The following is a 72,089-nucleotide window of genomic DNA, read 5'->3' as shown; positions in this document are numbered from 1 at the left end:
CACAGCCCATTGATCAGAATTGCATCCCATGGCACTTCCTAACAAGGAAGTTGGGGCAAAGCAAATGGGGACCCCTTGTTACTCTTATGGGAGCCGTGATCAGCTTCTGCTCAGACATACAGCTACACAGAGAGGGGTGAATACAAAAAAATTATGCTAGGGAGGAAAAAGTAGAGGGAACCACTGTGTGGGCAACCATCAGCACTCTAGAGTGAGACCATCAATGATAAATTAGCAACCTGCATTAGCTTTGGGAAAATTATGGTAATCCTACGAAAAATATTTCACATGGGCACAGTGCTTGACAGTGTATAAAGTCTTCCAAATCTCTGAAGTAGATAAATACTATTAACCCATCTTTACAGATAAAGAAACCAAGGTTCAATTGACTGACATACAAAGTTAAATAGTTAGAAAGTGGCCACTGCATGTGGGAAGTCAGACGTTTAGCTAGTGAAGATTTGTCTGATTCCCTGCAATAAAAATTACAAGTTGCAGAGTCTCAAAAAAAAACTTCTAAGCAAATGCCTGCTACCCTGTGAAGCCACAGGTTAAATAAATTTCACTTATCAAAACCACATGTTTGGGGGTACATCATTTATTTGTCTGTTTATTCATTTGTTTATTCAACAAGTTTCCATATGCAAGACAAATTTTCAGGTACTTGAGCCTAAAGAGATGAAAAATTATTCCAGCTGTGCCTGCACCCCTGCGCTCACAACATACCAAGCAAGATCCGAAGGAAAGCACTGACCGTATTTCCTAATGTGAAGATGCCATCTATTAGAAAACATTGAGGAATGGGAAGGGAAAAAACTAGACGCAAGATCAAATACACATGTTGACTGTAAAATACATATAAACTTCAGAACTGCTCTAACCTAGAGGAAAGAGACTGTTGGAAGAGAAGAGTTCTCACAACCACAGCACAGACTTGTGCCAGATATGAAGTGTTCTGTGTGACCTGTCCCTAGTCAGAATTATGACCCTGAACGGTTGGCATGGCGGGTCCCCTTGTTCTGTAAGTGCTATAATAGGGTGAAGTGGTATAATAGAGCACACAAACAACGCTCTGTGGAGACACAACACAAGTGAACAAGCTGCTCTCCAAGGAGGACTTGGGGATGATGTGAAAGAGGAGGTGACATTTTAAATACGGGCACTGAGAAATGAGCTGGTGCTTTCCAGATAGAGAAGAATCTTACACAAGTAAGACACAGGGACAGGAAGCAACAGTGAATAATCAACTCATTGTGTCTTTAGGCCAGAACTCTTCATGGAGGGCAGAGAGAGAGAGATCTAGGTAAACATACACTTTAGTCCTTGCCTTCATGAAATATCATATTCAGCTTCCCAATTATTCATTGAGCCACTGGAGCCAGATCCGTCAGGATGAGAGCTCCACACCCGCTACTGACTGGTCTGGCTTTGCCTCTTACCTTTTCTAAGCCTCACGTTCACCCTCAGGACGAGCAGGAGAGCGCCGATGCCTGCCTCTTAGGAGGAGCTCTCGGGATTTCAGGTGATGTCGCTAATGAAACGCAGAGCTCCATGCTCGGCACGTGGTAATCATCCACTAAATGGCAGCAGGCCAACAAACACAAGAGCAGGACTCTATTCTCCAGTCCTCGCACTCAAAGAAGCACCTTTTTGGGGGCCAGACACACCCCTCCAGGTGGATGAGGTGACACAGACAGTGACCCCAACTGTGGAGACATTCCGGTGTATCTCGTTTCTGAAATCACTCCTGGACAGAAGGTTGGGTGAATCTGGGGAAGAGTAAAGTGGAGCTGAGCGAGGGGAGAGTAGGAGAAATGCAGGCAGCACTGGCAGGGGATTCCTGGAGTGAGGGGGAGGCAAGAGAATGTCCCCTGCGGTGGGGGGCGATTCCAGAATGAGGAGACTAGCATCCACTTTTTATTTGAGGATGTCTCCAAACGGAAAGCTTCCAGATTAATCCCCCTCATTGGGCTGTGAGGGAAGTAGACTGAGGTCCGCCTCACCAAAGGAAGGGCCCCAGCCCATTCCCTGCGCTCTAGAGGCACTGAAGGGCATCAGGTGTGTCTCTGGACCCCTGAGTGGGGAGACACAGAGGCTAGAGGGGATGCAGCACTGGCACACCACTCTTAATGTCAGCCCAGAAGGCAGGCACTGATGGCTGGCACAGCCCAAGAGACAGGTGACAGCCCTCCACACCAGAAAGCAGAAGTCATGCAGAACGCTACTGGGGCGTGGGTGTGGGTGGGAGGCCTCTGTGCACCACATAAGCCAAGACCAGCATTCCAGGTGACAGCCATGATATTAAGCCAGCCAGATGGAGGCAGAGGATGCCTCCCAGTCCCCTGCCAGCTCCCAGCTCTTGCTGTGACCAGGCTTGAGCAATGCCCACAGTGGGAACCAACCCAGGGATGATGTGGAAAGTAGGAGCCAAGAGAAACTGAGGGAAAATAGACTGAATGTTTATATTCCCCTCAAATCCATATGTTGAAACCCTAACAACCAAGGCAATGGTACTAGGAAGTGGGACCTTTGGGAGGTGATTAGGTCATGAGGGTGGTGGCTTCATCATTGGGATTAATGTCCTTACAAGAGAGAGCTCCCTCTCTCTTTCTGCCATGTGAGGCTATAGCAAAAAACAGCAACTGGAAAGCAGATTCTTCCCAGACACTGAATCTTCCAGCATCTTGATCTTGGACATCCAGCCTCCAAAACTGTAAAAATATAAGAAACACCCAGCTTATGGTATTTTGTTATAGCAGCTCAAACAGACTAAGATACCAGGAAAGGAACCACACATGCAAACCCCCTTTCTATCAACCCAGATGCCATCCTGAATAGAAGGAAGAGAGGCAAGAGTAGAGCCTTGAATCTCACTGACTATCAACCCAAAGACATTAAGCTTTAAACCAGCAGAACTTTGTAGCCCAAGACACTGTCTTCTCACCTAGGGAGCCATGGAAGGGTCCGTGAGCAAAGATAAGCTCAGTCACAGTTTGCACACATGTTGTGCAATCCAGTTGCTCCCAGTAGCTGAGAAAATTAGAGTAGTAACACCTAACATTTATCGAACCCTTGATTTTGCTAGGCATTAGGCAAAGCACTTACATGAACTGTCAAATTTAATCTTCCTTTTATTTCTATTTCACAAATGAAAAATATGAAGTAAACAGGTAAAGTAACTACATGATTCCAAATATGTTCTTATTATATGTAGTAAGAGTAGAGGTAACAGATCAAGAAGGAAGGGGAGGAGAGTTACAAGCTATTTTATTCTATGCCTTGAACAGAGTAGCAAATGTCACCATGATAAGGGGTGAGTACAGATACCACCTAATACCTATAAAACATCATCCGGTAAAAACATGTATTTTCCCAATCCTTGGAGTCAGCCATCCTAGAGCAGATGAGAACAGTGATTTTCCAGACTAACTTGTGGTGGAGGTTTGGCCAGTTCCTATCTGTCCTCATTTTTGGTGGTGGGTCCTCCTGTCCCTGGGATTTTACTCTGGATCCCAGCTTCCAGGCTTCCCAGCCATGCAATCTTGCAACTATGGAAACCTCAGTAACTTTGCTTTTCCATGCTTCAACTTCCGCATGTGTAAAAGGGGACTCACAATGCCAAAGTTTCAGGACCTTAAGTATGACGGGGAACAAGTTACACAGAAGACTTAACAAAACATCTGGCACAAAGTAGATTGTTAATTTTGCCATCTTCATACTCTCATTCTCTCAGCTCCCTGTTCAATTGGAAAGCAAAATTCCCTTCTCCTGTCCCTAAAAATTGTAGGCAAGAACTTAAATGTCTTTGCCCCCAAGAGCATGTTACTAGCAGCATCTTGAAAATCAGTCTACCCCCACAAATACAAAGGAATCAATTTCTAACAGAAAGATATAACATTCCCCACAAAATGGGTTATTATCCCAATGAAGATATTCCTTAGGTTAATTTTTTTAAAAAAACAATGGAAGCAGTATTTTAAGTTTTTATTTATTTCCACCCTACCTCTTTTTAGAAAGGATTTGAGATTTCGAAGAAATGAAGACAACATATTAAGATCAATAAAAAAGAAAAAAGAAACAAAAACTTGTCAGAATTGGGTCAGAATCGGGAAAGGAAATAGAATCAACTTGCTCTTCAAAAAGATCACCCAGAGCAATGAAGCCCAAACATCAGACCTGGATCTGAGTATTTTATGAGCTAAGGCAAAAGTATTTGTATCCTTTCTAGGAATTTACACTTTTAAAGCATTTTCACATACAGTGTTTATGTCTTCCTCACAGCAATCCAATAAGGAATATCCATTTTATAGATAGGTAAACTGAAGCTCTGAAAAATGAAATCATCTTCTTTGATCTCATGACTGTTGGCCTAGACCCCGGGGTCTTAAATACCTGTTCAATGCCTTCTCTTACCCCACCACCCTTACTTACCTGTATGAGGTAGAATTGTGAAGCAGAACAGGACTTTAGAGGTTACCTAGACCAATTTTTAGAGAACTGTTTTCAATAATGCATGCATGTCAATATTCACACAAACAGTATTAAATTTCACAAAATAATATTAATATAATTTATTATTACCAGCTGTACATGGTTGATAACATACCTCGCCACTTTTCTTCAGGTTTGAGATAGGCTTGTTGATGACACAGAAGAAACTGGAAGGTCAAATTATGTATAAGGCACACCCCGGTCACTTTTATTTTCTCATTTAGGGCACCAAGGGTCTAACAAGTCTGATGTCATCCTCACGGATAAGTCATGAATTAAGCATTTTTAAAAAACTCTCCATGGGTAAGCAATGTTTAGCAACATCATCTTCCAGAAGCACTTCTGTTCCAGTCATGATTAGCCTTTTCTAATGATTCTGCTCAGCTAGGATTTTTAGTGTTTTTTAATTGCATATTTTATGATATTTTAATTTTATGTTTATTCATTATTAATCATCTTTATTATATTTTAATTGTCAATGCAGCATCCTAAGCAAGGAAAGGGAGCACTTCACAAATAAGAATATTAATTTATGTGCCTTAAAATAATAATTAGGATTTTAATAAAATTACCCCCCTGAATAGGTCTCTGTGGAATGTAAATTCCACACCTTTTAACGAACTAAATGAGATATGAGGTGAATATCATTAAGCACTGTGCTCACTCCTAACCAAAATATTTTAAGCAACAATAAAAAACTTTCAAAATATTTACCTAAAGGTAAACTGCCTATTTCTTCTAAAAAGCATTCTGAGAGCTACATACAGGTAATAAACTCTAAGCATATCCTTTCTCGTACTGGCACCTTTCAGGAGTATGAACACATTGGCACTGCCCATATCGCTGTGGTCTCCCAGAACACTTTGTTCCTGACTCATCCAGTATCCGGAAGGGGCTACTTGTCAGCACACAACTCTGCCAAGCTTCCCGAGCTTGAGGGCCATTCTGTACGGCGCATACCTGTAAGTCAACACACTGACCATTGGCGATGCTGTCTTCCACTTGAGGATGTCGTAGCACTCTGGAAACATCAGAGTGCTACGACAGGTAAGCCTCACAGCTTCTCTGCCCAATAAGAGGACTTCTGGTCCAGACCTAGAGATGGGGACTTGAAGAGCAAACTAATGGAAAAGGAAGCAACCGGTGTAATATTTCATAGCTACCATGGAGAACCACATAGAGGAACTGAGAAGGTCGAGCATGCCTTGTCCCTCATTAACTACAGACTACCTTAGAGGCTCTTGGATCTGCAGTTGAGTTCTCCTAGTTCTCTATTATGAATGCAGGAAAGAAGTTGTGTGTGTGTTTTTGAATGAATGCACTTATGCACATTTTGTACTGCTGCCAGCATTTACTTTTAATACTACCTGTTGATTTATAGCTTTCTTGTCACTTGACAGTTTTAATAATCTGCTCCCATTTTGTAATCAGTTGCAGTAATTTTCGGTGCTGGTATGTCCTCTTCAAGTCAGATGATGCTACAGCCGTTCTGGAATTAACCTAATATTCTCCCAGCATCATTTTAAAATAGTGTTATCATACTGGCTTTGTGGGTATATCTGTTACCGGTAGGGTTTCCATGTGTTCCTGTAAATCTTGTTAATTTTCTGAACACAAAATCTATAAAAATCTCTTAATAGGAAAGAAATACAAAAGTGACTAATCTTCCAATGTAGGTGGAAGCTTTTTTGTTTAGTTTAGCTTTTTTAAAAATTAACTTCTAAAACAATTTCTTTCTTATTCCTTCAGTGATATCATTTGAGGTCTCTGAGAGCAAACCAATTCCCTTCAATAGAATCACTGCCATCATTTTACCGGGCCAGCATTTATGGGAACATGGTTACTAAAAACAACTATCCAGGAAAAAGAAAAGTGACTCCCATGAACTCTCAATGAATGGTATGTCTTATAAACCCCCGCCTTTACACACATGCACACACGTACACACACACATACACACATACACACACACACATACTCACCTCTTGCTATGTAGTTGCTGCTCTAAATATTTTTTTAAAAGCACTTGGTAACTGATTATGAGAATGGCTCCTTCTCACTCCCTAAATTACCCATTAAAATCTCACTGTGAAACCTTCTATGACAAAGTCCAGCCTCCAAGGTGTCCTGAAACTCAGCCCAAGGAGAACCACAGAACCATCATACGTTGAGACTGGAAGAAACCTCTCAGCTCCCTCAGCTCCACGTTCTGGTGTCACCAATCAAGAGGACAAAGTCTAGTGATGTCAAGAGTCCAAATTCTCATTGCACACCATCCATCAACAGGCTAAGAAACAAATCTGCCAACGGCAGAACCCACCTCAAAGAGCAGGGGGTAGATGTGAGCAGTCAAATTCCCTTTATCAAGGTGGCAGCAGGCAGGATAGTTCCCAAACACATATAGGCTAATACATTTTTTCTTTCCATGGATTAATCATTAACTCTCAGAGGAAACTGGCTGAACGAAATGTCTTTACAAGTAACAGAAATAGACAGGGATGACAGCAACATATAGCCTGAACTCTGAGAATTACACTACAAAATCAAAACCATCTGAATATGTAAAATATACACAAGATACCTCAGAGACAAGATGATTTGGAGCAAACAAGCAAGAAATTCAAACTGGGTGTTATGTATTATGAGGTGGTAGCTTATCTAATGAACAAGTTAGCCAGGGAGAAGGGATGGGAAGGGTCACCTTGGGACTTGGGAAAAAAGTCAGAGCACCTAGTGTTGGCAGGTTAGCGGGCCCAGCCTTGAGCCTCCAGTTCCTGTGTGCCCCTCTTGTAGAGAAGACACCCTGGACTACCTTAGCCCATTGTCATTAAACATTTAAGTCCTAAGACCAACTCCCTTTGCTCTACCTCTCTGCTCACCAGGCAATCTTCTTATTTTAAGTTCACTTGCAGAATAGATTTGCCAGCATTCTAGTCCAGTTATATTGATAGTTAAATTTAGCTTGGTAACTAAACTCAAACTGGCTTTCCACTTGATGCTTTCTCACTTGTGAGTTTGTCTCATGTAAGTTAGTTTATCTGCAACACATGGAAAAATAATAAAGTGTATCTGAACAGTTTTGTCCTAAAACTGCCTAAGGACCGTTTTCTGTAATATTTCTTCCTCGTCGTGTGCTGGGCCTCTCCCTCAGCATCGCTCATTTCCTGTTGCCTGTCCATGTCCATCAGGACTGGGTCCCCAGATCTGGTCCCTGCTGCCTCAGACTGACATCCTGGCTTCTATCCTCCCTCCTCACCATCCAGTAGACAGTTCCAGGAGATGATAGCCCTGACATTGGGCTTAATCCAGGGCTATCCCTCACCCTGCATTAGTCTAATCAGATAACAGAGGACTCAGCCTTTAGGCAAGAGAACATGAAAGTAACAATTCTCACCCCTAAATCCAGAGTTTTTCACACTCTATCCAGCCTCTTCTTTAAGTTTTAATTTCATCAGCGGCAAATAAAAGGGTTGAACTTAGGACTATTACAGATGAACTTTTAGAATATGACAACCTCAACAAGCCTTTCAATAATATGTTCCTTCCCCTATTTCAATTAAAACTGTGGCAAGAAGGAACTATTAAGGAAACTTTAATTTTCAGCAAGTTCTAGCATTACTCTACTTCTAGAATGGAACACATTCTCCACCACCATAAGCAAACATCCTGCCTGAGAATGAAGCCGACACAGGAGCAGGTGAATCTGAGAGCTGGAAATGGGATATCTTCCCAACCAATGTCTTTAGGACTCCTGGAAACAGGTAAGTCTGAAGGTTGGCCTGGCAGTACACCTGAACACTTCGGTTATCTGAGGTGAGGAACCAAAATCTAATTCTTACTTAAAGTAGCTTGAATGATGTCTATTCCACTTGAAACCAGAAAAAGTCCTGATACAATGATGAAGTCTTGCTGCTTGGGGGAAAGCCATGGTCACTATGAATTTCTGGAGTGAGACTCACACCGTAAAGTGTGAAGAGTGGGCTGCCATTCCAAGAGTGATGAGCTGAGACTAGGATTTGGGGAGGAATGTCTTCTCTATGTTCCCATGTTCTTATACATAAAACAGAGGCAAGATCTCCCTCACAGGTCTATGGTGGGGGATAAATTAGTTTATGGGTATAAAATGCTTTGAACAGTGCCTGACACTATAATATTAGGTTATTAAGTATGAAATGTCTTATTTCCTTAAGTACTAAGTTTGACAGTTGATATCTCTGACATTTCACTTTGACACTTCTTATTTTTATTTTTATTGTGAAGGTACCACCTCTGTCTTTCAAATGCATGTTTTGGTTTGTGATTATCTTTCAGGTTTTTTTTGTAGAGCAATTTTTGTGAAACCATGTTTCACAAAAGTCAAAAATTCAAAGTCAAAAATTCGTATTATTTTTTAATATGAGTTCTGTTTTAGAACCAATGCTGTGCAGACAGCTCGAAATATCAACACAGTGTTTGGGAAGGATGTGGCTAATGAACGCACCGTACACCAATGGTTTCAGCAGTTTTGTTCTGGTGATTTTAATCTTGAAAATGAGCCACATGAGCAACCCAAGACCAAGGTGGATAATGATGAGCTAAAAGCCATAGTAGAAGCAAATCCATCTCAACCTACATGTGAATTAGCAGCAAGGTTTGTCATTACTATTCCAACAACATTGGATCGTTTGAAACAAATCAGCAAGGTAAAGAAGCTGCATAGATGGGCTCCACATGAACTGAACAAGCATCAGAAGAGAAATCGTCTTGAAACTTGCCTTTCTTTGCTGTCACAACATAAAGGTGAACCATTTCTACGTAGTATTGTTACATGTGATAAAAAATGGGTTCTTTTTGACAACTGCAAGCATTTGGCACAATGGTTGCCTAAAGATGAAGCGCTGAAACATAGTCCAAAACTGAATATTCATCACAAAAACTTATGATGTCTGTTTGGTGGTCCAGCACTGGTATTATCCACTACAACTTATCAAATCTGGTCAATTGATTACAGCGAATGGCTACTCCAACCAATGGATGAAATGATGAGGATGCTTGTGATTAAACAGCCTACATTGGTCAATAGAGACAGGCCAATCCTCTTGCAAGACAATGTTCGACCACCTGTCACACAAACAACGCTGCTCAAACTACAGAGGCTGGACTTGGAAACTCTCTGTCATCCACCGTATTCACCAGACCTTGCACCAACTGACTATCGCTTCTTCCAGGCTTTGCACCACTTCTTGCAAGGAAAAATATTCAATTCTCAACAAGCTGTGAAAAATGCCTTTCACGATTTCATTGCTACTCGCTTTCCAGGCTTCTTCGCTGATGGCATAAACAGCTACCATTAAGATGGAAAAACTGGGTCAATAGTTTAAGCACATACTTTGATTAATTATACTGCTTCTTGTTTGAGATATAATAAACTACACTTTTGATTCAAAATCAGACATTTCATATTTAATGATCTATGTATATAATCGTGTATGTGTGTTTTGATATTAGACATTACTTATAAAATGTAAGTTAAAATGTAATTTATGTCCCTAAAGTACAAACTTCATGTGGACCACACTTTTGATTGCTCAGAGTCTTTGTTATTCCTGGCCAAGTGCATCAGAGAACCTGGAGAAGCCCAGGGGATGAATCAAAGGGGTCACCTTTTCTACTCTGAGAATCACATATATAATAAGATTCAAGTTACCCTGTTATGTGAGGGCCTTGTTAATATGTGTGACTTCTGTTTACACTTTTGCTTCACTTTTCAGATTCTAGGGGAAGCAGGGTGATATTTTATACTGGAGAGCTGCATTTATAATTCTTCAATCCATGGTCAAGAAATGATGGTGACCTGTCTCCCTCATAATGTCCAGCACAGTGATCTTGCCCAGCCTTTAGTTCCTGAGGAAATGCCTTACCCATCTCCTTTCACAACAGAGCACAAGTTAGAAAAACCTAGTAACAAACTTCTCCCCTTCAAAAGGTGCCCACTTGTGGCAAAGAACATCCAGGACTCTTTTGAACCCTGCCTCTTCTTGTTTGTGATGTGAATAGATCTTGCAATTAATTATCCACGTGAATAATAAATGACTGTGAGTCCAAGAAGTAAGTCAAAGGTTCCAAACAGTTTTATCCCCAGTTTCACATACAGGTGTTCTTGCGGACAAGCATTCCATTTTAAACACATCAGCACATTTGGGGATAGAAACTTTCTGGTCCCGGCCTGCTCACAGCTGGCTCATTAGTGAGCAGCTCACGCAATCAATAAGTTACCGACCGAGAGACTAGAAGTTTCTTATCTCTGCTTTTGCATGTTCAAGTGTGTCAGAAATATTGATGAAACTGCACTCTTTCCTCTCTCTCTCGTTCTCTCTCTCTCTCTCTCTCTCTCTCTCTCTCTCTCTCTTTCTCTCTCTCTCTCTCCCAACCCCCTTCTTTTGCCTGTGTGTCAAAATAATTAGTTAAAACAGAGTAGAGCTTTGCCAACGTGAAGTTCTTTCTAAGCCCAAAATGTGTCTTTTGGTCGACTTGCCTGTCCCTGTCATTTCACCATCAGCTAAAGGTTCTCATTTAAATGACAGGCTTTTTAAATAATAGGCTGAGGCTTTGCAGAAATTTCAAGATTTGGGGCAAGATATCCAATATTGTAAGACATGATAAATGTCCAGTTATGGAAGCAGTTCGAAGTTCCACAGAGGAAATGGATGGGGTTGAAACAATGGACATTTTTTATGACAACATTTGTGCTAGGTTAAAACGGTGATGCTCACTTTTTTTGGCATGCTTTGGGGGCATCCAATTTTTTTCAATTTTTCTCATCAATGACTGAGGAAGCCATTGTGACAGATAGCATGCTCAGACTCATTTGGTGACCAACTGAATCAAATGAGCTGTTAGTGAATACTAGAAAGCCTGTAGACATAAATGAATAATTTTGGCTGATACCCATAACTTAAGATCTACACTCTTGCTAGCCTGTGTGGCATGCAGGCAGAGTGAACATAATTGCTTCCTCTTTGGGCCCACCAGTAACTAACTGCTCAGGGTGTCAAAGACAACCCCCTCCTCTGAGCCTCACAGAGGAAAGAGAAAACCACTGCATTCTGTTGGCAAAAGCAAAGCCGACAAAGGCACAACTTTTTCTCTCTTTGCAACATCTCTAGGGAATCATCTAACAGACAGACAGAGCTCAACCTCTGTAAGAAAGAGACCTGAGTTTCAGTCCCAACCTGATCAGACACTTCCTCTGAGGACTTTAGCCAGTCATTTCAATTCTGTGATAATCATTTCCTCATCTGCAAAGTGGATTTAATAAAGGCTACCTTTCAAGGGTCCAGGGAGAATTTTATGCCCGGTGACTGTTACAAAGTAGGAGCCTATAAACTAGTAGTTACTGGTAAAACTTTCAGAGAAAGTAAAATAAAAACCTAAGAAACAGAAGCAGTCAAGAAGAAACATAAAATATTATCATAGCAACAAAGTAACAGTGTTACTATTATTGTTGTTATTATACTGTGCTGAAATGCGGCATCCGTAGGTAGTTCTGTGCTGTTATTATAAGCCGGATTGTCTAAAAATGACTGCAGGGGTTCTCTCTGAATTTTCTGAACAATGAGTTAGCTGGCACTGGGGCTCACCCTGCTCTCAACAAAGGGAGCTCCCAAAACTCAGGGGCCCGTGGGTCTAGGGTCCTCGTCTTCCAGCAAGAGGCACTGCAGTGAGGCACAGGCCCCAAAGTCCCCAGGTGCTGGGCAGCTAGTTTTCCCAGACAAATCCTGTAAACAGTAGCACTCAAACCCACAGTACCGGATATTCAAGTCATGTATTTGTCTTATTCCCTAACACAACACATACTTGGCAAGGCCTTTCCCATGTTAGTTCCATAAGAATGTAGAGTAATGGGGTTTACCCAGCAGCACACCCTGCCCCAGATCACCTCTCCTCGGGAATAATGAGAGATTTCAGGACTGCATATCTTCTTCTCTTGCTGAACCTCATTTTGTAAATTTCCTTAATAAAGCTTGTTCCTTAACCCATGCCCTGTGGTATTGTGGAATTTTTTATGGAACCTACTACATAACTCTCTAAAATTCCAGAATTGTTTTTCAATCAATCCTAAACTTCTGTTCTTAAGTTCTAGTTGTATCATCCATCATTAAAGAGGTGCAGATTCTTTGTGCCAAACACTATACTAACCCCAGGCAGGCAAATTAATTAAACACTGTCCCTGCCCTTAAAGGGTTTGGCTTTTGTAATCATTACAATGTTATTCCATACCTTTAGAGTAGAAAGGAAAGTGAATACAATAACAGATTTAGTAGAATAGAACATAAATTTATTCTCAATAGTCTCTGTGTTGTCCACTGATTGAAAATAAATTATGAACCAGGCACTCCAGCAGCCACTTTATAGACAGTGTTTCACAAAATTCTCAGACTAATCCTCTGATAAGAGAACTGAAGTTCAGAAAGGTTAAATAACTTGCCTGAGGTCACACAGCTGGTGAGTGATGAAGAAGAGTTTTGAACTCAGTTCTACTCTTGTAATAATAAGTTATCTTGCTTCCTAAGCTAGTTGAATAGCCAAAGGCAACCTCAGAGCCGATGAATTGGGTTGGGCTCAACATCAGTACATTCAGTCTATTTTTCTTAAGTCACTAAAACAGGGCCCCAAGGGCCTGAAAGTCTGCATGTGCCTCTGTAAATGGCTCATTTATTTCCAGGGAGTGACTTAGTCATTAAGGAGGAAAACAAGCCACATAGTACCAGACACACAAATCACTTTCCAAAGTATTCATGTCCACTGATCAGTACTCATAGGCTCATATTTAAAGCCCTGTCATATTCAAAATGCTTAAAGTGTAAGTTGAGATTTTATATAGTGAACAGAGAAACATAAAGACAGAGTTTTCGAAGTTATAGCAAAGTCTAAAGAACACATAAATGAAATAAACTGATTTTTTAGTTTTGCATGACCTGTTTTCATAGTCTTTCAAATATTTTCTGTTTTTAGCAGCTTAAAGCATAGTCACCCTAAAACAGAAAAAGAAAAAAAAGGAAAAGAATCATAAATAAGTGCTACAGTTAAATTGCTTTATACATTCCATTCATACTGCTGGTATGGTCTGAATGTTTGTGTCCCCCCAAAATTCATACATTGAAACTTATTCCACAATATGACAGTGTTATTGACAGGATCTGGGAGGAAGATTGGGTCATGAGGGTAGAGCCCTCCATGAACCAGCTTAGTATCCTTATTTTAAAAAAAGCCCCAGAGCTTTGCCTTTTCTGCCATATGAGGACACAAGTGAAAAGTCACCATCTACAAACCAGAAAGCAGCCCTCATTAGACACCAAATCTGCTGGCGCTTTGATCTTTGGCTTCCCAGCCCCCAGAACTGTGAGAAATAAAATTCTGATGTTTATAAGCCACCCAGTCAATGGTATTCTGTTATAGCAGCCCAAATGGACTAAGACAACTACTAGCAACAGTATTGAACCAAAGGAAGGTAAAATGAAATTCACCATTTGTTCACAACCAACTGCAAGCTGAGTACTGTTTGGGGATATAATCCCATTTAATTTTCAGAGAGTGAACACTTATATTTATTTTTGGCTTCCATCATCTAAATTCGCTTTCTATTTTAGTAATCTTCTCCCTAATGAGTCTTGCAGGGAGGCTGAGCATGCTGTGTGTTTTGATATCGACATTGCTATATTAGTATATTTCTTCAAACCAATTTTGGACCTTCCCACAAAGTTTGAGCCCAAGAGATTCCAGAAAGTTTCATCTGAACTGCATCTCTGATCATCCCACAACAAGTTAGGATGAGAAAGGGTGACAGGAATTTGTTCCTTCATGCCCAAGCACAAGGAAGGCTTGGGAAATCCAAGCCAAATAGCTCTTCTGAATTGGAAGCTGGATGTCACAAGCTGGCATTTGTCACCACCATGACACAGTGGAGAAGCAATGAGAAAAGGTCTTTGCAGAACATAAGGTTGTCATTTCTGCAGAAAGAAAACATCTATTACCTGCACAAGGGGTTTAGTGAGCAACACCCAAAGGCAGCTGGAGGCATTCAGTGTTGTGAAGTTCAAGTCTTCCTATCCTCCTTTGCTCATACATCTCAATAAACAGAGTTGGTGGGGAGAGAGTAACCTCAGTGACATCGTATGTAGTGATGACTGAGACTGTCCTACTGGCTGGCAGAAAAGCTTGCCCCATAATGAAAACAGGCACAGGATCTTGTGTTTAAATACAGACAGCATTGCAAAGTTTCACAAAGGCTTTGACAAATCTCTGCCAGAATTAAGCAGAGCCAACTGGTGGCTCTAGCCAAGCCCTTGACCTTCAGTGAGGGAAGGCTGTATCATCTCCTCTCCCCCCTTAGGAACCTCAAACATCCTGGCATAGAGATCTTGGTCATCTTCACAATGTGGGCTTAGGACTGAGTCTGCATGGCTTCAATCTCTGTTCCCACTGTTTGCTAGTTATAACTTCTGCCCAGCGGCTTAGCTATTTAGGTGCCTCAGTTTCCTCATCTATAAAATGGAAATAATAATAGCACCTACCACAGAGGGTTGTTATAAAGAATAAAGGAAATTATTTTCTTAATATAGCTCAAAATAAGCACTCAAAATGTTATCTGTCTATAAATCTCCGTATATCTTTTGTCTTCTGTGTAAAGATGAGTTGACAAAATTTCAATGAATTTTGTGGTTGGCCCTGTCACTTCTGACCATTTCCAAATATGATGTAATGGCCAAGTCATTTCACTTATCAAAGTATTTAGAAGAAGCTAATGATAAATTATAATAAGCTTCAGAGGCTTGAGGTAAGGATCAAATACCAAAAATATAGAAATTGCCAAACATGGGTACACATTGCTGGGAAGATTAAAAATTGGTCTTCTTGCTATTTTTTGAGCATGTCAACTTGAGTCTCACCTCAATACCTTTACCCAGGCTGTGCCCTGTGTCTGGAACTTTCTGCCATCAGCTCTCCACATGGGTGGCTCGTCTTCATCACTCAGGTCTCACTCGGCTCAAAGGCCACCTCCACGGAAGAGTCTCCCTGACCACTCTGTCTTATCTATCTTAGTTAAACACCACCTGCCTCCCCGCACACATGCCCCTTGCCCTGCATTATTTTATGAAGCCCACTGATTATATAAAATGTTATCCATTATCTTTGGATGATCCCCACCATCCCACTAGAATATACACTCCTTGGAGGCAGGAATGGGTTAACCCATTTCCCCGGGAGCTAGAGGATTAGCTGGCACACAGCGGGTGCTTCATGATTATTCACTTAATGAATTAAATAACGAATTCAACCCCATTGACTCTGGTGTGATGCCAGTTAACAATGGAGCCAAAATCCTCTCTTCCTTTCAGTTTCAAGGCTTTAGAGTTGCCAGGTTTTGTCAAGGTCACCCAAGGGCAGTGGCTTTCATATGATGCTCCCTGGCACAGCTTTCCAGAGCAGACTCTGCCCAATTACTGATCCATTCAGCCCTGGGAGGCCGGGCTTTTTTGCCAGCCTAGAGCAGTGTTCTCTGGGTACTCTGAATTCTACACAAACATTATCACTTTGCATGTATGTCACCCTGAGGAAAGTTTGGGGAGCACTGCTCCACGGAGCCAAATATTTTTGGAGTGGTGCCTCAGGAGTTGACAGTATCATGCAGGGTAGGAACCCATGGACTTGACTCCTAGATCCCCAGCCCAGCACCTCCACCTCTTCACTGCTTTACACATTGAGCTTCCAGGAACCACGATGTGCAAGAAAAGACCACACAGTAGCTTCAATCAAGCCCCGAGGAATATATGCATAGGCAGATTGTATCCATAGGGGCACCATTGCAGACCCTCCAGAAATGCAAGTATCTGAGCTCCAGCACCTTCATGTCTACCTCAAATTCATGCCTTTGGAGTATTTGTTGATCACATAACCTATAAGCCATGCATCACCCTGTGTAAGGCAATATCTGAGTCCTTGACACCTCAGAGAGAAGGATTTCATCAGCCCACTTTCCGAAGGGCTGTCAGGACAGCAGTGTCCTGGAGAAGTGACAGGAGCCAGAGCAGTATCACTAAGAAATGAATAGAAAAGGCTCCAAGGAGGTTATAGGGGTGTACCGGATACCACAGACCTGCCCCCATGTCACTGGGTTCACCCTGGTCCTTGGATAACGTTTCCCTGTGTGCCCTGCTCTGTCGCTGCACAGACCAGACAGCCAGAAGCCATTCACAGGCTGGCAGCCAACAGGGTTTCCCACTTGAGCCTTCTCCATGTACCCTGCCAGTGAAACAGGCTTTCAATGGCCTCTGCCTGTGGAATATTGCTATCCATTCAGGAGTAAATTTCCAGTGCAGGGCAGCATAATGATTCCCATTAATGTTGACATTATTCATGCGGCTAAAATCCACATGCCCCCAGCTAAAACATTCCCCTGCAGAGGCAGCTGCCCTTATCTGTTCAGAAATCCTTCATTACAGGTAGGTAATGTGTTTGCTCTGTACAGAAGTCTGATGCACTATCATAGCATCCCTCATTGTGCCTTTGAATCCTTTAAAACACCAGGGGGATTTTATGTGTACATTTAATCACTAAGCCCAGACTTCCACCTTCGAGCATCCTGCTACCAGGGCAGATGACGGGAATCCGTGCTCTCAAGCTCAGTGTCAGAAATGTTCATCCATTGCCAATTTATTCCCATATAAAACAGTCCTCCTCATCCTTGACACTATTGACTTTGGGCCAGTTAGTCATTTGTTGTGTGCATAGAGGGGGCTGTCCTGTAAACTGCAGAATGTATAGCAGCATCCCTGGCCTCTACCCACTAGATGCCAGTAGCTGCTCCCCCAGTTGTGACAATCAAACATGTCTACAGACATTGTCAAATATCACCAATGGGGCAAAATTGCCCCTGGTTGAGAACCAGTAACATAAAACAACATGAAAGAAAAGAAAAGAGAGATACTCCTAAAGTCTAAAATGCGAAATCCAGTCTACACATAGAGAAACTCAAATGGATAGCAAGAAAAATGAGTATTCATGGTATCTGATGGGGGAATCAGATAGGTTCTCTAAGCAGTAATGAGAGTTAGGAATGAATTCAGATTTTACTGGTTCTGAATTAAATAACTTAAGAATGCCATAGTTGGAAGGGGCCATAGAGATCATTTAAGACAACTCCCCCATAAGACAAAGGAGGAAATTCAGGGCTAGAAAATGTTAAATGACTTCTGAACAGTCTCACATAATGACAGCAGAGCCTAGACTAGAATTCAGGTCCCCAGAGACCAAGCTGTTAATTTATTACTTCTTCCATTCATTTTGATAGCCATCAATATCTGCTGGATTTATTAATCGCACACATATTTTATATTGAATTCAATGTAAAGTGCTGAGCTTAAGTCTGAAGACATAAAAAGAAAAAAAGCCATATTTCCCAACAAGAACAATGGAGACCATTTATCAAGTACCTTCTTGTATACCTTGATGAGGCATTTTAGGCCTTATCATATCATTAAATTTTTACCAAAAATAGAATCTACGTGGGTGGTACTGTTACCCTACAGATAACACTGTAGGTATAATTGGACACTGTTGTCCCATAACTTACCTGACAGGGCTGTGGAAACAAAGCCCAGCCTTGTAACTACAAATACGTTGAGAGTTTTCCAGGAATGCTGCACCTACTAGAGCAGAGACAAGAGTTTCCAGTCTTTGCTGGGGGTAGAAGAACATCCCCCATTGCCCATCGACATGTGATGTGTGGAAAAAGAGAGGGCATTTGTAGCAGCACAGTGACATAGTCCAACTTTGGTTGTGTCCTCTTCTTTGCATCCATGGAGCACCAAGCACCATAAAAATGGCACTGAGTCTCAGTTTCCCTATTTGTAAAATGGGGACTTTAAGAGACCCAGAATGCAGTTAGTATGATTATAAAATAAGATCATGCCTTAAAGTCACCAAATGCTGTCCCTTGTACATAGTGATTGCTCAATGTTAGTCCCCCTTCCTCTTCCTTGTCTCTCTGTGCCTTAGTTTCCTTACCTGTAATATGGACATAACACAGGTGACTACTTTGTAAAGCTGTTGTGAGGGCTAAGAGGGAATATAGAATGGGGCTTGGAGGTTCACATATACTATCTCTAGTTATTCTCCCAAATGTAAATAACTCGGGGAATATCTTTAACAGTCAGTTCAAAGCGAGTATTCACCGAAGCACCACAGAGATGAACTAGTAGTCTTTCCTTCCATTGTCCATGCCCCTTTCAGCCCATCCTACCAATTAGCAGGTGAGAAATCTAAGAACTTAAAAATCAAATAATTTGTCCAACATTCTCAGTAAGCTCATTGTGCCTTTTTTTTTTCTTTTTGGCTCCATGATCCAGCTCTTTCTACAACCTTTTCTTTTTTATTTACTCCCCATGGGCTACCTTGAACCTAGCTGTATGTAAGCCTCCCAGGATGACAAGAGTAACACCCATGTCACAGGCTGGCCATGTCAAGGTCCCATCACAAATTATATTCTGTGCTGTCACTGAATTTCCAAAATCAAGACGTGACTAATGACCGAGCAGCATGCACATAAAAACAAACTGCTGCCGCACAACTCCTGCCGGGGCAGCTCCAACCAGCAGGCGGGTGCCAGGGGCTCTGGACTCCAGAGAGTTATATAGTTGTCACCTCCTCAGAAAACCCTTCCCTGACCACCCTACCAAAGCAGCGTATCCTCCACCCCAGTCTATCTTCATCACATCACCTGTCTCCATGGCACTCGTAGGTCTCTGAAAATATTATGTTCCTTTGTTTACTGATGTGTGACCTGTCTCCCATGCCAGAATGTAAACTCCATGAGGACTTGATTGGCCACCACCATCCAAGTGCCCAGAACAGTATCTGATTAATATTTGGTTCTCAACAAATATTTGCAGAATCAATGAAGGAACAAGAAAATTTGAGCTGGAATCCCTATTCCCCACTTGCCAGCCTTCCCTGTGCCCTGGCTCCATCCCTGCCAAGCCCCACCATATGTCCACCCAACGGGACCCTGGACCTCAGTGACAACCCCTAGTCCTAGCAGGACTGTGTGCTATTAAAACACACTGCATCTTTTCCAGCAGGTTCCTAGTCCAAACCAGAATCTTAGGAGCCCTACAACTTGCCAAAGCTCTGGTGATCTGGAGCCCAAGATGCCTCAAAGTCTACCATGATGTACTGGATTTCATTCATACAAAAATGCAGAGTGCTTCTGAAGCTTGGGATTGCGCAATAATTTAATTCAATAAACATTTGCCAAGCACCTTCAATGTGTTAGTCGTAATATAAACAAAACAGACACTATTAGTCAGGGTTCTCCAAAGAAACAAAATCAATAGGATATATATATATATATATATATATATATATATATATATATATATATATATATACATACATATATATATATATATACACATATATATGGAGATTTATTATAGAAATTGATTCATGCAGTTATGGAAGCCACAGAGGCTCATAATCTGCTGTCTGAAAGCTGGAGAACCAAGAAAACTGCTGGTATAATTCAGTCCAACTCAAAAGCTTGAAGAGGGGACTGGTGTAAATCTCAGTCAAGTGTGAAAGCCCAAGAGGCAGCAACACCAATGTCCAAGGTCAGGAGACGATGGCTATCTCGGCTCAAGCAGAGACAGAGAACTCACCTTTCTTCCACTTTTTTGTTCTATTCAAGCTCAGTGGGTAGGATGATGCCCTCCTGCAGTGGGAGGGCCATCTACTTCACTCAGTTTACCAGTTCAGATGCTAATCTCTTCTGGAAAGACCCTCACAGAGATACCCAGAAATAATGCTCTGCCAGCTCTCTGAGTTCTTTAGCCCAGACTTATAAAATGAACCATCACAGGCACCATGACCAATAGTGTCAAATAGTGTTGTGCTTCTTGCCCAAAACTGTTTAACTCTCTTTAAGACACAGTGACTAAAAATTGTGTCATCAGCCTTGGATTGTCAAGAGTGCTCGACTGTAGTATAATGTCTATATAAAGGACACTATGGAAACCACAATAAAGGGATCAGTTTACCAGGTACTTGCATGATGACAATCCCAGGAACCATACAACACAGCAGCACAGGTCCCTGGAAATTTGATGCAGACAAGGAGTACCAAAGTGAGCAATGAGGACACATGCATGAGCAGAAGAGGAATCCAAAAATAAACCCCACCTACTTCAGGCTGTGGGGTGAATGCCTGCGAACATGTTCCTTGGAGCCAGATAGACCTGAATGAAGTCTTGTCCTGGCTCAGCTACGTCCTAGTTGCATGAACTTGAGCAAACTGCTTAATGTTTCTGAAGCTGAATTTCTTCATCTCTGAACCATGGAAAATAATGCACACCTCATAGATTTCCCGTGATGAATGATTGAATAAATACATGCAAAGTGCTTAGCATTGTGTCGGGATCCCTAAGTGATATTTTCTATTATTATTATTATTATTATTTATTATTACTATTATTATGGGCTTGCTTAGGTATAGACCTCGAGAGGATTAGCCAAGACCAATGTACCCTTTGGAAATACCCCTTTGAAGGATGAGAAAAATGTACTGGAACAAGACACCATAAATCCCTCTTTCACTGTGCCTAACAGAGTCAAAGCAGCTTCCCCAAAGTGCCTTGGTCCCCAGGGGGCCCTTACTTACTAGGAGAATCTGCTTTCTCCCTCATGTGTTCTGTTTGTCCTCCTACTCCCATCTGCACCAATTAGCGGAGAGCAGATTGCTGGAGACCCAGGAGAGCACCTTGAGAGCCAGAACATTATGCCAGGAACAGGTGAGCCTTCCGAGCCTGTGCAGGTAATGGGGTCAAAAATGAAGATGTATTAGGGGAAGAGGAATTACAACTCTGCTGATTAAGTGACGAAGTGAGTGGAAATGAAAAACGTGGCATAAATTATTAAGGAAATGCTAGCTGCTCCAGGCAAAGGCAAGGATGAAGGAGGCTGGATATTGTCAAAGGTTATAGAACGAACCGTAGCCATAACCTGAGGCCTTGCTAGGATACAAAGGAGAGAAATTTTTACTCCCAGGGACTTCTTTCTATTTTAAGGGTTTCTATGTTTTCAAAGATGTCTTCAATTCCCTAGTTATCTAACTCTGCCCACTGAGTAAATATATAAGAAATGACTCCAGATTAACATAAAAATATAAGCTTGTGCCTATAATCCAAAATAATTGAGCTAAGATAAGCCATTTGGATTCTAGGTAGTATATTTCAAATAACAATTCAGAGAGCTAACCTCAGAATGTTTTTCTCATCAACCATGCAGGATGACATTCTCCAGCTACGACTGCAGTGTAAAACAATCTGACCAAGAAAGAAGAGGTGAGGAAATAGATTCTGGTAGACAGAAACTGGCATGGAAATCTTCCCCAAATGTAGAGATGACCTATAGTAAGGTTTGAGCGTGTTTACCAATCAATATGTTTTTCATTACTTTAACCTGTTGTGATAGTGCTTGTCAATCCCTTCTCCCACTGATCACAGGTGCATGATTGGACTAGACTCATTCTCTCTTGCTTTCTCTGTCTCCACCCCATTCCCTTCCCAGGGACACTGTCTCTGACAGTTTGCTGGAGGAGAGATTTTGTGGCTCAGAGGTGGGGCTAGCAAGGATCATGCGAGACTCAGCCGCAGAGGAAAGCAGAAAACAGAGAGACCCCTAAGAGTCAGAGAGTGGCTACCTTGGCTCCTCATGGCTTTCCCAGTTCCCCCATCGCAGTTCCTAGGAAGCCTACAGCTGTGCTTCCTTTCTCGTGCAGGAATTAGAGAAGAGGGATCCTGCCAGTAAACTCCCTTCTCCTTCAACTAATTTGAGGAAGGGTCTCAGATCCCACAAAGGTAACCAGCTGATTTATGTGATGCTTAAAGACGCTCCATTGTCTTCCTGACAAGTGGACATCCAGACTTTGTTTGAATACCTCTTGTGACTGCAAACTCATGACCTCGGAATGTAGTGCACGCCATTTATGAGCAACTCTTCCTAGACAGGTCCATAGCGGCCATTGATAGAAATAAATATTTCCATAGATTAATCACTCCATTAATGACATGAAGTCTAGGCTGAAGATTCAGATTAAGGCAGACCAAGAATGGATAATCACAATACTACTATAAATCGTTCCCCCAAGGCCCCTTCCCTCCTGGGCTGGCAGCTATCCACACGGCAGTGAAGCAGGAAGAATGGGGCCGTTTTTATCACCTCGCTGTCATTGCTAGAGCTCAGGAGTTCGAGACCAGCCTGAGCAAGAGCCAGACCCCGTCTCTACTAAAAATAGAATGAAATTAGCCAAACAACTAAAAATAGGAAAAAATTAGTCAGGCATGGTGGCACAGGCCTGTAGTCCCAGCTACTCGGGAGGCTGAGGCAGGAAGATTGCTTGAGCCCAGGAGTTTGAGGTTGCTGTGAGCCAGGCTGACGCCACAGCACTCTAGCCCAGGCAACAGAGTGAGACTGTCTCAAAAAAAACAAAGAAAAGAAAGACAAGAAATTATTCATAAAACATTTTGAAGCACCATGTCTGTCTCTATTAGATTATGGCAAAGGAGTCATAAAAATTGCTTTTGTGTTTTTCTTTTTCTTGTCCATCATTCTTTGTGTTTTTTTATTATAGTGACAGAAGTGATGTATTTTCATTGTAGAAAATCCAAAAAAATATAGTAAAACACAAAGCAGAGAATAAAATTTTTCCATAAGCCCACCACCCACAGATAAATGCTGTCATTTGGTGTATATCCTTCCAAGGAGTTGTGTTTGTTCATTTGTTTTATTACTTAATTGGATCATAATTTTTGAAGTTTTATAATTTATCTTTATTTAATTTTTTTTTTTATTTCAGCATATTATGGGGGTACAAATTCTAAGGTTTCAAAAAATGTCCTTCCCTCCCCTCCCCCCACAAGTCTGAGTTTCCAGCGTGACCATCCCCCAGATGGTGCACATCTCATTCATTATGTATGTATATACCCGGCCCCCTACTCCCTCCCACCTGCCCAATACCCAATTACTGTAATACCTATGTGTCCACTTAGGTGCTGATTAGTTAATACCAGTTTGCTGGTGAGTACATGTCATGCTTGTTTTTCCATTCTTGGGATACTTCACTTAGTAGTATGGGTTCCAGCTCTAACCAGGAAAATATAAGATGTGCTATATCACCGTTGTTTTCTAGAACTGAATAGTACTCCATGGTATACATTTACTACATTTTATTAAACCATTCTTGGATTGATGGGCACTTGGGCACTTTTTATTCAACATAATTCTTAATGGCTATAGTATTCAGGTGTATAGATGCATCAGAATCTTTTTTATTTTGTAAAGACAGAGTCTCACTATGTTGCCCAAGCTAGCCTTTTTTTTTTTTCAATTTGAAAGCAGTCACTGTTTATTAACTGACTGTATTACAAAAATAATCATGGTAGACACCTTAGTTCATTCTTCTAATAAACCTGTTGTTCTGGTCCTCCCTGTTGCCAGCATCCCCACCTTCTACAAAATGGGTTGTCTTTTTCTTCATTCCACCCCATGGAGATGATAACTTGAAGGGCCACAGGAAATTATTTGCTTCTTTGAAGCGTTCCCAACAGTATAGATCTCATGAATCAAATCCTCCATGCAGATGATGCCATATTTACCAAGAGATCGAGCAATCAAACTGTTATCTGTCAACACAATTCGTTTCTTATTGATTTTGCCATAACCACGCTAGTAGATTAGTTCATTTACTGACTTTAGGTTTGGGTACCCCCATGCAATGTATGGTTCTACAATCCTCAGCATGTTAATTGAAGCCTTGTTGAGCTTAACAAAGGTTCCATTGAAGATCTGGCGAAGGCGAAGAAGCTGCCACACCTTTCGGACCTTTGGGCTCACACCACTGATACCTCGGATCCTGATGACAAATGCCAATTTGGGTTCTGCAGGTACATAAAAGTCGCCTGCTTTTCTTGCCATCCTAGCCATTCGAATCTCAGTTCTGTACATCTGCCTGTACTCCTTGTGATAATGCTTAGTTTTTTCATAGATAAGCTTTCTTCTTGCCTTTCGAAGCTTTTTTTGGGCAAACTTCTTTCTCAGGCATTTGATCTTCAGCTCTGCAAAATTTCTTTGCTTTTTCTTAAGGGTTTCTGGCACAGCAGGAACCTTCTCTTTCTTCTCTTCAACACCCTCCATGGTTCCAGCTGGAAAAGAGGAAGTTGGCGCATTTGCATTGCCCACTTAAAGACTGTGAGCAGGAAGCCCCATAATTCATAGGCGTCCTTGACTAGTCAGGGTCCTAATCCCCAAGCTAGTCTTGAGCTGTTGGCTTCAAGCAATCCTCCCACCCCAGCTTCCCAAAGCACTGAGGTTACAGGCGTGAGTCACTATGCCCAGCCTTATACTATTCTGTGTTTGATGGGCACTTAGGCTGTCAGCAGCTCTAAACAATATTACATAGGATGGAGGAAGGAACAAGAACTCTGGGACCAGAAAGGAAGAGCTCAGAAAATAGATTTAAGGGGTCAAAGAGAGTTTCCTCGAGAAAGTGACCCTTGAATAGCACTTTTCAGATTGCAAGACAAAATAGCAGGCATTATCTTTTTAGTCCCCTCAATTGACCAGGACAGTCTTGGTCTTAATATTTCGCTCAGCTTGATTAAACTTTACACAGGCATCTTCCTGACTCTGGACCCCTGACTCCCCTAGATCATTTGCTTTGGAAAACTTGCAATTACAAATTCTTGCTCTGTCCCTTTGATATATTAATATTTTTATAAGCTTCCCTTGGAAATGTAAACATCAATGAAGATGGAGTCCATATCATCCGTCCTGTGTTTGCGGGAGGCTAGGAGCCTAACTTCAGCACTCATCTTGCTTTAAGTTGTAAAACTAACTCCTGTCGTGAAGATATGACAACGTTTCCTTTTCCTTTGGATAAAGCCAATCAGCAAGCACAGATGGGCTATGATTCCCCCACCTAGCTCTTAACTTTTCAGCCCTTTGTCTCAGCCCTGAGTTAAGCTCAGACCGAGTTCTGGCCCCTCCTCCCTATGGCAATAGTCTTGAAAGAACTGCAGGGGAGCGGGAGGTTACCTCCAACACCCCTTTTTAGCTCTTTGTGGGCTCTTCGGCTGGATCTAAAAGCCAAATTGAAACCAGGCAGGTTAACGAGAGAAAAGCATGCAAGTTGTATTAGTTTTTCAAGTACATGCAGTCCTCATGAGAGTAAAATCTGAAGATGTGGCCAGAGCAAGATGCTTTTATGCTTTGTAGACAAAGAATGATAAATTTGAGAAGAAATGAAAGAACAAAGGGGATCTGGCTGGGGACAGTAAATCTCTAGGGGAGTCACTGGGAGAAATATGCCTTGATTTCAGCCTTGTAGGACTCTCAGCAAAACTTCCAGCCAAGCCCACCCCAACTTCTCACCTGCAGAACTTTGAGATAATAAACGAATGTGGTCTTAAAGCAGCTACAATTGTGATAATTTGTCATGCATCAATAGAAAGCTAATATAGGCCTTTAGTAATGTGTGAAGTTTTGTTGTTCCACCCCAAATCTGTTTTTAACCACTGTTAAACATAAACTAAAACTAGATACAGGGCAGCCATGCAACTCCGCTCTTTCCTATGTGCCCACATACCTTGGCCCAAGGTCAAACAAAGTAATACATTGTCCCCCAAGGACATCTTGGCCACACAGGCAGGCATCCTGGTTAAAAGTCTAAGGCAGCCTCAAGAGTCCCTTTGAAAATATACTTGCTTTTCAAGCCTCAGCACCAATGCACTAAAGAGATCAGACTGTTTTCAAAATTGAGAAACACAGACAAGTCCATTTGTACCTTTTTATTGACATATCTGACCTTGCTGGAAAAGTATGTTATGTTTTGCTATAAAAATTATCAGAGAGTGCAGCTTGCTGAGTGGTATTTTATATTACAGGACAGAGCATTCACAGCTACTCTCCTCGAAGGAGCACTGCCGACACTGAAAATCTGTAGGATCTTGATGAGATTTTCCCCCCCTGGCATCAGGTCTGCAATGTTAACTGGGCCTTGATGTTAGCAAGTGATTCAGTAGATGGAACCATTGTGTGACATTTCCTTGATTGAATCAGTCTACCAGTTTAGGTGCATTTATGAGTAAAATACTTAAAGTCTTAGGCTTTATTTAAAAATTATTGTTTGCTAAAAGTTCTTGGTGGGCATTGGGAATATGTGTACCCTGGGATTGTTTGGATGTTGATTCTTTTGACAAATCTCAAAAATAAAACCAAAAATCAAGTCAGGACCAAATAACTAAATAAATAAGACCTCTGGGTTCTACATCATTTTTTCAAGTTTCTTATCCTCAGATAGAAAGCTTTTATCTTTAGGAAAACTGTACTATACATCCCTAATCTCTACCTTCTCTAAAATTACAGAATGTCCATATTGGCTATTACTCATTCATAAGTCAATTAAGCATTTACTCATATATGCTAGAAACATTGACAGGAGCTGGGAATACAAGTTTGAAAGAGACATAGTCTGTGTATTTAAACAGGGAAGGCAAATATTAACTTTTATAAAGAACTCAAGCTGCCCCATCATCCTTCTGTATGGATGGATGAGAATAAAAAGCAGAATTATTCGATGTTAAGAGGACAGGTGGACAACCAAGGATCACTTCTACTCCTCTACACACTAGCTATATAACCTTGAACAAGTCACATGAGTTTTCTAAATTCCACTTTTATCATGCATGAAAAGGAGGTAATAATAAAAATGACATAATGGGTGTATTATGAAAAGTAAAGAAGATGGTCTTACTCCATTCAGGCTGCTAAAAGCAAATACCATACATTGGTTGGCTTATAAACAATAGAAATGTATATCTCACAGGCCTGGTGGGCACAGCTCTGTATCCAAGAATAAGACATAGATTCAATGTCTAGTGAATGCCCACTTTCTAGTTCATATACAGCCATGTTTTTGGTGTAACATCACGTGGTGGAAGAGGCAAGGGAGCTCTCTGCGCTCTCTTTTACAGAGGCCCTAATTCCATTCATGCAGGTGCTGTCTTCATGAACTGATCAACTCACAAAGACCCTGCTTTCAAACACCATCATGCTTCAACATTTGAATTTTGGGAAACGGTACAAACGTTCAGTTTATAAAGCAGCCAAGCACATTTAAAGAAATTTCTGATTCAAAACTTGCTTGCTAATTAAAGTGTGCATATTTAAAAGGTATAACCAATGTTATATTTACAGTTATTTGTAAATAAATGAGTTAACTTCCTTTACAAATGCATATATCTACGGGAAGAATCTACAGCTGACAAAAGTCATAATAATTTACTCTCAGGTTGTTTTATTTTTTTCTTTCAGTTCTGATAATATAGTGTTTCTTTTTTATGTTTTTGTATTGCAAAGCAGAGTATATCAAAATGGCTATGAATAATAAAAGTGTGCTTCTGTTTTTAATTTAGAACTAGGCTAACCTTGATGAAAATCTCTTTTTTTTGTTTTGACTTTTTAAGATTGTGCAGCAAACTAATAATAATATAACAGACATGATGATAACATGTTTACTTCTCAATTATAAACATTCACCAGGCTCCAGAAGATTGCCCACTACTTTCAACACTAGTCATCTTTTACCTACTATGACTATATTTTGAGAAAAATTTAGGCTTGAACCAAAAAGTTCTAGCCTCTCCTCTAACACATGTTTTTTGATAAATCACCAGTTGGATTCCTGTTTCCATTTCTTCATCTGTATAATAAAAATGTATTTTGTGTTCTTAAAAGTACCTTAAACCAACATGATTATACTATTTAGTGATATAGCAAAACAAACTTCTATAAAATGTGTGAATCATCCTTTGAAGTTTTTCTCAAAACAAAAGCTAAATTAGGAAAGAAAGCTATTCAAATAAATGCATTGAATTCTTTAAAATCTCTGATAAAATGTGTATTCCTCAAGGCAGTATCTGTACAACATTTGTCTTGTTTCTCTGATTCCCTTTTGACATATTGCTATAAATACAATGGGCACTTGATACATTTTTAATGAATAATGGATTGACTGAACCCATGCAATAGGTTGCCATTTATGTCTCAGACTCACCTATATCTACTGAACATACAACAGTGAATCAGGACATTGCCCCAGCCACAACCATAGCAAACAACACCCCAATTACCCAGTCTAGTCTCATTTGGTCATACAATAAGATGTGCAACTGTCAGCTAGTCCTACGCAGTTTTCTTTGCACAGGAAAGGGGTTTGTTTTATTCTTTTCTTCAGTGAACTAGACCTTAAGACAATACTTTTCAGTGCAAATGCTATTTTATCAAAGCAAAGAGTATGATGATTCATAAAGCTTTTTGGTCAAATATTGAAAAATACAAAAACTTGGAGTGGGAGCTCTGGTTTCCCCATCACTGAAGAGTTTAAGATGATTTTGGGCAACTGGTAACCAAGACAGTATTCTCTTCCTACCCTTTGTTTTATTTTTCCTGGAGGAGCCTGATCACTGATCCTGAAAACATTCCTGAGACACCTAATATCGCCCAGGCACTATGCCGGATATGAAAGTGAATAATAAATACAGTCCCTGATCTCAAGTAGCTCATAGGTAAAGAAAAATATTTAACTGCTTTAAAAATATTGCATTAATATCTGTCATTCCAATTGCCTGGCAGGAGTTCCAACTTCACAGGGAGGTTGTGAGAGGAAGCTCAAATGCAATAATGCATACGAAAGGTCAAGTCCAAAGCCTGGGATTTTATAAGTGCCACACCAGGCCCAGCTGAAGACAATGGGAATCTGGCCCCCAAGGTGCAGACACTTTTAATGCTGAGAAGAGCAACTTTTCCTGGTCAATGGGTGGCACAGTCAGTGGGATGGGTTCTAAAGGTGCAGTTGAGTCCAGACTGGAAGGGCCTCGGCAGTGTACCTTTTCATGTGGAGGTTTGGGGAGGAGAAAGCAAGAGCCAAAATGATTTCCTTTCTCTGAGGCAGGTTTTTTATGTATTTCTACTCCAAATCTTAGTTCTTCTTTTAGGTATGCTCTTTTTCATTTTCTTACCACTTGTCTGCCTTTCCAAGATGGCTCTGTAGCCCCTTGACCATGGAGTGACCTCCATGGTCTCTATGCACAGTGGTGCCAGGAGGCAGTGCAGAAAGACGCCCCTGCTGAGACTGAGAGACTGAGAAGGAAGAGCCCACTGCTCTCCCCTGGGACACAAGACAGACCCTCATGAAGAAACAAGAGATGGCTAGCCATGGGGTGCCAGTCTAGACTCATAGCACAACACACCATCCTGGAGGATGGAAGGCCCTCTTCCAAATTTCTAATAACTGAGACTGATTGCTGTGCTAGAAACCTGCAAGGCATCCTAGATCTACTCTCTCTCTAGACCTGACCATCTCATCAACAACCAAGTACTGAAGATTTTTGTCTTCTGAACACTTCTCAAAATGGCGCCTCCTCTCTACCCAGACTAGAGTTTTACTTCTTCAGTGATTTCATGCTCATCTCCTGGCCAAAGGCCATCTCCTTTACTATCAATCCCTCAGCTACATGAAACACCCTCATGCTCCTTAAAATGTCTTTCAGACCCCTTCTGAGCCTGCTGCTGGCCTTCTCCCAGCCTCACTTCCAAACACTGCCCCACACTTCGTCCCTGCCACCAAGTCTGCCAGCCTGCGCTGCCTGCGGTTCCCCAGAACACTGCACCATTGCACGCTGCCCCTCTCTTCCCTCCTTTGCTCATGTTAGGTCTGGTGGAGGGTAAACAGGTGGCAGGGAAACGGCTAAGAGCAGAGAGCAGGAACCAACTTGTAGCTAGGAACCCAGCTGCTGTTAGGAGCTGTTCCTTGGTGGGAAAATACATGATAAGAAGTTTCCAGTAACCTTCAGCTGACCTACAGCTCCTTACCATCTAATTAGCATGGCACGGGTGGAACTTCATGAAGAATTCTGGGGAAAATGCATGAGCAGAAAGGGAAACTGTTATATAACCTACTCTGTTATGTAACCTGTCATGTGATCTGTTATATAAACACAACCTGTCAATCATCCCAAAAGGGGGGAAATAACAACCAATCCTTCCAGGAGAAAGGTGCAACAGACTAGTGAAAGGCAGCGTGCGCTTAGACTTAGGGGCCTTTCTCCACTCATGGAGACTGACCCGTTCCACTCTCTAGAACTTATTTTCACTTTGTATAGCTTCCTTCTGTACTTTCATTCTTTCTCGAATGTGATAAACTGTTTGTATAAAATTGCTCTGTGTCTGTGATCACTCTGTCATTGGCTTGACTTGACACCACTACTCAATCTTGACAATAGGAGCCAGGAGACTAGGGAATATCCAGACAGACGAACCTAACACTCATGCTTGCATTTGTCCTAGAATATTCTAACCCAAACCTCTACTCATTTTTTGAGAACAGAAAATGAACTCACCTCAACCTAGGGTGACTATCAAGTCCAGTCACCTAGGGTAACTATCAAGTCCAAATACCCATTGCCTGGGTATTTTTAGGTCACTGAAAACCCCATATCTGAGGAAGAGCCCCCTCCCATCCCTCCAGGGGCAAATCCTCCTCGCCTCTCCCTAGTCAGGCCAGGTACCCCTCTTCTGTGCTCCTATAGATAGTGCATTGCTTCTGACATTACCACATTGTAGCAAAATTATATGCTAATATATCTTGGCCCACACTTTTAAAACAGGGAACTGGCAGGTACTGCTTTGGGTATGGCATTGCTGCAGGCAATGCCTTGGGCATTTCTTTGGGCATTGCTGCAGCATTACCTAACTGAGTCTGGAAGTCTCAAAACAAACTTTCAAATTGTCTTGTTCAAAACAGAATGGAGAAGGCCGGGCGCGGTGGCTCACGCCTGTAATCCTAGCTCTTGGGAGGCCGAGGCGGGCGGATTGCTCAAGGTCAGGAGTTCAAAACCAGCCTGAGCAAGAGCGAGACCCCGTCTCTACTATAAATAGAAAGAAATTAATTGGCCAACTGATATATATATAAAAAAATTAGCCGGGCATGGTGGCGCATGCCTGTAGTCCCAGCTACCCGGGAGGCTGAGGCAGAAGGATCACTGGAGCCCAGGAGATTGAGGTTGCTGTGAGCTAGGCTGATGCCACGGCACTCACTCTAGCCTGGGCAACAAAGCAAGACTCTGTCTCAAAAAAAAAAAAAAAACAGAATGGAGGAAGGGTAAGTTCCAACCAGTTAGAACCAAGATGGTGAAGGAACACCACCCCTTCTGTGAATATTCTTCTACTCATTTAGCCCTTTGCTAAAATAGGCAAAAGGAACCAGGAGGCTGGTTCTCTTCGGCATGGAGAACTTGCTTCCACTCTGTCTGTGAGGCAAAGTTTCTGTATTTTCTACAGGGCAGCAGTTTTCTTCTGCAGAGAGAACTAGACTCTGTTTTGTGGAGTAGACTTCCTATGGTTTCTGAATAAATCTTGCTTTCACTCTATAATGTCAGTTCATTTCTGAATTCCTTCTTGTGCAAAACCAAGGACCCACTTGGACTTCAAGTGGCTTTTATTGGGAATCACTTTCCTGTGTCACTTTGACTTTGAGCTTCTCAGGGCAGGGATGGTATTTATTTAATTTTCTTCTTTTCTGTAACCCTACATACACCATAGTGCCTGAGCATAATAGGTACTTAATAAGGAAGAAAGGGAGGGAGGGAGAATAAAAAGGGTGAAAAAAAAGGAGGAAAAAAAGACTGAAGGTTTGTTATAGTAAAGCACATTGTTTAACTCCAACAGACTAAGACACCAGGGTGACCAACCTGCGGCCTTAAAGCCACATGTGGCCTTGTAGGTCCTGAGGTGTGGCCTTTGGACTGAATCCAAATTTTACAGAAAAAAAATTCTTTTATTTTTATTAAGACACTTGCATTCATCTTTTATGTTTTTATTTTATTTTTAAAATGAACATATTTAAAGTACCAAAGAATAAAATAAGTTTCAATAAATAATCCTCCCAGATCGACTGGTACGATTAGAACATTAGTAAACCATAAGGACTAAATTGGCAGCTGCCATGCTCGTGATTTAGCTCTAACTTCCCCCAACTGACTGGTGCCACTACGCACAAGGCTGGTTGGCGAGAGTTTATGGGGGCTGAGTACACCAGCCTGTTATCAGCTTTTGACAACGGTGCACTGTGTTTCTGTTTGAAGTGGAATTTGTGAATAGTTGCACCGCCAGACAGTATTTTTTAATTCTGTCTGCTTAACAGCCCATCATGTCAAAGAAGACCAAGAGAACACTGAAGGAAGAAAACAGATTTTTAAATGGAGAATTGGGAATTGTAATATTATCTTGTTTTGGCTAAAGATAAGATGTTTTGCTTACTTTGTGATGTTGTAATATCAACATTAAAGAAATTCAATGCTCACCAGCATTACATTAATAACAATCATAAGGACCACAAAGATTTTAAATTAGAGGGAGAGGCATGAAAGATCATGTTGCAGAAATAAAACAGTGAAAAGCAAAAGCAAAGATAATTCTTTCAAGCAGCAATAACACCTAGAAATAATGCCACTGAAGCAATTTATACAGTAGCTTATACACTCAAGGAAAAAGGGAAGCCATTCAGTGATGTAGAAATTGTGAAACAATGCATTGTCAAAGTTGTAGGATGCTTAGACCCTGATAACATTTCAAAGTACAAACAACTACCTCCTTCAGGGAGAACCAAAACTGATCTGCAGCATGAATTAGGCTTCAACTTAACAGAACACAACTTTCATGCAATACTTCAAAATGAAAGTATATATTATTCAGTCACTTTGCATGAATCAACTGATACTACTGACTCAGCGCAGGTTTTATACTCCATTGGGGTCATAGCAGAAGATTTTCTTTACTATGAAGAGTTACTTGCTCTGGGCACACTTATAAACAGAACATGGGGAATAGATACGTTCAACAACTTTCAAGATAAATGTCATGAGGTTGAACCAAATTTGGTAAATTTAGTGAGTGTATGTATAGACGGTGCACCTTCCATAACAGGAAAACATAGAGGGTTTATGGCACACATAAAAAGTATTATCAGATCCAGATGCTCTCATTTCTTTTCAATGTATCTTGCATCAGCAAAACCTCTGTGCTAAAGCTATTTTAAGTGATACTTTGCAGCAAGTATAAATATTATTAACCTTGTTCGTGCAAAGGAAACATGGCATTTTCAGTTTTGTAACCTGCTAAAAGTTGAATGATGTTATTCATTGTGGATTTGCCATGTCATTCTAAAGTGCATTGCAGGAACAGATGTTAGACAAAATTTTATCTCTGTGAGAACAAATAGTTAAATTTTATGAAGAACAGAATCAGCAATGTGGATGATTGAAAGATTTCTATAGGAATGCAGTATTTCTGTGTGATAGGATGTCAAATCAAAATGACTTGAATATTATTTTTCAAGGTAAAATTAAGTCATTATATGCTACGTTGCAAAAAAAATTCAAGCATTTTGGGGGAAAAAAGCTGTCTTTTTTTTAAAACACTTCTTCTTTAAAAGGAAATTTCAGGTGAACATTTTCCCCAGTTAGCAAAAGTCATAAATGAGCAGGATGATATACGCAAATCATTTGAGGAATACACAGATGTTATGAACCTATTAATTGGAGAATACATTGAAAGGTTCACTGACTTTGAGAATCATGACATCGCACTCAAATTAGCATTTCAGCCTCACCTAGTTGATAGGTGCCTAAAGAATTACAGATGAAATTGATTGAGCTCTCAGTAGATGATATTTAAAGTCATTGTTTGATGCTAAGAAAGATCCAGTTGAAATATGGAAAATTGCAGTAAAAATACCCATGCTTTTGGCAAGCAATGTGCTTGGAAAATGCTTTCTTGCTTTTCATTCATTTATTCCTGCAAATCTACTTTCTCCTACCTAATTCAAATCAAGACACCCTTAAGGTCACAAATGACTGATACCCATCTAGATCAACTAAAACTGCAGACATCCATGCTGCAACCAAATATTCGAACTCTTTCCAACAAAAAGCAGACACAAGGTCATTAAACAGTTAGTTAACTTTAAAATTAACAAATAGTTTTCATTTTTTGCAATCACTATATAGTAGCTAGATTTTTACAAAATAATTTATGGTTTTAAGTATATCAAATTGAATTTTTTTTAATGTAACCTTATTTGATTACAGCTAAATTAATGTGGACTTCCAACATGAAAAGTTTCCCTAGCCCTGGACAATGACATCATGGGATTCTCCATCACAATATGCATTTTGAAGATATATCTTTTGATTTATTTTTCCCCATAATTAAACCTCTTTCTATAACAATACTGTATAGTACTATACTTCTCTACATGGAAGTAGAAAACAACATTATCCAGTAGAATATGTTTTGTAGATATATAGTGGTTGGGGACTAAATTCACTTAAATTCTAGAAAGATGCTGTAGCAAATAAGTACCAACATTTCAATGTCTTAATGTAATAGAAGTTTATTTCAAATTTACACAGAGTTCTTCATAAAATTTAACTACCTGTTCTTGCAGAGATAAAATTGTGGCTAACATCTGCCCCTGTGACAGCCAATGCACCTTAGAGTGATAAGGCAAATCCACACTGAATACCTCATCATTCAGCTTTAGCATGTTACAAAACTGACAATGCCATGTTGCATTTGCACAGAGTTGAATTTAGAATGCAAAGCTTCCCCATTGGCAAGCAGCTTTCTTCCATGTGGTCATTCAGGGTCTCAGGCTCTTTCCAGCCTGTGTTTCTCCCAAACCTTGAAATCAGAGTCCTCTAAGTCTTGACAGCAAGGAAAAGGGCATGGAGGACAGATTATGGAGGTTGTATAGATCAGTCCCGGAGGGACTGCTATACATCACTTCCCTTTCATCCCATTAGCTAGAAATCAGTTACAGGCGACACCTAACTTCATGGGAAGCTAAGAGGCTCAGGTGAGATCATGCAGCAAAATGATAAGCTCAGAATCTTATATGTGCTCTATAAGCATACATTAGTTAATAGTATTATTATCACTATTATTTCTGACATTACCCCCATACACCTTATGCCAAGGGCATTCTAAGCTAGGGATTATCATTAATTTTTTTTCTGGAACCTTGGGTTTCTGAAAAGCCACAACAGCCTTCTGTAGTCTTTTCCCCTTCATCAATCCCACCTTCAGCTCCTCTGGCTGCCTTATAAATCCTAAGCCAGTAGGAGAAGAAAAACAAAGAGTTTAGTTCCCTGACCACTGTTTTTGAGACATGCCCCGCCCCCAGCTCAGTTGTGTTTCCAGTACCAAAGCAGCCAGCATTGCTGCCCTAACAGGGAATGAAGGGGAGCTGGACGTGACATTTACAGTGTGCCTTTCACAGGGCACTTCTTTTACCTACTGAACAACCTAATACCTAGTTGTCCAACCCTCAAATCAGAGGGTCACTCACACTGGAAACTTGTTTACACTGACAGACGCCCTTGTGGCTCTTGCCTGACCTGTGTCAAGTTCATGTCTGCCTGACAATCGCTCTGGTGCTGAGAGCCCAACCTTGCGTTCCCCTGATGTCTCAGGGAAATCCCAGCCTGGTTCTTCAGATGGAAGGTACAAATTTAATACACTAGCACAATAGGAAATAAGTTCAATGATTTTTTACTTACAGATCCTGGGCAGGGAGGGTGCTATGAGTTGGCAGGGCAATCCTCCACCCCTGGGTCACATGAGACAGGAACGAAGAGTCAAACAGAGAGAGAGACACCATGCAAGGGATCCAGCAGTATATATAAGGGAATAGAATTTGACTCACTTTAAGTTTGCAGGCAAAGGGCTGAATGGTCCATACAAAGGAAGCTGTGGGAAAGCAGGGAGCCTAGTCTGCAAGATGGGAGAGATACCTCTAAATTCTTATCTCTGGCCACTAGCTTGTGCCATTCGGGTGTGGTACAGGACTGGATACTGTGTCAAGGGTGACTAAGCCCAGCTTCTGGCATGAAAAAGTTAAAATTGTATTCAAAATGGATGCCAAGGTAACATAAAAGTATAAGAATTCACTACAACCACACATATACTCGCTGTCAAGTGCTGCAAAATGCAGCACTATCCATCATCAGACAATGATAAACTATAATGAAATACAATTTCACTTTGCACTCAACCATGCATTTTATGAGGATACCGTAAAGTTTAACCACCGGCCTCAAAAAGCAATAGTAAGCCCCTATGATTCCTTATGTTCTACTTTCCTGGGTGCCTTCAACAAGGAAAACTATTGATTTTGAGTTGTCTGAAGTACACTCTATAAAAAATTACCCTCAGTCCATGGCTTTCTTTTTACCAGGCTCAAATAATGGGAGAAAATAGGAGGTCTCACAGAACTGCACATCCAAGGGAGTTATATGGACTTTTGTGGTTAATGGCCGTCGCCACTGTAACTGTGCTCAGACCCGATCCTGTAGGCAGTGCCAGTCTGTTTCGATGAGAAATCCACATTATTTCTAACAGGAATCTAACTCAAAATGGAGATAATGGAGACATATTACTTCAACTACACATAGAACTTCTATCTTCATGTGTTTTTTAATAATTCCTTACTATAGTTAATCCTGACAGCACTCATGTGCTAGAGATATTAGCCCCATTTTACAGATAAATAAACAAGGCTCTAGGAGTTCAAATAGGTTGTTCAAAGTGACAAAGTTGTGTTATAACAATGGCTAGACCTCAATTCTTCTGTTATGACTCCTGGGACTTTGCTCATTCCTGATTGCCAACTTCTCGTTGTACACTATCAAGAACCAGGATGCATCCCAGTTGAAGAGCATATTCTAAAGAAGCCGCAATGAGAAAGTTGTGGGATGGAGGAGAGAGAGAAAGAAATCCAGGGGCTAATAAAAAACATCAAAACAGCACCACCACAACTTAGTCCAAAGTCTGTAACCCCCAAATAAAGCTGGTAGTGATGAAATCCTTAAAAAGCCAGGAGGGTTGAAATCTGGAATGGATCCAAAGATGCCGTTTTAGTCTATTCAGGCTGCTGTAAAAGAATACTGTGGATTGAGTGATTTAGAAACAACAGAAATTTGTTTCTCATGGTTCTGGGTGGTGGAAAGTCCAAGATCAAGACCCCAGCAGGTTTGGTGAGGCCCCGCTTCCTAGCTCATAGACAGCCTTTTTCTTGCTGTAGTCTGTTCTTCCCTCACATGATAGAAGGGACGAGAGCATGAATCCCATGCATGAGGGCCCCACCCTCATGACCTATCACCTCCTAATACCATTATTTTGAGGATTAGCTTTCAATATATGAATATAGCAGATGACATGCAAGTTCCAGCAATGCTCCCATTTGAACCGAGGCCACAGAACCCCAGATCTGGATCATATTTTATTCAGTGGCCGAAGGAAATGTGAGCTGTCACTAGGTCTTGTTAGCCTGAATCCTTAAAGGAGAAAGACGCCCTCAGTCTTCTAAAACTCCTGGCCTTTAACCTTCACATAATAAAATGGCTACAGTAAACTGCAGGTAATCAGGCCTAAATATTTAATTCCCTTCCCACCGACAATCCGCTGGAGGTGATAAAGCCCTTCAGATAAGGTGGCCAGTATGAAAGGAAGTGTTTTAAACAGTGGAGTTTATTTCATTTCCTTGCTTGTTTTCCCAAAATGCCTGCAGAAAAGAAAGACAATCAGCATAGGAACAGCTGTGGACAATTCACAAGGAGATGCTTAGCTCTTTTTAACTGATGGAAATTTATTTTCAGATTTTAATTTAAAACAGAGTTGACCCAAAACCCATCATTACAGTCTCTTGCTAATCCTCTCGAGCTTGTGTATTTCCTTCACTACCACAGGCAGTTTTCTGTTTTGCTATGTTGTGTTTTCTTCCTTCTCTGATTGCTCTGCTCACGCGCGATGCCAGGTACGCAGGTAGGTGGGGGTGGGTGCGCATGGAGACATTCGCACTGCACCTGTCTCACCTATGGCACCACCACCTCCAAGCAAAGATCCAGCTACAGACACAGTAAAACAGCCTCCAGGAGGCACAGGTGCTGCCTGGCTTTCCTGGAAGCATTTGTGAACCCGGCTGTCTCGTGCACACCCATAATTGCTGAACTCATTTGTAGCTAACATGCTATCCCTATCCCATTCCTCCTCTTCTATCCTAAATTGTCCCCTGAAAATATACGTTTCTCCTGAGCATGTATTACCCACTGAATAAATGCAGTCGTCTGTACAGAAGTGTTTATGTACTGAGACAATAATAAGAAATGACTAGAAGAAACTGGTGGCAAGTCAAAAGCTAGTAGCAGCTGATAGCTTTTGTACAACCTGTCTCAGGCAATTTGGTAAGTGTGGTTTCAACCTACACGTGGGAGACACCCAGCTGGTTAATAGTCTGCCCCAATCTGCGTCAGATCTTTCTGGAAATGGCCTCTTCCCCCACCAATCCCCATCACTCAAATGCAAAAGCAAGTGAGTGCACTTTGGCCATTAGATGCTCGCTGCAATGCAGTCTTGTCTTAGCTCCTGAACTTCTTTATTTGGAGCCTATTTAGAAACAAAGGATAAAAGGCTGTTTTCACACTTTATTTAGCCTGTTATTGAAGTTTTAAAAGCCTCTCTTCTTCTCCAAAGCCCTCTTTGTCTCGGCAAATATGACAAGTGTGAATAGGGCAGAACCTCATTATAACTGTCATCTTGGTGGAGCAGAATTTCATATCAGGAGAGTTGTTCTAGCCCTTCCTCTATTACCACGTCCTCAAAGGCAGGGGCTGAGTGTTATTCCAATATGCCTTCCCCCCACACAGAGGTCTGTAGGGTGAATGCCTTCTGGATTGAATTGAATGCAAAGAACTTTATATTGAAAATAGCCAGGAGATCTCTTTCCTCTCAAAGAGGTCTCCTTATAGGTGATTTTCATTTTCTTCTTTGGCCTTTTCTACACTTTTTTCAAATTTCCTCGCATGAGCATTTATTACTTTCATAATCATTTATTTGAAAATAAGTTGCCTAAAAACGAATTCTCCTCGGAAAACTCTGGGACCCTGCCACCAAGAGGGTAAAGTTTTGTTCTGAAAAATGCATAAAATGCAATCTTCCCCACAATCACCACAACCTTAACTTTAGAAGATCATCACATGCATGGAAGGTGAGGGGAAGCTACGCAGGACCAAGTTTCATGCATCTTTGTAGCTGCCGAGATACAATGATCTATATGTGATTTACAATATACAGTGCACCTCGTGTGTGTGCACTTATATGTACACAGGGACAAATATGCCCATCTCACTACAGCTAACAGGTTTTTATTTAGGCATTTAAGAACACTTGTTCCTTAGCTGCAAAGGCAATACAAGCCTAGATTCTAAAAATGTCTGTAACCTTTTTTTTCTAATGGCCACAAAACCAAACAAGTCTTGATAAGGCCCCTATCAGCATAATTACTGGAGCCCAAGTTTTGCCCAACAGCCAAGAACTTGACTTTAGTTTCTCCACAAAGTAGAAGGGGTGGATTCTAAGCTTTCACTGATGCACCAGCTGCTTGCAGTTACCCTATGCCATGGCAAAGAAAGGCTTCTTCGTTGATGCTCTCCTCTGTCTTGGCACCTCTCCTGTTCCCCCTGCCTGTTCCCTCAAGAGCCGGCACCTCTTGCAATCAATGCTCCCTTCCCCTGCTACACACATACACACTTGGCTGCAATTGCTTCCATGCTCCTGAGGGATTAGAGGTCCATTGGAGCAGGCATTTGCCTAAACCCTGCGCTGCAGTGGAGTTCTTCTACCAAACTTCTGGGCGCTCCATGGTAGGGGAATATGCATAACTCAAATTCTGTGAGGACAAGAGTGTTGGTTCCTCCTCTGTTCTGTCTGAGCACCCACGGGATGTGTACTTCCTAACTTCTCTCTAGCATTTCTAGGATCTCATCTGTTTCTCTTTTGATTAAAATAGAAACATAAGGCTGGGCGCAGTGGCTCACGCCTGTAATCCTAGCACTCTGGGAGGCTGAGGCGGGCGGATTGCTCGAGGTCAGGAGTTCAAAACCAGCCTGAGCAAGACCCCGTCTCTACCAAAATATAGAAAGAAATTAATTGACTAACTAAAAATATATATACAAAAAAAAATTAGCCGGGCATGGTGGCGCATGCCTGTAGTCCCAGCTACTAGGGAGGCTGAGGCAGTAGGATCCTGAGCCCAGGAGATTGAGGTTGCTGTGAGCCAGGCTAACGCCACGGCACTCACTCTAGCCTGGGCAAGAAAGTGAGACTCTGTCTCAAAAAAAAAAAAAAAAAAAAAAATAGAAACATAAAGAGAGAAAAAAAATCACTTTTCCCCAACCATCCTTTCTCTTACTGAATAGCCAGATTTGCTCCTGACCCTCTGTGTTCGTTGAGGGCTGCTCAAGAGATCCAGAGGGTGCCCAGCTCTGACGAGCTTTGTCGGGAAGGCATAGCATGCAGTCGTTGACTCAAGTAAACAACAAGGGCAGGGATATAGCAAGGTTGGTGAGAACCAGGGTCTCAAGGCACCCAAACCTCTCTCCTTCTCCCAGATCTGCTTCTTTCTGGGTGTGGGCTGCATTGTCTCCTAAATCCATTGGGGAAGTTTAATAACTTTGCTGCTTGCAATTCCAGGCTCAGACCCTTAACACATCACAATTTGAGGGTGGTGCTTCATTTGGAAAATCTAGGGAAGGGCCCTTGACAGCTTCACTGGGATTCTTGAGGTTAGGATTCCAAAGCAAGTCTATGGTCATTGTCAAATTTGAACTCTACAAGAAATCTGTTTGCAAATATCATAGCATTGCTTTAAAAATTAGGAAACTGAGAATGACTTAAATAAGTTTTAAAGTGTTTCAGAATTAAAGAATGGGAGCAGACAGTCTCCCATACTGATTTGGAAGAATTGGAACATAATGATGACTATTCTATAATAGTTCAAATCAATTGACCATTCTCAGAGACTGTGCTAAGAAACTTTCTTGCATTATCTTATTTATCCTCCCATCAAATGAATGGCATAAGTTCTATTATTATTATCATTGCAAAGAAGAGAAATTTAAGGGACACAGTGTTTAGTAACCTGTCCAAGGTCACGAAGTAGGAAGAAAAGCTCAATCAGTTGTGTGCTAAACTACTAAACTATGATGTGGTCCCTGTGCCCAAGGATCTATTAATGTATTAGCATTAAAAAGTTAACTTCATGAAACAACAAGAACAGACAATATTTAATTAAATGATAAGTTGTAAGAGATAAGCCACAATTTCCATGGGAAATAAGAGCAGGGAGAAATGAAACCAATGGGCCCTAAAGTCATCAGAAAAGACTTGATGGAAGATGGAAGCTCTGGTTCCAAAGGATGCAGAGGAGTCCGTTGAACAAAATGGTGAGGTGACAACATTTAAGTAAAGTGGCACGATGGCTCCATTTAAATGTCAGCATTTATTATGGTGTAAGTAAAGGAATGCAATCAAGAATAACCTTGGCATTTTGGAGGATGGAGAGAAGGAAATGAATTAAAATGGAAAGGCCAGACTTTGAATCTTTTTTGTCTTCCCATGACTTCATCTTATTATTGTCATTGTTATTTTTGTAATTCAGAGTCCCTCTTTAGAACCTGATAAAGGCCATGGTTTCCTTCCCTATGAAAATGTACATACACTCTAAAAATCATACAGTATGTAAGCACTACAATAGACCCCTCTATAGAGAGACCATCCTTCCCTGACTGAGCTCCTTCATGAACCTCTGGTTCAGAACTCCTACACTAAAAATTTCCATGTTGCCATTTTTTTTTCTATGTTAAATAAGGCCAGGTACCAGGTAGAATGAGAACTACCTGAGACAGGAAAACCTGGCCTCTGTTTCATGATAATTTCAGTCTCAGTCTAGGAACCTGACATCCATGTCCTACGCTACTCAATTCCTTCATCTGGGAAATACTTATTATGGAACATCAAGGATATGCAAGAAAGGCTCCGTGATGAGCATTGAGGAAAGAGTCTAAGATAGGATCCCGCTTCCAGAAAACTCATGACCAACCCTCTTATCTTGATTCTTACCCTAATATTTCTGTTCATCAACTAATCCTGCCATTCTTCTTGAGTTATGGGATATTTCATCATTCTGCAGTGTTCAGGATATACCACATTGACCAGAAAGTTCCTTTCCCCAGCCTACATGCTTAATTCACTTCACATTTGCCTGCTGAACAAAGCCTTTTTAGCTAATTTTACTCCCTCATCTAAGTTTTCTAAAATATAACTCTTAAATGTGCATGTTCTTTATATATCTGGAAGGTCATTTGGCTTACTGGAAGCCAGACATATTTAAAGCTAGAAAGTTCAAAACTTGGCTCAACCACTTCCAGAATAGAAGGTCCTAGAAAAGATGAAACTCCGTAGCCTCAGCTTTTGCATCTGGTAAGTGGGCACAATCATCATGTCTAGGTTTCATAGCAATGATATTTACAGAATAACTTATATCTAGTGTTTGGCACTCAGTAGTTGCTCAAGAAATTATAGTATATTTATTTTTACATATGTATCAGCATATGTATTATTTTACATTTTAAACTTTCAGAGAGCAAAACTTATTTAAAATTATTTTTTATTTTCAAACGCATGCTAGAATTGCATGCATTCTTTAATCATGGGGGGCAGGTGGGAAGGTAACTTTCTGTAGTGATAAATAAGAATTACCATGTTTGGCTGGGCGCGGTGGCTCACGCCTGTAATCCTAGCACTCTGGGAGGCCGAGGCGGGCGGATTGCTCGAGGTCAGGAGTTCGAAACCAGCCTGAGCAAGAGCAAGACCCCGTCTCTACCATAAATAGAAAGAAATTAATTGGCCAACTAATATATATATATATATATATATAAATTAGCCGGGCATGGTGGCACATGCCTGTAGTCCCAGCTACTCAGGAGCCTGAGGCAGAAGGATTACTTGAGCCCAGGAGTTTGAGGTTGCTGTGAGCTAGGCTGACGCCACGGCACTCACTATAGCCTGGGCAACAAGCAAGACTCTGTCTCAAAAAAAAAAAAAAAAAAAAAAGAATTACCATGTTAATTTCAATACATGTTTCTTCGTGTATTGAAACATTTGGCATTATGCCTGATTTCAACTGTTTGATAGTGTTGCCTAAATTCGGTTTTCTACTTCAAATGAAATAGACATCTCAATTATTTGGCTAACCATGCAATGAGGGACTTTTTACTTTAAAACATCAGTTATGATTCCCTGTGTTGCTAGGGATAAATTTCAGCGCCAGGGGACCTTATTATATCATTTGTTGTAATCAATTAGTCGGTGTATAGGCAAGGCTATAAATTCTTTAGCTAGCCTCTCCCTATAGCTTTTGATAATTTCCTTTCTTCTTTTTATTAAAGATAAGACACCCAAGAAGCACCCTGAGCAGTTGTCATGCATTTCAGATAGTTGAAAGCTACATCCTTTCCTGGCTCAGCTTCCCACTCCAGCAGAACGCAGGGACACACGACAGCCTCTCCCTGCCTAATGGTGACAGGCAGGCCCACTCTAGGCTCCCCGAGGGTTTCGGGCAAAGCACACAGTGCCCTGGAAAATTAGTGTGGATGCAAAATACCACCACTAAAGGAACTATTTTAAACTAAATTGATTCTTTGTTCCTTAGCCAATTGGCTAATCCTCCTCTTGAGACACGCTTCCATTTAGAAAAGCTAAAAACACAGCTCATGCATGGCCCGACTCTCCGAGGGGGCGAGGGATATGCTGACATGGACATTAAGTAGGATTGAGCAGAGAGGGCAGCTGCATCTGGATGAGCTACTTGAGGGTTTGTCCAGGCTCTGCAGTCTTGCGTGGTGGAGCACACTGGTGGAAGGGGCAGAGGAGCAGCCAAGGGAAACTGAGAGAGCAAGATCTGGGTGTCTGAATCAAGGATGCTTCTGGCCAGGAGGGCCCATGACCTGCGTGCCAGCCCCTGTCCTAGTAGTGAACCTCTTGCCTGGTGGGATTTTTGAACTAGCTCAAGCTTCCCTAACCTAAGTGCAAAAACACTGGTCCCGAGGAGAATTCTTAGGTGTAGGGGGCAAAACCATCGCATCTACTCCACTGGGCTCCCATAAGGGAAGATGGGGTGCAGGGCTCACACAGGAGTGGGGGAGTGGGGAAAGATGGAATAAGTCCAGGAAGACAGGGACCAGCCAAAGCCTCGGAAATATCTCTGTTAAAGAAGGATTTACAACAATTTTCTTTTCTCAGTTTTAAATGTTTGCTTTTTTTTACTATTATTACATGGTAGTATCTGTTCAGTGTAGCACAAAAGGGGAAAAAGAATATCCACAGATCACAAATTTCTTAAAAACCCTTCCATTCATTTTTCCATATAGGTGTTGATGTCACTGTGTATCTTTTATATAACTGAGACATACTATCAATTTTTAACTTAATTATACATCATTCATTCATCTGGGCTTTACATATATGTATGTATTAATATTTTTAGTAATTGTATAGAATCCTATCATATTACTGAGCCAGAATTTAATATTTTAGTGTCCAATTTGGGGACATTTACATTTTTGCTATATTTTCAGCTGTTACATGTGCATTCTTGAACACACATTAGTACGCATTGTTCTCAATTTTCCCTCCCACCTCTAGTTTCAATGCCTGGTTTGTGATAGGTTGTGTAAGCCTGAGCTGTTGCCTGGGGCAAAAGAAAGCACAGTACCACACACTCAAGCAAAATCGTTCGGGAGCCGGACCATTCTAGACATCCTCAGAAGCTCTGACACCATCATCACCCTCAAATTTTTACTGAACAGCTGCTTCATGGGAAACACACAGAGCACCTGCTTCCCAGACGACTCAGCTAGTCCAGCCCTGGCGAGCACAGTGTGCGAGGCCACTGGAGAAGATGTATTCCGCCCCAGACTATAATAAATCTGGGTCAGAACTGACTCTTCCTGAGTCTACCTTGAGAAATTTAGAGCAATGAAATTATAAGATATGGTTCTCTTGCTCCCACTCTGTTTTGAATGGTTTTAGAATAATTTTTTAAACATAGCAACTCTAAGATTGATTGGGTTGGGTGGCTGCACTGAGAAAGGAGTGCATCGGAGCAGGTGAATGTCACTGTCTCCAATTAGAAGTGCCATCCATACATGTAATAAAATATTCAAAAGCTTCCCAGGGATGTCAACTTATTCATAATTGATTTAAATGAATCACTGAAAAAGAGCCCTTTAATCTCTCATATAACATGTCTCTGAAAAATTAAAATTGGAATCACAGTTCAGTTGAAAAAAATCCAGCGAGTGTCCCAGTCGCCTCTAGATGGGTTTGTCATTTAGTACGGCTGCTCCGTCACGCAGCCCCTACGCTTGAGGGAGTTCAGGATTTAGGCTGTAAGCATTTAAAATAAGACATATCCAGAAGGGTATGAATGACATGGCCCTTCATTCAGAACAGTGAAATTTTTAGTTATTTCACATCTGGAAGAGCAAAAAAGAAAAACAAAAATAAAAGAAGAGAACTCTTTACACTGCTTACCTTCACTGTACTACAATGTTTTGAAGTCCAAATGCGCGTGGAGTTGTTTAGAAGAGTCCCGAATGTAAATGACCTCCTAGCTTCTGCCCCTGTGTCATGTTCAAGGGGTCTCTGGAGGTCCTAATTGATGAGCTTCTCCAGGGACAACTTCTCCCCATGGGCCCAACTGGCATGTGTCCAAGATGTGTCTTAAGACACTGTCTGATGTTCAGGCAGTGTATTCTGGTGGTGTTCTCACAAGACAGAAGGAGCATGCTGGTGGTGTGAGCCAGATACAGTCAGAGGTCAGATGACTGCCTGCCGGGGAAACCTCCATTTGGCCATCTGGAGACCATTTGCATGGCGTGGGGGATTCTTCCCCCTTTCTTATGCCAGTAATCAGTCTGAGTTAGTTACCTGGTATTTCTTTCATGAAGGAAGTTTAAACTATTCTTGTAAGGGTAAGCTTTGTTTTAATGTTCATAAAAGTTGCATCTGTGCTGAGGTGGCCTTGTTCTCTAGGAAAACCAGGGATTTTAGGTCCCATAGTCACAGAGACCCAGTGATCTCCAGGCCAGGGTTAGAAATTTCCAGGCCAGATTACATCATATTACTAAGTGACACATAACGTAGGCTGTGCAAAATGCTTGAGTGAGTCTTGCAGCTATTCTTAATCTTATGACCATGATGTGTCTCTTAGAGTAGCTACACCCTGAAATCTCTTCGTAGGGACGTAAGTGCTGACGTCACTTTGCACCAGCTGATGACAGCCACCTGGGTACTTCTCTTCCCCAAATTGGTGTTCAGTGATACCCAGGAAGGTAGGTTGGAATTGGTCATGATAGGAGTATTTACACAACTGCAATTAGCAAACACTGCTAATCAGGGTCTTTTGATTTCTTTTTCCCTGAGAGCCTGTAGTTAATCATTGACCAGCACCTCCAGCTTTATCCCCTTGTCCGCACCCCGATAATTTGCCTTCCCTGACCAAGCATTAATGGTGCAGACTGACCACGCATATACTCTTTGGCACATTCAAGAAGTATTTCTTTACTAATTAATAAAAGACTAATCTTAGACTAGTGAATGATAGGCATTGTCTTCTATCCTAAGAAAAGACTGAAAATCTACTTAGAATTCTCATTTCTACTGTAATACTCCCAAGATGCATTGACATTCAGAATTCTCACAGCAGTTAAAATAAGGAATTAAATTAGGGAGTCTTGAGAAGCTTATTATACATTGCTCAAATGTCCATTTGTCAAACCATTAAGGTTTTCAGAATAGTCACAACTCTTTCCCAGGTTTTCTAGGCTAGTGAGCAATATATACCTGCAATTGCATCCCCGATGCAAAGCTCCCAGTAAACACTGAGCATCCAGGTGTGTTGATTGACTCACATTCCGCAAATGTTAGAGTTAGATCCCAAGTGAGAGCTGCTACTTCCCTGCTGTGAATTAGTATGGTTCCACATGAATGCATTAAATAGCCATCGTTAATAATTATCCATGCATGGAAGTGACAGACAAAAGATTTTCAGGTTACGACTCTATCACACCAACCTCTTTGTTCATTGATTTATTAAAATTTCATGGTTAAGATAATACAAATTTTAACTATGCTAGCGTATGTGGATTTTAACACTTTCTCTGCCAGGCTGCCTTGCCAAACTATATCTTTTATAAATTTTTCCCCATTTTTAGTTGAAAAGAAAAGAGATCAAGATAATTTGAAAATGCTTAACGTATCCCACTAAAGACCTATGGCTTACAGAAGCTTTAGTGGAATATTAAACCACTCTCTGTACCAATAGTCCTTTCTATTATAGCAAAGACTCTGAAACACCAATGCACAGCTTGGGCTTTAAAAAAAAAAAAGACAATGCCACTTGTATTTTTCTGAGTCCACATGCTTTTGGGAATATCTCAGCCCAGATTTCTATCTGCTTGATCTCATTAAATGGGATGAATCCAATCACCTATTGTAACAAATTACTATTATACATACTTAGCAGCTTAAAACAACACTGATTTATTATCTTACAGTTCTGGAAGTCAGGAGTACAAAATAGGTCTTAGCTAAAATCAAGGTGTTGGCAGAGCTGCAATCCTTCCATAGGCTTTAAGGAAGAAAACATTTTCTTTCTTTTTCATCCTCTAGAGGCTACCTGCATTTCACATTCCCTTCTCCCATTTTCAAATCCATTAGTGTATCATCTTCGAATCTCTCTCTCTCCCCTTCTCCTTCCATCACTGTATCTCCTTCCGCTCTGCCTTTTCTGCCTTCCTCTTTCCTTTCCCTTAGAATTACCTTTGTAATTACATTGCATATAGTGGCTAATCCAAAATAACCTCCTTATCTCAAAATCCTTAATTTAATCCTATATTCAAAGTCCCTTTTGTCATATAAGGTAATATGCTCATGATTTTTGAAGATTAGGACATGGAAATCTTCAAGGGGTCATTATTCTGTTTGCCACAATAAGGAATCTGCCATAGGAGACTAGAAAGAGTGGCTTATGGTTTGTAGTAAAAGCGATTGGCAAAACTATTGTCTACATTAATTCGGAAGCTGGAAATGGATTTGTGCATTTGACTTAGATTTCCAGACATAATATTGAAAAGATCAACTGGCTCTCCTGTATATGGGAAAGAGAGTTTAGGTACAGAGAAGACTTTTAAGTATTCAAACAGAATTTCAAGGAACTGTAGGAAAACCAGGATGTAACAGGTTGGAAAATAAAACTATTTCTCATTTTCACTATCTTTAGTCAGTAGAAGTTTCAAAAAGTAAGAAATAGCCTCAGGGTTGAGTTCAAATCAAAGGTTTATTTATAAGACCTTTAGTTAAGACCTCAGAAAGATTTAACCGAGTATCTAGTTAGACCCTCTCAATTACACTAAAGAGTTTCTTAAAATCTTATAGGCAATGTCCCACAGTACCTTGACACTCTGCCCAAAATACAGAGAGGTCTGTCTTTAAAAAAATTATGGAGTGACTTTGGGGGCATAAAGTGAATCTAGCCAAATTCACAGAATTCCCACTGAGTGCCATGTGTAAAGTTTTGTACCAGCTTGAACTAAAAGGGGCAGACAAAGTTCAAAATGAAAAAATGAAAAGAGACTCTAAGCCCCTAACATTCCACAAGCAGGAAGCAGTTTGTGAGAGCAGTTACAAATACGGGCATTTTTTTTTTTTTTTTTTTTTTTTTTTTTTTTTGAAAAGGGAAGACCAGAGGATAGTGCTAACAGCCACAGAGAAGAATCATGAATTAAGAAACTACTCTCAGGAAGCAGAACTGCTCTTAGTCAAGAAACATCTCTTGCCCCAGAATAAGAAGGCTGACACCGTGTGCCTGGCTGAATTTGAGCAGGGCTATGGGCCAGTGCCTGCTCCTACCCCCCTCCTTTTACAATAGGAAGATCTCCTGTGGTTCTCTTGACTCTGTCTTCTGCCTCTCTGTTGTATCTTAGGTGTGGGGGGTCATGTGACTTATCTTTTTAGGTCCCAGTTTTCAAGATCAAGAAGAGCTGCACCCAAGGTCCTCATCTACCACATCTAGATCTGATTCAGATCATGAATTCATAACCTTGACCCATGGCGTCATGATCAGGTGAAACTTTGAGAATCTTAGAGAGTGTAATCACATGGATTACATAGATATGGAAGATAGATATGGATTACATAGATATGGAAGAAAACCAACAGTAGGCTATTGTAGGATGTTAGGTTACTCACCACCAATAAATTATACTTCTCAGTATCCACACTCTTGTTGGGTCTCTAAGGAGTTGACTTAAAGATTAGCTACATGAATTTCTTTCGCTAACAAGACATCAGCAAACATGACGCAAATAGAGGTTTGAAAAGAGTTATATGTTTGAGATTTGTTTTCTTGGAATGTGAATTCTTCCCCGACGCGGCTCGCTTTGGCTTCCATGAGGATGAAAGACCACAGGGAGAAGGAGACCAGCCGTTTCAGCTGTCCCAGCTGAGCCCAGCCTCCAGCCAACCCTCTGGCTCAATGCAGCCACACGATTTTCCACAGGTAAAACCAGCAAAAGAACCACACGGCAAAGTCACAGAATCACTACATAGCAATCGATAGCTGAAATAGGAATTTAATAGAAGCATGGTCCCAGAAGCTATTGAGAGCAAATGAAGCTGAGTTCCAATTTAATTGCCCTTTTCTGAGTACCTGAAGCTAGCTTATGTCCCCGTCTGCTCTCCCAGCCAGGATTTCACTGTAGCTTCCTTTCCATCATACCAGATTATACCCCATAAATCCCATTCCTCATAATGTAATCTAACTCTTGTCCTCACTTATTTTCACCCCAAAATCCCCAGAATCATATTTATGGAATTTCTATAATACTTGACAATATTTAGCCAATGTTTAATGACTTTTCAAAATAACATAAGCCTTGTGTGATGGGCTTTCTATACTGTACTAGCCTAGGTTATATGGTAATAAGTGTGTCAGGGAATAAAACTTCATCCAAAGGAGCTGCCATAGTAGCTTGTTATACGAAACACTTTTCTTCCTCAAAATATTATTCATTTTTTCAAAATTATCTGGCGTTATCATAAGTACCTACCTTTTCCTCTTCAGGTTCTACCTGAGCCTGGGCTCCCAAGCAAAGTCTAAGAAAAATTGGAAACTGTTCTACCATATAGATTGATGAGTCAGAGCTAAGAACTTCAGTGCACAAGTCCCTCCTGGGAAGTAACTTCCGTGCTTAGGAAGGGACAGTAAGTCTTCTCAGGCTGCAGCTCACTGTATCATCTCTTAGAAAATGGAAATGGGAAATGATCCAAACGGGCTCCCTTACTCACCGCCAAGAACATGGAGACAAGTAAGCTTGTGCCTACAGTACTTGAGCTGCTCCTGTCCTCAGACTCATGATGTGGGCAGGACAGTGTGATCATCTTCACTTCGTGGGTAAAGTCTCTAAGGCTTCAGAAGATCAAGTGACCGACACAAGGTGGCAGGGCCTGCGTGGGGCAGAGCCACAGGGTAAATTCCGCCTGTCTTTGAAACAGTATTCTGGGGATTATTGCTCTGTGGAGAAAGCTGTGCCCACGCCCTGGATCTTCCCCTTCCCAGGCAGGCGAGTTTGGCTCATTTTGTAGCTTCACATGTGAACTGTGGATAATGGTAGCTGCACTGCAGAGTTGTCATGAGGATGAAATGAAATAGGATGGAGGGGAAATGGAAATTAGCAACAGGTGAGTATGTAGCCGCTGAGCCAGACGGACTAGGTTGACAATCCCAATTCCGCTACTTCAAAGCTGGGTGGCCTGTGGCAAGTTGGTTAACCTCTCTGTGCTGCTGTTTCTACTACTTTAAAATGTAGACAAAAATAGTAGCCTTACCTCAGGATGTTGGGGAAGATTGAAGATGGGCTGATATCTGAAGAGCGTTCGTCACAGGAGCTGACTTAATGTCAGCATCGGCTGTCCTTACACTGAGCCTGGCGTGTAAGTGGCATTCAGCTAGCTCCAGGTCCAGCTCTCTTTCCAGTGCTCCATGATCCTTCACAAGTTTAGGGTTCACAATTTCACTTCAAATGTCTGGTTTCCCAACCAAGAGATATAACTCCTCTTAGTTGACACTGTCGTTAAAAAAGAAAAGAAAAGAAAATCTTTACCAAAATGAATAGAGAATTTGTTTCCACTTGGAGGAGAAAAATAATTTTTTTTCCTGACTGTAGCTGACTGCATTAAATAAATTATTCACTATGACAGAGGAAAAGACTGAACATTTTTTAACAAAAGAGACAGTCCGGACCACCTAAGAAAGCTCCGCAGTCCCCCATGGAGTTGATCCCTCAGGATCAATGTCCCAGAGAACTAAGACTGTCCTCCAGCCACTCAGCGAACTTGTCCAGCCTCCATCAGCACCTGCAACCCCACACTCTAGGGATGAAGGGAGAAGTCAATCAGAAACGTTAATAAACCCTGAGTCTGAAAACAGAGGAGTTTAAAAATAAAGACAGGGGGGGCGGAGCAAGATGGCGGACGAATAACACCGCCAGACAGAGGGTCTCTGCAGAAAAGACCGATTCTAGCAGAAACTAGAGGAAAGAAGCAAGAAGACGAGCATACAGCGGACAAGGGCCGGAAGGAGGGGTACCTGAGACCCCGGGAGACTCCACGGGAGGAGGCTGCGGAGGAGAACTGGAGGCTGAGACCACCGGAGCAGCCCGGAGACCAGCGGCAAGGGTAGGTGGAATTGCTGTTTCCCCTCCCCTGCATTCGGGACTGCTGGTGGGCTCCCCAGCGGGTGGAGAGACCTGCGGACACCAGCCCAGAGACTGCCGCCGCCTGCCAACGGTGAGCCTGTAGCAGACGTGGCACCAGGTTCCCAACTTCCTCCGGGCACCTCCGTGTGCACAGACCCGAGCCGCGCGGCAGGCGCCATATTGCCTCCTCCCCCCCTCCGCCGACCCTACCCGCGGCTGTCCAGAGAGACAATACAGCCACCAGCCGGAGGCACCTCCAGGGAACGGGACCTTCCCGTTTGGGACCCCGCCCGCCCTCCCAGGTGCTGCTGGCACCGTGTTCCCAGGAAAACGGTGCCGACTCAGAGGCTGAGAGACATAGACCCAGCTTGGGCTCCCTGTGGGTGAATTAGGACCGGAAATCCTCTCCCTGGTGGGAATACAGTTTGAACTCTGGGACCCAGAGGTCGGACCTGCAGACCAGATCCCCTGCACCCGGGGCACAGAAGGGTTATACGTGAACAGCCTACTGAGGTCTGTGTGCCTCCAGGGGCGGATCGGCGTCCTTGAGGGCAACCCTCCTCCCAGGAGGAGGCCGAGCGCCCAACCCAGGTGGCGTTCCTGTGCAGGGAACCTCCCCGCCGGCATCACAGTCCGGGGAGGCCTGGTGGCTTGTGGTCTGGCCTGCTGGCAGAGGCCCAGGAGTAGCTGCGGAGTTGGGGAGGGTGGAAAGAAGCGAGGCCTGCTGCAGACTGCGGGTCTCAGACAGCCCCACCCCCACCCCCAGGCTTTCTGGCTGAGCGGGACCATTCCAGCCCCGCCCTGACAGCAGAGAACAGAACTTTGACCCCTGCTAACGGCCTGAGGGCAGGCTTACCCAACCCAGCTCCGCCCAGAACGAGAGCTGATAACAGGACTCAAAATCAACACCATAGCCTGTTCCTCCAAGCAAACGCCACCTACTGACAGGGACGGCATCTTGCACAGCCTTTCCACGGCACCCACTGACTCAATATACAGGGAGTGGTCCAATTTCACCCACAGGCACCACCTAACGCCTCAGAAACTAAACAAGGTGTGTGAATACCCAAACAATAACCTAAGGAAAGAAACAACAACTGATCGACATGGGAAGAAATCAGCGAAAGAACTCAGGAAATATGAAGAACCAAACGGAAAACACACCCCCAAAGAGGAGCACCAGCCCCCTAGAAACGGACACCGACCAAAATCAGGCAACCAATATGACAGAAGAGGAATTTCGTATGTGGAACATAAGAACACTCACCCAGCTGCAACAACAACTCAACAACCAGCACCAAGAAACCACAAAAAATCTCCAGGATATGAGAAAAGAAATAGACACATTGAAGAAAAGTGTAACCGAACTCCTGGAAATGAAGAATCAATTCAAGGAACTACAAAATACAGTGGAAAGTCTCAAGAACAGGGTAGATGAAGCAGAAGAAAGAATCTCAGAGCTTGAAGATAACACCCTCCAATTAAATAAATCAGTCACAGAAATAGAGCAGAGAAACAAGAGAAAAGAGCAAAGCCTACAAGAGCTGTGGGATTATGTGAAGAAACCTAATGTGAGGGTCATAGGGTTACAGGAAGGGGAAGAAGACAACACTCAAGGGTTGGACAAGCTGTTTGAAGATATAATAGAGGAAAATTTCCCAGGCCTTGCTCAAAATCTTGATATACAAGTTCAAGAAGCTCAGAGGACCCCTGGGAGATTCAACGCAAACAGGAAGACATCACGACATGCAGTCATCAGACTAACCAAAGTGTCAACTAAAGAGGCCCTTCTAAGAGCTGTAAGACAAAAGAAGCAAGTAACATACAAGGGAAAGCCAATTCGAATAACATCAGACTTCTCTAATGAGACTTTACAAGCAAGGAGAGACTGGGGCCCCATTCTCACTCTTTTGAAACAAAACAATGCCCAGCCTAGAATATTATTCCCTGCAAAACTAAGCTTCGTATATGAAGGAGAAATAAAAACATTCTCAGACAAGCAAAGGCTCAGAGAATTCACCAAGACAAGACCAGCCCTACAAGAAGTACTTAAAACAGCGTTATGCACGGAACATCATAATAATAACCCACGAATATAAAAACAACCAAAACCCAAAGATATTAAAGGCCAGATATTACAATGGCTCAAGACAGAAATCATAGCAACAACATCCAACCCAACAGAATGATCAGTAATCTACCTTACCTATCAGTTCTCTCAATAAATGTGAATGGCTTAAACTCTCCACTCAAGAGACATAGGCTGGCTGAATGGATAAGAAAATACAGGCCAAGTATATGCTGTCTTCAGGAAACACATCTAACCTGCAAGGATGCATATAGACTAAAAATAAAAGGGTGGAGATCAATATTCCAAGCAAATAGAAGCCAAAAGAAGGCTGGTGTGGCAGTTCTAATTTCAGACGATTTAGTATTTAAACCAACAAAAGTAGTAAAAGACAAAGAGGGTCATTATATAATGGGGAAGGGCACAGTCCAACAAGAAGAGATAACAATTTTAAATATATATGCACCCAACTTAGGTGCACCCAGATTCATAAAGCAAACCTTACTGGAGCTAAGCAAATGGATTAATAGCAACTCCATAATCGCCGGAGATTTCAACACCCCACTGACGGCACGAGACAGATCCTCCAAACAGAAAATTAATAAAGAAATAATGGACTTAAACAAAACTCTAGAACAATTGGGTCTGACAGACATCTACAGAACATTCTACCCAAAATCCACTGAATATACGTTCTTCTCATCAGCTCACGGGACATTCTCTAAGATTGACCATATCCTAGGACACAAAGAAAATCTCAAGAAATTTAAAAAAATAGAAATCATACCATGTACCTTCTCAGATCACAGTGGAATAAAACTAGAAATCAACCCTAACAGAAACTCACATTTCTACACAAAAACGTGGAAATTAAACAACCTCCTACTAGATGATTACTTCGTAAATGAAGAAATCAAGACGGAAATAAAAAACTTCTATGAAGAAAACGACAATGGAGAGACAAGTTATCAACTCCTCTGGGACACAGCTAAAGCAGTTCTGAGAGGAAAGTTTATCTCCATAAATGCCTATAACCAAAAGACAAGAAGATCACAAATAGACAATTTAATGAAACGACTCAAAGAGCTGGAAAAAGAAGAACAGTCCAACCCCAAACCCAGCAGAAGAAGTGAAATCAACAAGATCAAATCAGAACTAAACGAAATTGAAAACAGGAAAGCTATTCAGGAGATTAATAAAACAAAAAGTTGGTTCTTTGAAAAAATAAACAAAATTGACACACCATTGGCTAAGCTAACGAAAAGCAGAAAAGAGAAATCTCTAATAAGCTCCATCAGGAATAAAAAAGGAGATATCACAACTGATCCCAAAGAGATACAAGATACAATTTATGAATACTACAAAAATCTTTATGCACACAAACTGGAAAATGTGGAGGAAATGGACAAATTTCTAGAAACACACAGCCTCCCTAGGCTCAACCAGGAAGAAATAGATTCCCTGAACAGACCAATCTCAACAGCTGAAATAGAAACAGCAATTAAAAATCTCCCTAAAAAGAAAAGTCCCGGTCCAGATGGCTTCACACCCGAATTTTACCATACTTACAAAGAAGAACTAGTACCTATCTTGCAGAAACTATTCCACAACATCGAGAAGAATGGAAACCTCCCCGACACCTTTTATGAAGCGAATATTACTCTGATACCAAAACCAGGAAAGGATGCAACAAAAAAAGAAAACTACAGACCAATATCCCTAATGAATATAGATGCAAAAATTTTCAACAAAATCTTAGCTAACCGAATCCAGACACTTATCAAAAAAATAATCCACCACGACCAAGTGGGCTTCATCCCAGGGATGCAGGGATGGTTCAACATACGTAAATCTATAAATGCAATTCACCACATCAACAGAAGCAAAAACAAAGACCACATGATTCTTTCAATAGATGCAGAAAAAGCTTTTGACAAAATTCAACACCCTTTCATGATACGAACACTTAAGAAAATAGGCATAGAAGGGACATACCTAAAAATGATACAAGCCATATATGACAGACCCATAGCCAACATCATACTGAATGGGGAAAGATTGAAATCATTCCCACTTAGAACTGGAACCAGACAAGGCTGCCCACTATCTCCACTTCTGTTCAACATAGTGCTGGAAGTCTTGGCTACAGCAATCAGACAGGAAAATGGAATCAAAGGTATCCAAATAGGGGCAGAAGAGATCAAACTTTCACTGTTTGCTGATGATATGATATTGTATCTAGAAAACCCCAAGGATTCAACCAAGAAACTCCTGGAACTGATCAATGAATTTAGTAAAGTCTCAGGATACAAAATCAATACACAGAAATCAGAGGCATTCATATACGCCAACAACAATCTAATTGAGAACCAAATCAAAGACTCAATTCCCTTCACAATAGCAACAAAGAAATTAAAGTACCTAGGAATATATTTAACCAAAGAGGTAAAAGACCTCTACAGGGAGAACTATGAAACACTGAGGAAGGAAATAGCAGAGGATGTAAACAGATGGAAATCCATACCATGCTCGTGGATCGGCAGACTCAATATCATCAAAATGTCTATACTACCCAAACTGATCTACAGATTCAATGCAATACCTATTAAAATCCCATCAGCATTCTTCACAGATATAGAAAAAATAATTTTACGCTTCATATGGAACCAAAGAAGACCCCGAATATCAAGAGCAATTCTAGGCAACAAAAACAAAATGGGAGGCATTAATATGCCAGATATCAAACTATACTACAAAGCTGTAGTAATTAAAACAATATGGTATTGGCACAAAAACAGGAATATTGACCAGTGGAACAGATGTGAGAATCCTGATATAAAACCATCCTCATATAGCCATCTCATCTTTGACAAAGCAGACAAAAACATACGCTGGGGAAAAGAATCTCTCTTCAATAAATGGTGCTGGGAAAACTGGATAGCCACCTGTAGAAGGCTAAAACAGGACCCACACCTTTCACCTCTCACAAAAACCAACTCACGCTGGATAACAGACTTAAACCTAAGATATGAAACTATTAGAACTCTAGAGGAAAAAGTTGGAAACACTCTCCTAGACATCGGCCTGGGCAAAGAGTTTATGAAGAAGTCCCCAAAGGCAATCACAGCAGCAACAAAAATAAATAAATGGGACATGATCAAGCTACAAAGCTTCTGCACAGCCAAAGAAATAGTCATGAAAGTAAACAGACAACCTACAGAATGGGAGAAAATTTTTGCATCCTATGCATCCGATAAGGGACTGATAACTAGAATATACTTAGAACTCACGAAAATTAGGAAGAAAAAATCAAATAACCCCATTAAAAAGTGGGCAAAAGACTTGAACAGAAATTTTTCTAAAGAAGACAGAAGAATGGCCAACAAACATATGAAGAAATGCTCAACATCTCTAATCATCAGGGAAATGCAAATCAAAACCACAATGAGATATCACTTAACCCCAGTGAGAATGGCCTTTATCAAAAAATCTCCAAACAATAAATGCTGGCGTGGTTGCGGAGAGAGAGGAACACTCCTACACTGCTGGTGGGACTGCAAACTAGTTCAACCTCTGTGGAAAGCAATATGGAGATACCTTAAAGCGATACAACTGAATCTACCATTTGATCCAGCAATCCCATTGCTGGGCATCTACCCAAATGATCCAGTGACACTCTACAAAAAAGACACCTGCACTCGAATGTTTATAGCAGCACAATTCATAATTGCAAGGCTGTGGAAACAGCCCAAGTGCCCATCAATCCAAGAATGGATTAATAAAATGTGGTATATGTATACCATGGAGTACTATTCAGCTCTAAGAAACAATGGTGATATAGCACATCTTATATTTTCCTGGTTAGAGCTGGAACCCATACTACTAAGTGAGGTATCCCAAGAATGGAAAAACAAGCACCAGATATATTCTCCAGAAAACTGGTATTAACTGACTAGCACCTAAGTGGTCACATAGGTACTACAGTAATAGGGTATTGGGCAGGTGGGAGGGGGGAGGGGGGAGGGGGGTGGGTATATACATACATAATGAGTGAGATGTGCACCATCTGGGGGATGGTCATGATAGAGACTCAGACTTTTGGGGGGAGGGGGGAAATGGGCATTTATTGAAACCTTAAAATCTGTACCCCCATAATATGCCAAAATAAAAAAAAAAAAAAAAATTACAGACACAAAAAAAAAAAAATAAATAAAGACAGACGTTCAGTGCATATTCTGGGGAGTTCCATTTTAGGCACATTTAACTTTTTAGATTTTAAATACACACTCTCAGGTAAAACAGGGGAAGAAGGAGAGAAAGAGAAGTCACAGAGACTGGGAGAGAGAGGGAAATAATTACATAAAGAATGTAGTAGTTAATTCCAATCAAAATTGCCCTCCATGATCTCACACTCAGGGACCAGAGTGACACAGGGTCGTGACTCTGCCTCCCTCTCGGTGGATTTCCATGAGCATCTCACCTCACCGCAGTGAGAGTGAATGTAGGCTTAATGGAAGCTGCTTTTCAGACAACTGCCCCCAAATGCAACATCTTCCCCTGTTGCTCAGCAAAAGAAAGAGCCATCTGCTCCATCAGTGGAGGACACAGTCAATTTTCTGACACACTGTCAGCCTCCAATGAGTCGCCTTCCTAAGGATTTTCAAGTATGATCTTAACAACAAGAGATTTTCACCTTTTATGCAACTCCTCTGTTCTGTGTTTCTTAGAATTTATATAACAATATTTCTTCGCTCTGAGTTTGTACTATCACCTAAGAGAAAGAAACTTCAGTCCTTCCATAATGGAAGGTATCAGGCCTTCCAATTTCACACCCATAAATGTAAGTGGATTGAATTTTGATGCTTTATAGGATCGCAACCTTGTGGAGGAAGAGGGAAATAGGGACATTTAGCCCTGCTTCACCAATCCTAACAACTGTCATGTCTTTATTCCATACAAGGCACTTAGTGCACTGAACCTACAGCCGCTGGACTCCCGCTGCATTCCTGAGACGGAATGGAATGTTTGCAATAATAAAACTGAGCAAGGGTAATTTCTTAAAGACAAAATTAGTGTAGCTATGGTAAGATGCTTTCATTTTCTGGTGTAAATGTGAAATAAGACCTGTTTTAAGTTTATCTGAAACTAGTTTATACTAAGTGGGTTAAAGCATCGCTTCTTCCAGGAAGCTGTGCAGGTGGAGCGGGCAGGGAAGACTTCAGAGACTTCCTGAAGCAGAACTTTCAACACAGTGGGGATTCGGGCAGATAAAATTTAACACAGTAGGGATTTGTGCAGATAAAATTTCTGTTTTTATTGAAGTCAAAATTTCTTAAACTTGAAGTTTTATTGTATAGGTGAAATAAAAATGAAATCATCTTATTTTCTTTTTATCCACCTAATTATCAGTATATTAAATTCAAATTTTGTCCTGGATTATGTTATCAAAATGAAACAAATAAGTAAAAAAAAAATGCTAGATTTCATAACTGCTGACTTGTATCTTATTTAATTGACAAAGTAGTTATTATTACTCTCTTACTCCCGTTTTACAGATGAGAATCCTGAAGTTCCAGAATATTAAGTGACATACATACTATGGCCTCATAAATGATGAAGCTAAGATTGAACATAGGTCTCCTAACATCAAAATGGCTTTTTTCCATTTAACTCAATTCTCTGAACCATAGGACCAGAATAAATGTAGGTAGCCTTACTCTCTTCTCATAATCAGAGATACTTCTACTGTGATTTGGGTCGCTCACCAAGAAAATAAAGAAGAAAAGAAGAAACACCAAACCCTCCTGTTCTTAGCCACACCTAGTTATGCTAAGGCCTCAGACATACCGAAAGTAGGTCTCTCCTTTCTTAGGGGCAGCTCTTCCTCCCTGACAGCTGGTGGAAAGTGCATATGATCTATGGATACCACAGATCCATCCATCAACATCCTAACCAACGTCAGAGAAAAAGATGCTTAAAAACCCATAATAATTCAATGTAAACTAAATTAAAAATTATAAAAAAGTTTAGAAATTTAAGACTGTGTGTCATTGAGAAAGAGGTATTTGGGCACCAAAAAACTTGAACCCAGACTGCTGAGCATTCATCAGGGGGGAAGGGCTGGTTCTATGTTTCACGCATCAAATGCTCCTGGTGGTGGCACTGAGGCCTCCCAAGGCCAGCAGCCACCGCCTCCTCCTCCTCCTCCTCCTCCTCCTCCTCCTCTTCACGGCTTCAGGGAATCTGGAGGAGTGCAGCCACCAGAAAGCACTGGCAGAAGCAGAAAAAATTTTAAAAAACTGAGTAACTTGAGATTAACTTTCTATCCCTCAGGCAGATATATGCAGAGTGGGCAAAAGCAAAAAATAGAAATTCCCCATCACCCTCTACAATCTTCCCCCAGGATTCACCCAGACCACGCTGCCGTCGACAATAGCAATATGTATTCCCTCACCGCCCGTGGAAGACTGACTTCTTCTGCAAACATCCTGTTTGACACACGGCTTGATTCTGTCTCTTATATTTTTCAATTTTCTAATCCATTTCTTCCAGTAGCTTCCAAGAAAAAAGGGAGAAAAAGCTTTCAAACTATAATACAAAAGTGTACAAATGAATAACCAAAAGCCTGTGCACTTCTGCATGCACGCAGGTGAGCATTTTGATTCTGTTGACAAAGCACAAAATGAAGTGAATACCAGAAAATAAATTCATTTCTCAGACATAACTCAAACTTTCCAAAATCAAGCAGAAGCCCACATTATTTGATTATGTGAACTTGATGATAGTTAACCATGCATTGTTGGTCAATTATGTATGGTGCTTGGTTGAGTGCCATCGTTCGTGACTGTTATCATTGCCATCTACGATGCAACTTTTAGAAGCTTGAGTTTTAAATATGAATTGCCTCTTACCACTTACAATGATTCTATATAATGAATTCTCTGAGGCATAATTTGTCTGTATAATGAGGTGGTTCAAATAATTTCTAATACCCTTTCCAGCCATCTCATTTTCTAAAAATAGTCTAAGACCCTTAGTATACCTGAAATATAAACATTTCATAAATTTTAATTTAAACCAAATGAAAGTCAAGAAATTAATTTAAGGAAGCCATCAGAGTAATGGACAAAAGTCAAAGGAACTAGGTTTTAATTCTGGTATTTGTTCTGGTTATCTGTTGATGCATAAAAACCATACCAAACTTAACAGCATCAACAACAGTAATCTGTTGCTACCATTATTCCCTCTCACAGAGCTTGGCAGGTGGATCATGTTTATGGGTTTTTAATGTGACTACAGGCATGTAGTAGTTGGGGCTGGTGTCACCTCCAAGGCTGCCTCACTCACATGTTTGCATGTTGGCACTGGCTGCCAGCTGAGACATCAGCAGGTGACATTTGGCCAAAATCGCTATATGTAGACTGGACTTTTTCACAGCATGGCAACTGGATTCCAAGAGGGAGCATTCCAAGAGCTAGAGAGAGCCAGGTGTGTTCCCTTTTATGATCTAGTCTAGGAAGTCACCTAGGCCCCCCACTACGCTATTCCATTTAGTAGAAACAAGCCACAAAGGCCTGCCCATACTTAAGAAGAAAGGAATTGGGCTCCACTTTTTGATGGGAGGAATGTCCAAAAATTGACAAGATAATTTTTGAAACCACCACCATAATTTAGGTCAATTGCAACCTAGATTTACCATCTAAGTTTCTATGATCAATTAAAAAAAATTGTCATTGTTGTGTTGAAAAGTCAAATATATAACAGCAACGAATTCAACAGCATTTTTCCAAATATTCTATTTTTTAAAGGAAACAACAGCAGTAATAACAATTAACATCCATTGTATGATTACTATGCTAACTGACTTAAATGTATTCTATAGTCCCTAGGTCCTAGGTACAATTATCATCCCCTCTGATTTCTGTAGATGCCCCTTAAACTCAGATTAGTAAGTTAACACTCAAGAGAGCTAACAAAATCTGTTTTTTGCAATTACTCACATAAAGAAAAATTATAAACATTTCTTTAGGGTTTGGAGACAGTAACATTATTTTGGTTTAAGACATATTTTCAGTATACTGATCATTATCAGGAAATGTTACTTATTCTGTATATGGAGAATAAACACAGGCTCCTCAATTTCTTTTCCTAAGAATAAATCATCCCCAAAGGGACATCCTGTAAACAGAGGACAAAAGTATGTTACGATTCTGCCTGCAGACCCTACAAGAGGACCCTTGAAGCCACATCTGAGGATGCCCATCCAATAAAGAAAGCCACCCTCCCTCAGAGGAGACACTCGGCACTCATAACAGACCAGACCACAGCGAAACTCTGAGAGCACAACTTGATCAAAATAGCAGAGCCTGAGCCCAAGTACTATCGAACACTGAAGAAGCCTGCTCCTTCCCTGGAGCACTCCATTTTCTGACTGGTCTTATTATTTTAAAAGAGCCACAGCCTTAACAAGAGGTGCATGTGAAAGCCAGTCCCAGCATGATCAGGGCTGCGGCTGAAGTGTGAGTATGTGCAAAGGCCAGGGGTTAAGTTAGACAGAACAGGCACCCCCACTGATTATTGATGTATTGACCGAGGCAGAAGAGTCAGAAAGTCAGGCCATCCCTGAGTCTTCCAAATCCACACCACTTTATCATAATGGAAAAGATCCTCGAAAGGAACCCAGTGAGCACGATGCTAAGGGCACAAAACAAGAGCAGGCCCAGGTGCTGCTAAACCTTCATCATTTCCAAATGACCAGAATGACAGTTTGGAAAAGGTCAGATTTAATTCGACACAATCGCCCACAGGGAGCCTGGAGCCTGTTCTATGCTAGCCTTGGATTTAAAAAAAGAAAAAAACAAAGGAAAAGAAAGAAAATTAGAAAATGCCTAAAGAGGGAAAAGAAAAGAGCAGACACTGTTTAACTTTCCCCTAGGAATTCATTGTATTAAAATTTTTTTTCATGCACAATCAGCACTCAAGGGCTTGGGGATTTATTGTATATCAGTAAAGCAATAAGTGTATGCAATAAATAAATCCAACACTGAGCTTGCTTGAATGAAAATATATGCCTGGAAAGAAAGCAAACTGGCCTCTTGGGAAATACAGAGAAAAGTCCAGATAAATTTAATAACAGAAATTATAAAAATGGTTGCCATGCTGTTAGATATTTCCAGTTTCAAATACCTGGTGAGTAGTCACGCTATGTTGTGAAAAATCTGTTAAATAATTAGTTTTGAAATGTTACTCAGACTGTTATTGGTATACACTCTTCAGAGGGTGGCTGGGAAGGCTCAGTGATCACCCTTGCTTATTACTCCAGGAGAGCAAAGGCGTCAACAGACCACACTAAGCCAGCACGAAAGGATCCTCCCCAGGCTTCGTGGCTTGCTTCTAATAGGCTTGGTTCAGTACAGCCAGAGTACTGATTTCCTAATGTTCTCTGGAAGTGCAAGGAGGTTCCAGAATAGACACCTTGCCCTTAAAAAGCCTAATTTAGAGAAATGAACAAAGATGATGAATATTATTCATGTAAAATTATAAACCACTGCATCACAGCTTTGTTTCACATTTTCTCACACTGGGTATGTTAGTTTTTTCCCTCTCATAGTAGGTAGTCACTTTTTGCCCAACACACAGATTCAGATTTAATTAATGTTGACAAGTGCTTACTGTATGCCAAGGACTATGCGAGGTGCTTTCGAATGTTTTATGTTAAAATCGTATCTGATCTTTCATACATCACCTGGGTCCAAATTCCAGCTTCTCCTCACACTACACGACTTGGGTAAGTTACTTAACATATCTGAGCCTCAGTATCCCCATAGGTATAATGGGTATATCTGTTGTACCTGCCTCATAAGATTATCAGAATCAAATAAAAATAATGCTTGTGTATATAAATAAGGAGGAGGGGTTAGTTGCAACCATATGAAAAAAAGACTGAGTAAAAAAAAGTTTTAGGAAAATATGGAAGAAATCAAAGGATTAACGAGAAAGCTGTAGAACCAAGCTCCAGCCAGAGAGGAAATTAAAGACTCCTAGAAAGTGTTCATAGCAGAAAGCACTCCCCAGTCTGAAAGTAGTGCTACTCCTATAGTGAATGAATTCTAACTATATCTTCCTGTTACATTGGTCCATATATAAGGTCTCAAGACCAAAAGGTCTAATTTAGATTATGCAACTGTCCTTTAGATATACTTAGTGAAGCAAAGAAAGATCTTGAAAAAGGGACCCCATCAGCTCTAATGATGAGAAATGAGGCTTCCAGATCTGCGCTTCCATCAAGAGTACACATACCTGGGAAGAAGGATACCTTCCAGAGGAAATCAGATGCAACCAGGAAAGCAGATTGAATAATACATAGTCACCCAAGATGATGGAAGTCCACTTCAACGTGAAATGCATGGTACATGTTAAAACTCAAAAAATGTCAATTGTCTGTAACTTCCCTACGATGTGGTTATTGTTATTGCCATTTTCAAAGAAGTAAACCAAAGCACAGAGCAGTTAACTAGTTTTCACAAGTCACAGACACAATAAGTCAACTAAAGCATCATAATTCCAAGACCAGCACTTTTCCAACAGGAAGAATCAGGGCAAAAAGTTGGAAAAACAGAGTTGTTTAGATGGATGGGTAATGAGCAAAACCTGCTTATGACTTTGGTCCTTAAACTTGCTTTTCCTTGGGCACAGCATGAAGTTTCAATGCCATGCCCTTAAGCTGGCGCAGCCTGTTCCGTGGTCTCTGGACATCCATATCTGTGAGTCAGATACCATTACTTCCCCTAGAGGAAGCTTCCTACTCAACAAAAGAAAAGCCAAACTTCCTCGAGAGGAACAGCGGTTAGACAGGTGTAAGTATAAGTTTTAACCTCCTGTTTTTCTGATGAAATGGATAGGGGATAAAAATGTTTATGAAGTCAGACACACATGAATTTTGCAGCTAATCTCGCCTGCAGGGAAGGCCACCTGAGGCAGCCGAGATAGCAGAAGGAATTGGTATCTTCTGACTGTTATCTGGAGAAGTTTCCCCAAGCCTGAGACCCCAGTCGTTCCTAATTGATAGCAGCGTCTGTTGCCACCAGCACAAACACTAAAAGTTGAAGAAAAAGAATACATTTGTTCTCAAGGGTTGCTTTCCCACCCCCACCCCACCACTGCATTTCCAAGAAAATTGCCAGTTCAGTGTGTGGCAAAGGTCTGTGTATTTTGGCCGGGGGTTTGGGGATGGAAAGCTCGAAAGCTGCATATAATCCTCCGAAATTCTAGCATATTAAGACAGTTACTAAGAGTGGCTGCTGACCACATGCACACAGACACCAACCACATGCAGGCACTCATATTTTCCAAGGAATCCTCAGGTTGCTATGAAGAACCCTGAGAGGTACATTATTATCCCTGTTTCACACTGGATTTCTGGAAGAACAAGTAACTTGCACAAGGTCACAAAGAGTCAGGATAAACACTCAGGTCTGTCTCCACAGCCCACCTTTTGTCTCCAATGCACTACACCCATATCCATGGTTGACTTACCCCCCAACCTTCCACCCCTACCCCCAGGACAGGAAAAGACCTGTAAAGCAAGCTCTAACTTTTATGGAGCTTTACTATATTAAATGGCCATTTTTATAGAACAAAGATTCCAATATCAAAGTTATTTGGTTCAACCTTTTCCATATAAGCATTGTTCCTAAGCATTTTACATATGTTATCTTATTTGGTTCTCACAACAGTTCTTATTTGGTAGGTATTGTTATAGTATCCACTGAATAGAAAAAAACTGAGGCAGAGAGAAGTTAAGAAATTTCATGGTCACACAGCCAATAAGGGACATAACAAGAACTCAAACACGTGTTCTCATCCACAATGCTAAGCTGTCTTTCTTCATAAAAAAAAAAAAAAACTTAAGGGGAAAAGGCAAAAATATTCATAAAGTCGTCTATATTTTCCCTTTTTTCAGTAAGATGAAGTTGTTAATTCATGAAGTGCTTATTAAGAGCCTCTACTCTGTGAGGCTGTACATTTACTGACCTGCCTTTCACTTGTGAAAAAAATCTTTCCAGAGTGCTTCTGGAGCTTCTTCCTACAAAGTATCTCTCCAGTTAGAAACCTTAAGGACCAACTGAGAGCATTCTTTCCTTCCTTTCTTCCTTCCTTGCCTTCTTTCTGTTTTTATTCTTTTTTCTAAGATACACAGTTGGCTGTTTCTTTTAATCGTAATAATAACATGTGTTGGTCTACACAGCCAAACAAATCCAAGCATATATAGAAAATGTCAATGGTCTCTGCCTACCCAACTCCAGTTGCACCACTGAGGGGTTCCATGTTTGATGTGTATCATTCCACACTTCTCCCATGCCAGCACATATCAATTTGTGTACATATTTTCAACATACATAAAATATACATGTTGCAGCATACAACTATCATGTGGGATTTGATATAGAGTTCTTTACAGTTGAGCTCTAGCATACACAGTACCCTGAAACTTGCACCTTTTTTCCTTGATACTATACCTGGCATATTCTTTCATGTCCTTTATCTATGCTTTTTCATGTTTATATAATATTCCATAAAATATCAAATGCTGAGGTCAGCAGACTATACTCTGCTACTCAAATCTAGCCTGCCATCTGTTTTTACTGGCACTCAGCTATACCCATTGTTTTATGTATTTTCTGTGGTTGTTTTCTTCCTTCAACAACAGAATTGAGTAATCGCTACAGATACTATGTGGCCCTCATGCCTAAAACTGGCAATTTTTTTTTTTATTTTACACTTCTCAGATTAATAAAATGGCTGAATATCCTTTTAAATGCTTATTGTCTCTTACATTTGCTCAAGTGTGAATTTCCTCTTCATTTCCTTGGCTCATTTGTGCATTATTCCATTATAGTATAATGTATGTATGGTCAAGAATGCTTGCTCTGCATACTGCTGAAATTAACTAGAATCTGGTCCCCAATACTTGCTGTGTGACATAGGGCATGTTACTTGGTTTTTCTGTGCTTCAGTTTCTGAATCTATAAAATGGGGTGGTAATATTGCCCCACTTCTTAGAATTATTGTAAGGATATAATAAGGATGGTAAAAATATACATCCTTGTTATTCATTATTTCTCTTTTCTTTCTCTCCTTTTGTAAAACCAGTCTGTCTAGTAAAATAGAGCATTTTACAACTTCCTTGCAAAATCTTTAGGACACTGAGAACTTCTGAAGCCACCAAAATGTGTGGTTGACCTCTACATGAGGTCTAGGAGGCAAATAGCCAATGGAAATAGAATATTCTGGTGATATGGTTTTGGGTTGTGCAGGAATAAATAGCTTGTTTCATTTCTTCACTCAAACACCTTTTCTGTATCAGTCCAATAAATCATAAGTGAATTTTGCCATAATAAGTGAGGTTCCTGCAGGTCCTTAGAGATAACATTCTCAATATTAGTTTCATTGTACAGGTTAGTAGGAGATAGAACCCCAAAATCCACTGAGCCTATGGTCTACTTTGATTTAAAAAAAATAATTACCCTTACATTCCAGATTGCCTGCAATTTGAAAAGGTACTCATATCCCTCTCCTTGATCTTATATCTATGCCTTATATTAAATTTATATATACATGTCCTATCTTAACTACTAAACTATAAATAGTTTGAGGACAGACTAAGCATCTGGGTCATCTTTGTGTTCCTCATAGCACCTAGCAGAATATGTAATGCAAAGCAGGTATTCATTAAATAATAATTGAATAAATAAATATCAACTGCTTCATGTAATTTGTCCCAAAAACAAAGAAAAAGAGAAATTTTAGTTAATTTAGGGCATTAGGTCATTAGCTTTCCATTAATTGAAGTCCTACAGGTATTGGAATCTCTATGGTAGAAGTTCTTGTTTCATGAGTGAACATTGGAACCTAGAGAATCTGGAATTCCCTATGGGGTCCTCATTTAGAATTTTCAACATAAAAGTTGAATAGATTTAGTTTTGAGTTTTCAGAATTTAGATTGTTAAAATGGAGCACAAATAATAATAGTAATTGGAGCCAACATCTAGTAAGCATTTTACATATATCAATTAATCCTTTCCAAATATTATAACATTGGCATTATTATTCTTATCCCCATTTTATAGCTAACATGAAACTATAGCTAAAGAAATTAAGGCACAAAGTGGTTAACTACATTACCCAGGGTCACACAGCTGACATATGACACACCAGGATTTAGCCCCATGCAGTTTGGCTCTAGGTGCAACACACACCTCTCTTCATTGCAGTCGAGGCACTGCCAAACAAAGCCTCCCAGGCACAAATTGCTAGAAGGAGAAGGGCCCTGATCTCTTAAATCACCAGGGTCAGAGTAAAGAATCTTGAGCTTGACTCCTGGATTCATAATCATCTACTGGCAACACTTTAAGCAAACAAGCCAATTACCTTTCCTCGACCTTGGTTTTCCTCATCTATAAAATGAGAATAATGATACCAGTCCAAAGTTTTCCTCACAGTTATCTAAATTACAATAAGACTATGTGTATATAACGGACACTTTCTAAACTATAGAGCCAGTTGTCATGATCATGAGCCCAAACATACTAGAATCTTGAGGTTTATGTTGGGAAAAAAGGATAAAACGAGGGAAATATCTTTAAAAAATGCTAGTTATAATCACTGATCCACAAAAAAATAGGTACGAGTAGGTGAAGGGGAGATGTTCAGAGTATTTATACCCCAAATTCGAAGCACTTCAGATGACCGAGGCCATCACGAGACTATAGCTGAGTCATACAGCCAATTATTTCAATTATCCTCATTTCACTCCAGTGATATTTTGGGGATTATGAGTAGTATTATAAAAGAAGATTAATTATAATGGCAAATTTCACCAAAAAGGTTTAAAAATAATTTTCACTGTGTTGCCAACCCTAAGGGTTATTAAAGGTCTTTAGACTAGAACTAACAGAAAAAAAGAACTTCTAAAATTAGCAAACTCTGTATCTGTGCAGCAGGAGGGAGGAGAGGAGAAAATCGTCTACAGCTGTGTGTGAGGATGCCACTCCATGATTAAATTCTACTTTCCGTGTTCCATATCTTTGCTAGGCTCATCCCTCTATTGAAGTTCCCCTTCCTCTATTCATTAAAAAATGCCACCTCTCCATGAAGCATCCTCTGATCACTACAGCTGGGAGGGCCCACTGTCCTCTGAGAATCACTCTATGTCTATTGTATTTCTCAGAATGACTTAGGAAGAAAGACTAAGTTCTTGGAACAAAAAGACCCAGAAATATTGTGGCATGAATAAGATGAGATTTTATGGCTTTCCGTATAAGATCTGAAATAAGTAATCCAGGTTGGTGGAGCAACTCTGGTCCACCCAGCCACTCGGAGACCCAGACTCCTTCCGTCTTTTGGCTCTGCCATCCTTTTGGGTGCTGTCTTCCACAGAGTTGAAGCTGGGTCACAAACACTTCCATAAAAAAACGTAAGGCAAGTGGAAATAGCATAAACCCGGGGAATACAATTTTCTTTTAGGCAAGAATGGCAGAGCTTGAACACATCATTTCTGCTCCCATTCCACTGGGAAGAACTGTCTCATGGCCACACCCAACTGCATGGAAGGCTGGAAAATGTAGTTTCTCACCAGGGGAAAAGGAAAACATAACTTTTGGATACCAGGTTGTCTCCACCCCAGGTCCTTATGGTATTTCTAAAGGACCTTTTAATAGAGCTCCTTGCATAAGTGTTTAATTTTCTCAACTTACTGTAAACTCTGGAAGGCAGGGGTGACTAGAACTCATGGGACTGGACGTCTGTACAATAAAGGCTCAGTGCCCCACACTGAGTTCAACTTAAAAAATTGAATGTGTGAACGTTTATCTTTTTCATGTATAGACCTTTGGTTCTCTGAACTTTTTCCTTGTAATACTTACCTCAATTATAATTATTTATAAATTTATCTTTTTAATATCCCTCTCTTCTTATGTGTACTGCACCCTTTTGTGATATTATAATTATAATGAAGACAATAACCAGATCTGATGTGTATTCTGACATAGGAAGTACACCAAACAAATTTACTGAATAATCAACAAGTATATTTGTCAAAAGGTAGTGCTGGCTCATTAAGAAATGCACAGGGTGAGAGTAGGTATTGAGGAATGTGGTAGAGGCTAGCAGGCTATCAGTGAAATGCATTCTCCTTTTCTGCTAGACACACCCCTAGTCTTGAGCCTAGTCTTGACCCTAGTTGGGGTCTTGAGGATGTGTCCTGACCAATAAAATATGTATACATGGGCAAAAGTGAGGTCCACCACTTCTAGCTTTTGACCATGTAAAACCTTCAGTGCGGCCTTTCAGGCACTCTTTCTCTGCCTGCTGACAATATACAAGAGAGGACACTGAGGCCTTGGGAGATGGTGGACAATCGGACGTAATGACAAAGGTCCCTGAATCACCATGTGGGGCACAACCAGCCACGGACCTGCATGACAGTGGGAAATAAATTTCTCATTTTATTGAGCCATTGATACTTAAGCGATTTTTGTTGAAGCAATTTTAACACAAGAATAGAATCCTACTTCCTGGTATTTCCTAATCCTTTTCAGCAAGATGTTCCACTACTTTCTTCATTTTCAGAAGTGGAAAATACTCTGGGAAATACTTTACCTAGGAATGGCCTATGGCTGTAGTTGAAACAAGATTTACCCTAGGTGATCTTGATAGACAAGGGACAACAAGAAGGATTCTCTGAAAAAGAACATGTCACCCACCAAAATACCTGAAATGCTCACAACTAAATATTCATTACTTCTAAGTTTTGGAATCTTTTTAAGACAGCTTTATTGAGGTTAATGGACATACAATAAACTACGCATATTTAAAATGTATAATTTAATATGTTTTACATATGTATATATCTGTTAAAGCAATACCAGAATTAATAAATAAAAGCATCACCCCAAAAGTTTGCTCATGCCCCTTTTTAATCTATTCCTCCTTTTTTTCCCCATCCCTCTTCTTGACATCCCCATCCCCAGGTAACCTCTTATCTTTTCCTTGTCACTAGACATTAGATTGCACTTCTAGATTTACTGTCATCCTTCAGTATTCTAGGGGGACCAGTTCCAGGACTCCCTGCAGATACCAATATCCACAGATGCTCAAGTCCTTTATATAAAATTGTGCAGTATTTACACATAAACTATGCATAGCCTCTTGTATACTTTAAATCGTCTCTAGATTATTTATAATACCTAATACTAGGTAAATGCTATGTAAATACTTGTTATACCATATTTTTATTTGTATTATTTTTATTGTCTTTTTTTGTTTTGTTTTTTTCCATAATATTTTTGATTCAAGCTTGGTTGACTTCTCAGATGCAGAACCCCCTGATATAGAGGGCCAACTGTATACACAAGTGGAACCTTACTAAATGCATTGCTTTTTGTCTGGCTAGTATTAATCACCATAATTATTTTGATGTTATTTCATATTGTAAAGTGTTATCAATAGTCCACTTTTCCTTATTACTAAGTAATATTCTATTGCATGGATATACTATAATTTACTTATCTATTCACTTCTTGATGGACTTTTGAGTTGTGTCCAGTTTGGGGCTATAATAAAGCTATGAACATTGGTGTATGAACCTTTGTGTAGACATATGCTTTTATTTCTCTTGGGTAAATACCGAGAAATAGAAGGGCAGGGTCATATGGTAGGCATAT

At 40.8% G+C, this 72,089-nt stretch overlaps 1 pseudogene; it reads right to left on the bottom strand.

The window, feature by feature from the left end:
• Window positions 1-23,974: 23,974 nt before the first annotated feature.
• LOC105875699 (large ribosomal subunit protein uL30 pseudogene) lies at window positions 23,975-24,720 on the bottom strand (annotated as a pseudogene).
• Between the last annotated feature and the right edge of the window lie 47,369 nt (window positions 24,721-72,089).

The sequence above is a fragment of the Microcebus murinus genome, chromosome 3 (assembly GCF_040939455.1).
Source record: "Microcebus murinus isolate Inina chromosome 3, M.murinus_Inina_mat1.0, whole genome shotgun sequence".
NCBI lineage: Eukaryota > Metazoa > Chordata > Mammalia > Primates > Cheirogaleidae > Microcebus > Microcebus murinus.
The sequence above is the reverse complement of the archived record's forward strand: the minus strand, read 5'-3'. Positions and strand labels throughout refer to the sequence as shown.